This window comes from Apteryx rowi, unplaced genomic scaffold (assembly GCF_003343035.1).
Source record: "Apteryx rowi isolate R43461 unplaced genomic scaffold, aptRow1 scaffold_35, whole genome shotgun sequence".
Lineage (NCBI taxonomy): Eukaryota > Metazoa > Chordata > Aves > Apterygiformes > Apterygidae > Apteryx > Apteryx rowi.
Window position 1 is genome coordinate 4,109,116 of NW_020449974.1, and position 72,089 is coordinate 4,181,204.

A 72,089-nucleotide genomic window follows, 5' to 3' on the forward strand; every position below is an offset into this window, starting at 1 on the left:
CAGAAATGCATGTAGCTCCCACCTAACTTCCCATGAAAGCATCTGCCTCTGTCATTTTGGTCTTCAAAATCCTTTCATTGCTCTGGGCCAACATAGGAGTTTTCAGAAGTTTGAAAGTGCCTGGATTTCATTCAGCATATTTCCATGCAATGGTGATCTCTCTTTCTAGCCCAGACCTGACCAACTCATAGCAATATTGAACAGCTAGATATCCAAAAGCCATTATGATTCACAGTTGAGGAGTTCCTCAAGTTCCCTCACGTGCTGGATGCATTTGCCTTGTACCCTTAGAAAACTCAATCAAGGTAGGAACTAAAAAACTTTTTGAAATCCCTGCTGTGGACTCTCCAGCTCTCTCGAGTGTCTTCAGTGATAATACTTGCTGCCTCCTTGATGGGATTAGGGTGGTTTTATTAATGTTTGGCAAAATAGAATAGATAAACTGCTTACATTACTAGATAAGTGCAACAGGATAGCACCTCAAGATCAAAATGAAGTGTGTGTGGTTTATTTGACTTATCTGAATATGAAAAAGATGAAGAAAAAGGACACTGCTGGTATAAGTTAGCTTTGTCTTTATTTGAGCAGCACTGATTTGCATGAGTGGGTGATCTGGCCCTGTAAGAGAGCACGAAGAATGCCTAACACATCTCACTCAAACAACAAAATGTGCCATTTTTTTCCCCTTTAGCAGCCAGGAGGAATCCTCTGCATGGTCCCATGCACTGCGACGGTGAACACATCTGTTATTTGCACAGCAAAGAGTACCTCAAAAGGGAGCAGGTCGGTCAGTGTACCGGCTTGGCTATTCTGATGGATGTCAGCTGTCTCAATCTTTTACACTACAAAGAGACAAAGACTGGCTTTGCTGTGACCCTTCCCTCTTGTTTTCCTTCTAATCTATGATGGTTGTGCTGCTACATGTGGCTTTGCATCTTTCTTTCATACCACCAGTTCTCTTTCAACAGTTTCTTCTAACACTCTCTGCTCATCTTTACTTGCTGACATGCTGCTTTGCACAAACACCCCTCAGCTCTGCTGCTGCCGGTATCAGAAAGGGGGAGAAAAATACCTCCCAACAAAACAAAGAGAGGAAGTTCACTTCTTCCCCTTCCTGCTGGAAATAGTGTTGTCTTCCACTCTTTTGATGCTCACCCAGGACATCACTAACAGCATTTGCAAGAAGTTTCATTTTCAGAAGGAAACAGTACTTCACGAACAAGGCAGTGTCTTTAGCAGCAATAGGCAGAACAAGTGATAGAGTGACTGGAAGTGTCTTCCGTTAACATTCAAACCAAAAATAAGACATGTTTCTTTGGAGTGAAAGTGATTAATCATGGCAACAACTTACTGAAGTTCTCCAACATTGATCTTTGAAAATTGAAGCTAGCAAAGTATGTAGGTATATGTATAAGCATATGTACATGCAATGCATGTGTAGGTATATATTGCAAAGATAAAAACTTCAGTGAGGATTACATTTCATAAAGTCTTAGACTTTTCTTATGAAAGGAAAACAAACCAAACCTGTGGTATTCAGCCTATGCTCCATGGATCTATGGGCTCCTAATTAGGAATCTGCCAGAGGTAAATAAGAAAAACATGTTACCTGTAGTTTTTAATTTGCTACAGGGAGAACTCTATGGAAAATATGCACAGGCTGTGCAAATCACGATGATTGGAAAACCCTAGGAGTGCTTGCTGGAAATGATTCCTTCTGGTCCCACCCAAGAAACACTGATGAAATGCTGCTGCTGCCAGCCCACCCACTTTCCCTGTGAGTTGCTCTGTTCTTGTTTTCTTTAAAAGTTCCAGCTATTGAAAGCAGCAAACTGAAGAAGAGTCTCAGCTTTCATTCAGAGTACAGAGTAACTTTCTGTCTCTCAGCTGTACTAGAAAGTTTGAAAATGCATAATGCCTATAAGCCAGAAATCGAAGGCCAAATAGAGTGGACTTTGCCTGGGTGCAATTTTCCACTTTAAATAAGTCCTTTGACTCTCCTAATCCCAAGTAGTTATCACAGATTTATTTTCTGGCCCTGGACAAGTGTGCCCTGCATCCAGCCACTAACATTTATTGTACCTCTTCTACTTATTTTGTACGGAAAATGTGCTRATTCTCTTTATTTGTATGCTGTAAGTTCCATTGAAATGACGTTTAGATGAGATTCTTCAGCTTGCTCTTTACTGCGTGTGTGTCCAGGGATTAGAGGAAGCTCAGGATTTTTGTTCTGTGGGAAATGTTGACATTTTGAAGTTTTTCGTTCTGGATGAGAGTCATAAACTGATGTTTACTTTTGCCCTGAATGGAGTTCTTATTCTCTCTTAGCCTACTCACCCAAGTGAAGACTTGTTAAAAAAATAAGTTGTTTCAAAATACTGTTTACTTTTCAGTGTAAATTCTATTCTACCTAAGGTGTATATCACACTGTGTGTGTATAGCAATCAATCTATTTTTAGAAATTAGTGACATAATTGACAACAACAGAGAAAATATATTCCATTTTTAGAGAATATTTAGTTGTGACCACTGGACCTTTGGCTGCCAGGCCTTAGGTTGGAGTCAGGGTCAGAAACAAGAGACAGTAATCATAAAAATWATTTACCAAGGTCAACAAGTTGGGCAGTCAAGATTCTCAACTTGGGTTCAAAAGGTCCATGAGGTGTTTCCAGTACCAAATACTGAATTACATGCATCTCAGTGTGAGTCTAGCTGAAGACTCAGTAATCATAGCTTATATGCAAACATTACAACTCCTGAAGGAGAGCCTTCAGACCTTACATTTGTTTTTGCAACAACTTAAAGACTTTTCTGGATGATCGTGTTGACATTGTCTGTAAACCTTGCATTTTATTATAAATACCAGTTTACTAAATACAGTTGAGTGCTGGAAAAGAATCCATGCTTTTCTATGACAATGCCATATTGCAAGGTTTCCATAGGAATTCAATTGTTTACAAAAGAGTTCTCCTCTCCTTTTCCCCCATCAAGAAAAAAAGATTACAGAAGATTAGTAACACAGCTTGTTGGTAGCTTTAATTGTCTAGATTTTTTTTTCCACCTTACAGCTTTGCACAGAGCATAAGAAAATAACTCAGTGTGCATTTCACACACAAACATGTCCAAATATTTGGTTCTGCTCCCAGAACTGAATCACCAGCACTGCTGTGAAGCAGCTGGGAGCTGGAAGTGCAATCCTGGTATTGGCATACAAGGAAGCAGACAAAGTAGTCCAAATTGGCGTCTAAAATTCCTGGAGCTGGAGCAGCTATGAGTAACTTTCACAACTCGGGGCATCTTTTTGCCCACTGGGTGTTTTTTTATTGCAGTCACCTTTTCTTTTTTACAAAACTTCTCAGATCTGCTTGTGCATGTGTACTTCTTCCTGCTCTTCCTCTGTCTCCTTCCAGTTTTAATCCCTCTCTTTCTCCCTCCCTCCCTCCCTTTTTTAATTTTATTTTTTATTTTTGCCTTCTTTGCCTGTTGTCTCTAAAACCTTCTGCAAAGAGAGGTAACAATTTTTCTTCTGCAAAGAAAGGTGACAAATACAAAATGCAGAGACTGTAGATCAAGGACAGTAGTAGAGTCATTTTATTTTACTCTAGTTACGGCTCTGGCTATGTTTACATTCAGAAATGGTACAACCGGAAAAGGAAGACTTTCCGTCTCCAAACTTCCCATGTAATTAAAGAGGACAGAAATGACAAGCTGCAAGTAGCAAAATACAATGATGTCCTTTTCTACGTTTTAAATGACAGCATGCATATATGTAATTTACTGGTTCATAGTCTTTTAAATGTATCATATATCTTAAATTATATCTTGGAGAAAGAATAACCTTAACTTTGGCCTCCATATTCCCTCAAAGCCACAACCTAGACTCCCTCTATACTATTCACCAGCTTGGACTGAAGGTTCAAGCCCAGCTACTGTCCATCTCTTTTTTTCATTGGTTCAAGACCAGATACTATCCATTTATCTTTTCTCATTGGCTTTTGTAAGTGGTTGCTACTTTACAGACAGGGAGAACTAACTGTATATGGATATATCTGGTAATCTCATTTTAAGATCAACCTTTAGCATCGTAAGTATCTTGGTGTTATCGTTCTACACTGGTAGAACCTCCTACAAGTCCTCAGCCTGAAGCCAGCAGCCTTGATATAGATGTAGATAGTGTCAGGCATGTTTCTGGGCTTGTCCCTGGTGCAGAAAAGTGGGTAAACAAAATGGAATGGGAAAAAGGGAATGGGACACGGAGGAGCCTTGTGATCTCTATGCCTCGGTGCACATTTTTTTAAGATTTTGTTATAGAGGAAGGGAAAAGAATAAAAGGAAAAGGCATCCAGAACATTTGTCTTCATCTTGCGTTTTGACCTGCACTCAGGGTGCAAGTCATTTCAGCTTACATTTGAAATCCCCTGCAACCCCATCAGCAAAGACAGTGCATCTCTGCCCTGCATTAGTGAGAGGAAAAAAGAAAGGTATATAAAAAGTTAAAATTCAAGTGTTTTGGCAGCTAACCCCCCCCCCCCCAGATTTTCACCTAATCTCTAAAACAGCTTTAATAATAATTTGTAGGATAGATAAGTTTTCAGTTATTGGGATCTCAAAGCATTTCCTTTATTCTCCGTTTGTCTTTGCCTGAGCACATCGGTTACTCTTTCAAAGCAAGGGAGAGGCCCCGCACTGGAGATTTTACAATCTAAATAGAAATGATGGAGAAAATGCTCTTTCAGCCTCCCTAGCTATTGCATCTCCATTATCCATTTTCTCTGACCTTGACACCTGGAGTCTTGTTTTGTTCATCTCGCCTTTTCGTTTTGGCCTTTTGCACCCTCCTCTGTACACCCTTCCCCATGCTTCTTTTAGTGCATCATCTGACAAGTCCTTTATCTCAAATTCTTTCATTATCCCCATTCTACTGCCCTCTGTTATTAGGTATTCAGAGACTGATTCCTGCTTTCACCCAGCCTATGACACAAACTTTCATTTCCAACTTATTCAAGTTGCAGATAGATATGTTTATGCTTTTTCTGTGGCGAGATACTTCCCTCATGCTGGGATGGAATTGCCCTTTCATTTCATTATCGCAGGTCAAAACCTTCATTGAGACTTACGTTCGCCTTGAGGCTTTTAAAAAATCCTGATAGAGGTTCAGATGTATAAGAACCACTTCCTTCCTTGCTGAATATACTGTCAATATTTCCCCATACTTCACCATCTGTGCTATAGCCATTTCTTGCTTCTAGTCTCCTACTGAGATAAAAAGCTGCTTGAGATGGGAACTGTTATCTGTTCTATATTTAAAAAGTTCTTAAAGTCAGGCCCTGACTTATGTGGAGGGTCATAGGTATCACTGCAAAGATGATGAGGATGAATGGAAAGGTGTTATTATCTCCCTTTTATGAGGAGAGAGCTAAAGAAGGAAGACAGCAAGTATCACAGCTGTGGCAGAGCCGGCAACTGAGCCTCCATCTCCAGAACGGGGCTTTCCATATAAATGCAGCTTTTCTTGTGTGCTAAATATGCACTGGAACTGTGGGTTGCATCTTTCTTATGCAGTGCAGTGTGTGTGATAAACCTTAAATCATGTTAATGGACATTTACTCCTGTTCTTTGCTGTTAATGAAGAGGTCTTTTCATGTAACCTGTTACCCATGTTATGTTTCAGCAAACGGCATTGTCCTGCCATGTTTCAGAGACCCACATTTATCATTTCAGGGGCCAGTGGCAAAACCAAACAGTTTATTCTTTTAATCAGTATGACGGCTGACTTCCTCTATCCCGCATGCCCCTTTACTTTCAGAACTGGTTTCCCTGCAGTTCTCTTTATGTGCTCAGAAATACTTAAATTTAGGGGGTTTTTGTTTTTTAAATCCATTTATCTGTTCACTTCCTCAGTTATAACAAAGATGGCTGTGTGTTGTTTTTGGGTTTTTTTTAGGCCATTCACTTTCAGTTGTCTCATTTATATACTTATTTATTTATTTTACTTGCAGCTACTGAAGTGAAAGTATAGGAAATTCAGGTATTTCAAATTGGCTGTTTTTTTTGTACATTACAGTACCTTACCAAAAGATGCATATTGGTAAGCCTTAATAGTTTCCAAATTGCCAATAAGCCAGGCTGATTTGAAGAGGTTTGTATATGAATTTAATATTATTAGCACTACTAATATGCATACAGAAGGCCTTAGAATCAAGTCTGTAAACAGCAAGCACTTTGAAGAAAAACTGTTCCACTTTTAATAAGACAAACTATACCTATGCTAGCGTTATATCAAGACCTGCTTGCGATTTATAACATCTATGAATGGATGGATCTTATCGCGTCTTTTAAATAACAGAATGGACTGAGGCAGGAGATGGTCAAGACAGCGTTTCTCAATGTACGTGCTTAGTCATGTGCACGTGCCCTGAGATCTTACCAACTGGTTTTATCTTTCAAACTGTTCCCAGTTCTTATGCCTCGTGGAAACCTATACAYGTACAAAAAGTCATACCACTGATTTAAGGGTCTGAAAATACATTTAGGTAGCTACCTTCAAGCACTGAATTTTATTAAGAACAGCATGTTGCTTGCGAGCGGTGTTTCAATACCCAGGACATCACATCACACTAGCACTCAGCTGGTGTAAACTGGAAGGGTCCATTAGCTTCCCAATGGGGAGCTAGGCATTACTGAAGTGTGATCTCTTAGAAATGGTGCAGTGCAGAAGGACTGTCCATCTGAGTGTGTAAAGTACCCAAGAGCACTTTTTTTTGCAATAGCAGGAGTGCTAGCAATTCAGAACTGTCAATTTTAAACTTGGAGAGTTATATTCCACCTAGTATGTCTGCCTGAATTATGATCAAGCAAAAGAGTTGTACTCAGTTTCCTTTGTACCAAACCAAGGTGTAAAGACCTGCACTGTTTTATACTCATATCCGCCTTCGTCTTTTCCATCTATAGGGTTTCTCTGCCTTTGGTGGTGCAAAGCATTTCTCTCCAGAGCATGAATGACACTGCTAGAGCTGTGTGCTGTGAGAGGTGTGCATACACCAAACCTCCCTAATTAACTTCATTGCATTTGGAGATAGTTGAGCTTCATTAGCAATGGCTAAATTGTCTCCTAAACAATATATCTATGCAGGCCATAAGATGGTAATAAAAGGAGCTGGAGATTGGCACTTCTAGATACAGATGGCTATATCCATCTAATATTAGGTGAGGTGACTCTCGTAGTGAGTTCCCTGGACAGTCAATGAAGTCAATCACACGAGACTCACCCTCCAGATGCTTCCTAGAGTTTGTTTTCAGGTGGCTTAAATGGTGGCAGAGGGAAGGGGGAGCTGCCTATTTCTCTTAGCCCAAGCTTTTTTATTCTCCTGTTACAAAGCTTTCCTTCTTTTACACAACTTCACTTTCAGAAGTATAATGAGTTAGGCATAGGTTGCAATAAATCCAAAATAGCTCCAGTGATCTCAGTTCTGCTATGAATGAAAAAATAATGTGTTTAACTTAAAATGACTTTCTATTTTAATATGAAGTAAATCTCATACTATTCTGAAGCTAGTGACTTCAGCCGCAAAGTTTGTCCAGTACCAGACTCTATGTATTCTTATTTTGTTTTAAGTTTCTAGGATCAATAACAGTAATTTATTCCACACTTCTCTTTAAGGTTCCTGCTCTTATTCTGCAGCTAATAAGCCCAGATATACTTTAGGTAGATTATCTGCATAATTTAAAACTGAGTAGGGCAAAAGAAAAATCTTTCTTATGGAGAGTCACCAGCAGTAATTTCACATAAATTATATATGTATTTAATAATACAAAAAAACCAAAGAATTTCTCTTGAAGGAATTGAGTAAAAATGAGTGGCAGGAATTCTTCTTCTTTTATATAAGACATTGCTTTGCCTGTCTTCATTGTAGGTTGATGAGATCTGCCCTAAACACAGAGGGATATAGATAATTGCAATGAGTTATAAATTGAATGTGAGTCAGCAATAGCGGGAGTAATAAGAGAGTACAAGTGGGAGAGCAGCTGTTGGTGCATATAAATTTGCATGGCTTACATATCAATTTGGCTTTTGCTGAACCAGTTATAAACTGTCCATATTGACATTACTGAACAGAATGCAGTTTTGTCCACACAAATACACTTTGCTTGGTGTCTAATACATCATTCTGCACCTAAATAGCAAATGTTGATCCATTTAATCTTTTTCTATACTTTTTTTTAGGTTTAGGGGATCAGACTGACATCTCTGAATCATTGGAACTGTAACTTGTAAACGATATGAGAGCCCTTTGGTTGACTTCTGACCAGGGTTAATTTCAGCCTATGCACAGCATATAAATGGAGGTTTGGTGCAGAAAAAACTGCAGGGGAAAGCTAACAATAAGCATAATCTAATATAATGCTCAAAGAGGTCAGAATATAATGGCAGCACTCAGAGATTATGATCTAAATGACCATAGTGATGATCATAGTGACGATCATCAGCTTATGATCTAGTTCATGAGACAGTTTAAGTGGCTGCAAGGAAAATGTGGTTAATTTAATGATGGCAGTGATCAAGGAGACACTAGAGACACGTTGAGGCCTGTACTGTTCATTTCCTTATCAACAGATGATGAGACAGATGAATCTTCAGCAGACTTAGGGGTTATGCTAAGTTATGGGAAGTGGTTGACATACCAAAAGGTAGATCTTCAGCCCAGTGAACTTTGATAGTCTCGAGGACTGAGTTAGCAGACCTCTCACAAAATTCATCAAGGAGAAACTGAGGTTCTGCACCTGGGGTGGGTCCTCTTGAGCAAAAGAAACTTGACCAAAGGGTTGAACTAAATGGCCTCTAGAGGTTCCTTCCAACCAGCATATCTATGATTCTGTATTTAACGGAAGCAGTGCAGCTCTCTGCTGAAGATACAAGCTCTCTTTGAGTTAATGTGAATCCATCCTGTACATTTCAGTGTTATGCGCAGATCTTAACTCTTGTTCTGGGAGCAGTATGTGGCTATTCAGATTGACGCAGGCTTATTAGCTCAGGACCAACATTATGCTGACATGGCTATAGCATTTCTACATCAGGAGCTATTTCATTTGGAGTCAGATTGAGTGTCTCTGTAGAACACTGTTGTAAAAGGATTTAGAATAAATAACAGATATTTCAGTCCACACTAGAGCAGGAATTTCAGTAAAAAGGGATCCTAGAAGGACTAGTTCACATGTGTCCTACTCTGGGACTTTAAGATGCAAGTTTTTGAAGATAGAGATAATTTTAAGGTATTTGCATGTTGCTTCACTTAGCACCTCACTTGTAACATCAAATTTCTTTAAAAGCCTAAATATTACTTTCATAACTAAATTAGGCTCATGAGTCCCACTGACTGGGTGTATTCTGTTCTTTGGTCTTTGAGGCTACACCTGTACTGCTTAAGAAAACAGACCCACAGAAAGAGCTTGAGCACTGCATCACTGATCACCCTTTATGCTTAATTGTTAGTCTGTACAGATTAGCACTCTGAGAAAATGGCCAGGCATGTCTCATGGGATCTCAGAGGCCAAAGACCATTCCCAGTTGGGAATATGGACAAGACTGAACCAGACTTTGGTCCACCTACAATCCCACAATGCCCTCAAACCACCCCCCAAGGTATGCAATGCATGCCCGCATTCTCATGGTATAGAAACACAAGTATGTTATTTATGTCATGAGGTCATAGAGATACCACGTGGAGCACAGAGGGAACACAGGTTCAAGTGTTGTGTAGTTGTGGATGACATCAAATCATGCCAGCTGCTTTCACTCCATTCAGGCACTGCTATTTCTGGCCCTGTTATCTGGAGTATCACAGGTACAGGCAAGATTGACAGGAAATGGCTAGGCATACTGTGTCCTTTGTAGCTGAAAGACCATCTCTGTCCACACTTGGAATTATGCTTTCCTTGGATTTTGTCTGGACAGGTAGCAAACCTGAATGTGAACAGACACCACACAAGGAAATGGAGAGTTCCTCAAGTCCTGGCTCATTGCTAACAGATTCTAAGAATTTTTGAGGCCCGCAGTTGCTTCATAACTGGGATCCTAAGTGTTCTGGAGAAGAAGAGTTCTCTTCCCCAGCATAAATCTCCAGGCAGATGAAGAAGCACTTGTTTTCAAATATTTTATCCATTCTAAATGTAAAAGAAAAGACACTGAGATTTCATTTTTTTGGAGATAGTATTTTTTTTTCTATGCAGTGTATAATACTTCATATTCTGACTTACAACTGGTACTTAACAGAAATGTTCATTTGTATCACCTCAGGGGACAACARGGTAAGTCAGACTTTGATTATTGTTACCACTATAATTGTTATTGCTGATGTTGCTTTTGTTGTGGTAGAAGCTAAAAGCTTAAGTCAACAACTGGATCACACTCTGCTGTATCATGAGAAATCGTGCTCAAAAAAGCCTCACCCTATATGCATGAAACAAAACACGTTAAGGGGGGGGAATTCAAGACAATACTGATAAAATGAGGATTAGCACTCTAAGGAGCAATCCCAGAATGCAAATAGCTAAATCTCTGTTAAGTGTTTTTTTAAGTATTGAGATAGAGGTGATCTTTAAGGAGGGATTTGAAAGTGGACAATATGGTTTGTTTATGCATAAGAGATAACACAGGCAAATGTACCAGGGGAAAAGGGGGGGGGCAATGAGAAACAGGTTTCTGAAATGACTGGTGGAGTGGGGTTATGAGGTTCACCAGCTTGCCAGTGTGCACAGGGACAAGGACGGTTTTATGTCGTCTCCCTTAACCTTAGCTATACAAAGAGTAGATACATACTTCTGAGCTCTTCTCACTAGACTCCTGTTACACTGAGTGAGGAAAAACGCACAGTTTTAAGGTATGATGAATTTTGGGCATCTTCCTTAGAGTAAGATGGTCCATGCCCTAGAAATACTTTTCTTCTTCTTCTTGGGTAATATAGAGATCCTAAGGTGAGTAGCTCAGACGCAGACATCTGTACTATTGATCTTGTCAAAGTTATTTGAGTGAACAACTCCACAAAAGAACATTAGTATTTAGTTCCCGTTGATTTGAGGTACCTAAATGTCATTGAGAATCTGTCCAAATAGCCATGGAAGTTAAACCATGAGGTTTAAGCTTTCTGTGGTCAGAATGGGGATGGCAATACGAAAGTAAACCAGTAGGAAACCAGGAAGATCTTTGCAGCATTATTTTGAAGGGTTTAAGAGGAACAAAATTTCATTGACTGGGAGAAATAAGGTGGATGTTAAAGTCAATATCTGAAAGGTTAAAGGCTATAGTTTTATCTGCCTGGAAAGAATATGTCTTGACAGAATCAAGCTGAAAGAAAGAAAGAAATATGAGTCATTGCAGCATCAAATCAGTGTTGACTATGCTTAGAGTCTACAAATACAATGAAAATCCATTCACAGCATGCAAAAGAAAGTACTATCAGCAGTCTCTAGCTGCATGAAAAAATTCAGGTCTAGCAAAGACGCATTATGTTATGCTCGACCCCTGCCAGTTCAGACATATCCAGGCAATATGTGAGAACACATCCCCCTATTTCTCAACAGGCTTATTATCCTGCTAATGTAGGTCTAATAACACAATCAGAATCATGTTTTTATTTCCAGCTACCTTACTGGGCATTCTTCATTTCAAGCAAATAGGTCAAGCTTCACATCTTAATTTCTTAAGACAAATCTGTTCCTCCTAACAATTTTGCTATTGTCATGTTGGCTATTTGATGAGGAAGAGACGTAGGCTTCCAGTTGGCTGCACATTGAGCACTGCAGAGCACACTTTCCAAGTTCTCAAGTTGCCATACACAAGAGATGCAACTTCTGTTGCTTCCCCCAGAGGCTGTTAAAATATCTAGCAAGATGACATGGATAAATAATGTTTCTGTAGCATGGTGTATATTAAATTCTACAACATTATCCTCAGAGGAACCCACTGAATATAGTGCATTTACAGTTTAGTAAGCTCCTTAGAGGTATGTCCTATCTAAATCTTTCCATAAGCCATGAAACCTCAGTGACTGAATGTGTATGGAGACCACTTACAGGAACCTCATCTTGGCTATTTAGCTGTGATCCTAAGGGTGAACTCTGTCTCTTACATAACAAAGAATTTAAGCATGTGAATGCTCCTTTAGCTTCAAAGTAATTACTTCTATTTTTCAACTTATGCACAAGTGTTTAAAAGCTTTTGTGATTTAGTGTTCATTTCAGTCAGAGTAACCATTGTGCTAAGTTCTCCCCTTGAGACAGCTCTCACAGACGTTAGAGTACGATATAATTCCTTGCTCTGTTGCCACTTGAGCAGCTAGTGGAGAAGTTAAATGTACGCTTAAATGTTTTCCTAAACTAGGACCTGCACTAGCATAAGATATGCCTGTCACTGGCATAGATGCAGCTTTTTTGGAGAAATCCATCGTGGATGTATGGTGCAGTTCAGCATAAGCTACCCCCACTGGGATGACTGCTGGGAGTAATTTTTCAGACTGGACATTAAAATCAAAGATAACATTTAGAGCATAAGGCATATTTTGTTTTAAGTACTTCATTCCAATAATTTATTTCTAGTTTAATAGTCCTTTTCTTTAATAGTGGCTACTATAATCATTTCCAGCATAAAGTACTTGATTAATGTGAATAAACATATTAAAATTTGGTCCTAAATGTACACATAATCGTTTTTTATGATTTTCTCCCTTGGTATCAAACTTGCTATCATGCATTCTAAAATAAAAGAATCTACCTAAAAAAATGGCTTGTTTAAGCATGTGATGAACAGAAATGATGTAGAGAAATGTGTGAAAAGATTCATGATGGATGAATGGAAAGGGTAGGGAATAATTTTTATTTTTTTATTTTTAGCAAACTGTAGGCAGATACTTTACAGGAAACCAACAGAGAAATTGAGTCTATGTAAGATGGAAATAAAAAAAATTCTGGTAGAAATTTGTTGCTGGATGCACGGTAAGTCTGACATAGGCAGGAAATCATACTGTAGAGCTACAAAGCCAAAAAGTTATCTAAAGGAGAAAGAGTGAACACAAGAGTCCTCACCAATTATTACACCTGAGTTTGTTGAATCAGGAATAAGGCTTCATCAGGCTTGTCACTGATCACAAGACGTTTTGCCCGGAGAAGCTGTACAGACATGAGATGGACAATATTGTGAAGAGAGAAATGGAAGCATGGGGAAGCCAAAAAACTAAAGCGAAGGGAGTAAATTAACAGCATCCACAGGTTCTTTCTACACTGAGAACTGACTAGCTCTGAAATGGAAGTACAGCTGCCATTTTACTGGGACACAGAAACTTGATGATACTATTTTAGGTGGTATTTTAGTGGCACCACCAGATTTACATCTTTTAAAATACTGCTTTACTGCAAAGTTTTCAATAATTCTGTCAGTAAACAAAATGTCAGTGAGGGCTTAAAGTGTCAATATAGTCATATTCATGCAGCAGACCTTCAGAACATAATAAAACACTCCTCAGTTTCCAAATGTGCTATGTACCACAAGTCAATACGATTTTCCACTTTATCCATTAGAAGAGGATAAAAATATTTTACCATATAAAAAAGCCAGCCTCAGGTTTTCAGGAGACATATATATATATATACACACACAAATGTGCGTATATTTACTTAGGTACGCAAGAGGCCATGCTTTTAAATTTGGCCTAATGTTATCAAGCTCAAAAGATTACTTTTATTTATTTGAATGGATTTATTATCTTCCTTGACTCAGTCTGGCAGAATTTGTAGTTGTTAGCTAGATGGATGGCCTTTAAAACCAACTTCTGCATTGTGGGGTCCATTGGGCAAGTATTCTTTATGGCATATAAAGTGCTAACAAAAAGGAGAATCAATCTAATTGGAGCCCCTGGGAATAATGGTAATAACGATTAATGAATAAGAAGTGCAGATCACATACAAAGATGTGCAAAGGGGATTGAGTACAATTATCTAATTAGAAAGGACCTGGAATGGATGGAATTCACAAGTATTTTTCAGTGTTCAGCATATACGTTCATGAGACAGACTATTTGTAAGAAATGTTGGGAAAAGATGCCCCTAACCGGATGGTGGAAGAAAACGCTTTGCTCATTAAATTGAAAATGGAAAAGAAAATGGCCAATGTTAAAAGTTTAAGACATACTAGGCTTGACTATGACCTGGAGTCCTTGTTGGAACCATTAGTGAAAGACTGAACAAAACATGTTGAAACTAATTATATATTTCCTGGAAAGGAAAAAAGGATGCTGAAGGAATGCATCTGGGATGAAGAACTAATTGATGGAGGTCAAAGTTTTAAAAGGACATGAGATTAAAAAAAACTTGCATAGTGGGTATATTAAGCAAAAATGTTCCACAGCATACCACATGGATGGACTCTGACTGCCTGAAATGATGAAAGTGTATCATCTGTTGTTGGAGGAATGTAGACAAATTAGTATGGGAAAGCATATACTGAACCAGAAATACAGTGATAAAATATGAAACGAGATAAAAGCACAATGTGAGGTTTACCAAAGTGACTCCTTGTCACTTTTACAACTTGTTATATTCCTATTTCAGCCACATGTCATGAAAGAAAAGGCTGTTTGTTTAACACTTCAAGAAGGGGAGAGGGGGCAATTTCACAACTGTTTTTATGGATGACCTGAAATTGTACAGTTGGAATGAGGTGGGGATCAATTCTATGAATTATTCTTTGAATATTTTTGAAGCATAAAGCAGAACCTGACAAGAGAACCAGGAAGAAGTTAACAACGTATAAGATAATGCACGTGATACGGCTTTCTGTGTTGATAGGAACGCTGGAGGGGAAAAGCAGAATGCCGTCAATGAAGTTGTGAAACACAGCTATACAATTATAGCAAAATACAGCGAAATAAAACTGAACTGACTGGATCTTGGATCAAGTTTGAAAACAAAATGAGCAATATATTCCTGCTGAGAGTCATTTGTTGGATAAACGAAACCAAAAGATACACGGGTAGAAGTGGCTGGGTAGACCACTACCTGGAAAGATGTGTGTGTTGAGGGGAGAAGGCAGTCGGTTGTTTTTCAGTTGCTCTGTTTGAGAAGAATACGATTAATAAAAATAAGGTAGCTAATTTAAAGTGAATTATTAAAGAACAGTGGGAAAAGGAAAAGATTAAATTTAATCTTGCTAAACTTGAGACATCCACAATGAGTATAACCTAATTTAAGCTAGTTGTAGTTACTCCATTAGCTGCACTCTGTAAGTGGAGAGAAATGGACATTTCTAGGACACAGTTCCTTTCATCCTAATGAAGGCATCTAGATAAGGCCAGACAAATTGTACTCAAGTAATGCCTATGTATTTCCAATGAGTATGAAGGGAATTTAGATGCCTGCCTCATCTCTAGATATCTATATTGGTAGACATTTCGAGTCAGGTGGTATGAATCTCATTCTCAGACTTTACTTAGAGTGGCACAGGAGAACACTAGTCACAAGATATATTAGAGCAAATGCTTGGGTTAAGAAAGAAATCTCTTAATGTAAGATAGATAACCAGACCCAGAGACTAACACTCAGATTCAAGCATTGGTATGAAGTTGTCAGAAAGCAATACGATGCATGACAAAGTCAGAAGTGTTCCCTCCTAAGATATAGACATCAAGCACAAAATCAGTATTTTGATAAAAGCCGCACAAAGTTGCTCATAAGAAAATGTTCATGTAAAAAAAGGGGGTTGTTTAACCATTCTTTCAGCTTCTTACAAAATATATGTTAGATGGCATATATGGAAAATATATAAAAATGAGGAGAAAATGCACTTCATTATAGACTTTTCATTTTGGCAAAAAATGTTCATTTGATCATTTAAGATGAGACTTGGAAAAAATTGGTCAACATTTTGGGACCTAATGATAGGCAGCATAGCAAAATTGTATAAACTAGGGCCAGACCTATGTCAGATTTTCAAAACATTGTTCCACATCCTCTCCATGGGAAACTGTGGTGGAAAGAGGTGATCAAAGTAATAATAGTTATGGTGGGGATATTATTCAGACCAGTAATAATAAAGACAAACAAACACATGGAGTGCTTTGAGAATATGTACATTGAAACTTTTCTGTTGATTTCAAGGAAACACAAATCAGACATTAAGTAAAGAAGAGATTCTCTGCTGGAAACAGGAGTATTTGGTTAGCTAAAATAACCAGAAGATTGTAAGTATAAAAAAAGGAAGATTTTAAGACATTAAGGCATGTAAGTTTTTAAAGATTCACAGGAGCAGAAGTCTCATTATGATTAAAGGAAATATGTTTGGAGATACATACTTATTTTTTCCTGTGAAAGAATTTACCTGAAGGTCTTTTTAAACTCACATTCATCAGCCATACTCTGAATCCCTAAGCTTGATCTCCTGTAGCAATTCACCGCAACTTGAAACTCTGAAGAACAACTTGATTTAAATTCGTCCTTTCTCTTTTCGGTCTCACCTTTTCCATAGCTGCACAGAACCTTTCATGAGGCTGTACGCCAAGCACAAAAATACCTGCCAATTGCTAACACATGGCTTCCTTTTTCCAGCTTTTGGTCTTCATGTATACGTGTCTTCTCTCTCTCTTTGCATCTGAGAAATGAAGGCAAGACTGTAGGAAAGGCAACAAACCACAAAGGAATCTGGGATACATTATAGTGCATGGACAAAAAAATAACCATGCAAGTTGCGTATGGGTCACACAACATGCCATGGAGGGGAAAAGGAGCCCAAGCCACTAAAAGGGTTTGAAACAGTGCCAGCAGAAACTCATACTAGTGCAGTCACACTTTACCATTTATTCATATAATATAGTTGGGGGGGGGGATGTACTTAAAATTTCTTTAATGGAAAAGATTTCTTGATACTGGATTTCCTTAGGCATTTGTTGCAAATGAGATTGGCAGCAGAAAACAGACACAACAGGGTAGAACACCCTGAAAACTGAACTGTAGAAAACATAGTAAAATATGCTTAGGGAATGGTCTTTCTCTGACAAAGAAAAGCCGGTCAGGTTATTTCTTTATTGTCTTTATCGTAAATGTCTTCTCTTATTTTGTTACTACATAGCTTCCAACTGGTTTTGATATTCTAAGAGTATATTATGTGTATTGTTCATAACAATTTGCCAAAAAAAAAAAAAAGGTCACTTAAGTAATTCCCAAGCTGTGAATCATTTGCGAACTGCTTGCTCAGACGCCTTGCTACAGGATCAAGCCATATTCACTAGCCTGTGTGTTTTATTATGTTTTTCTCAAGCATTCTTCTGTGACTTGATTAGGTGTGAGATATTTAAAAAAAGATGAGTAAAAAAAACTAATAAAGAAATAATGCACTTTGCTTTTTCTAAAAAAAAWAAAAAGCCAACTTTAATGACGCCTCAAGATTCAGGAACACCTTTTTACAGCTATAAGGTTGCAGATTCTGATTCTGACATTCAGATGCTGACAAATAACTAGCAGTACTTCACAGATCTAGATAAACTGGGCTCTGCTTCTCTTTCCTGCAATTGGCTTGGACAACACAGAAATTGGAAGCCCTGCCTGCTCTGGACTAGGCAAGTAGAAGGTAGAAAACCCTAAAAGTTTTGCAACTTCAGAGATGAAACAGACACTAGAAAAGAGATACAAGATGCAAGTAGAGTGAAAGGGATGAGGACCCGTTCTGTTATTTTATTCAGGCTGAATGGCTTTATTTTGAGGATAAGAAAGATTTTGTTATGGAGCAATGAATTACATGGAAAGATAATCCAGGAAACAGAGGCACTGAAATGAGGTGAGCAGAAGAAGGAGAAGGAAAATGGTATGAGAGGCAGAAACTAACGGAGGGAAAACTACAAGGGAGAAGACTGCCCTGCTGTATGGGAGATGTGCTGGAAACAGACCACGTGGCCAGCCTGGAATGAGTGTGGCAGCAAAGGTATCCCGCCTGCCTGTTGATGATACCAGCTATTTCTTGACAGCCAACGCAGAGAGCATGTGTCTACTGGCTCAAGTCTCCCCGGTGCAAGAACTTACTCCCTCTATTTACAAACCTTTCGTTGCCTACAGCTTGTCCATTTCTATCTTCTTTCGATACATGAATACTGTCAAAGGAGTTAAAGAGAAGCAGAGGTAGCGATGCGTTACTCAGGGCAACGTTAGATGTCAGGAAGCATGCAAAGTTAAGTGCAGAAGCGATATACTTACGCTATCTTGGGAATGCTCTTCATTGTTCCTGTAGCCTTAGTCTGTTATTCATTTGTCCAGCCTCTGTGTCTCTGGGTGCTCAGTTTGCCACCTGAAGTAGGCTCACCGGTTCTCTTGGGAAGGAACCTAGATACAAATTTTCTTATTCTTAATTCCTTATTTTGACTGCTGAATAATTTTAGGTTGATTCTAACCTCCTTGTACTATTCTACTGCTGTGCCCAGAAGAACTGTACCTACATTGGTTCATTCATTCCTCAATCTTTCCAAAGGCAGCAAGAATTTCAGGTGGCTCAGTAGGTCAAAGGTTGCTGGAATATGGAATGGTTGAACAATAAAATCCTCTGCTCAAACTGTTATTGTGGTCTTTCTAAAATACAAATCTTGTTCTCAGTATATTTTTCTCCATCTTCTATTATTTGGGCATAATTCTTTGTCTTATATTATGTTTTTATTAATTAGGTTCTAAATAAGCCTTTTCCTTTCTCTTCCTTCAGCTTTTGCTTTTCTCATTCTCCCCCAGTTTATATATAAAGTAATTAGCAGAAATCTCAGTAAAGCAGTTTCAACAAATTCACCTGCCCCAGGACCAACTTTTTTTTTCATCCATGAGGTAGAAAAACTAGCCACGAAGAGGTAGAGTTAAACTGACCCTAAAAATTTAAAGTTTTAAGAGCCTAGGTACTCAAAAAAAAGTAAGCATGCAAATAAACTTTCAATACATCTTTGAAATTTGCTTTGTTCTGATTCACTGGTGAAGAAGGGGAATGCAGCAAGTGTCTTGGGGAATAAAACAATTGTTTGAGCTACTTTTAATTTTCCTGATCAACTTTACCTTGTTTTTTTTGGTATATATTGAAGCCATGTACTTATATGGACAGAAAAAAAAAAGTATGAATGGGTCATCTGACTATTTATCACCTCCACCCTGAAGCAAGAAAAAAAAAGTTAATGGATCATATATAATGAAACAACAAAGTCACACAAATGCAACCAACATTTGTCTCTTTTAAGACATTAATGTTGAATATCATAATGTGTCAGTTCATATGTTAGCTTCCATACATTCATAATCAAATCTTCCCCATGCTTGCTTTGAACCAATAAAGTTGTTTTGTTTTCTAGGAAGCTAATGGAATATCAAAGGATCTATAGAATAAAAAAGGTTAGAAGAAAAAAAATATGGTGAATTATAAATGCAATATTTTGACCTAAGTAATCTGAATGTTTTCAGCAGCAGTYTTAAAAGCTGTAAATTGTCGTAATAAGTATTTAGAAGCATATAATACATTTAGGAGCATATAATAAGCATTTAGTATGACAGCAGTTAAGTAATTCTATATTCTATTGATGCAGATAGAGAAATGTAGCATATGTCCATGCACAGCAACTCCGAATGCTAATTTTAATGCTGCTTCAAAAAGTGGCTGTAGAAAAAAATAACTTTACATTTTTTGTGTATTATACATGCTTGTGCATGTGTATAAGTATAAATAAAGCCCTATTTAATGAAAGAATCTTTGTTAGCATTCTGTCTTGAATAATGATATGCCTACTTTCAAGTCCATTGAATATCAATTGGTATATCTCATTTAGAAGTTGCAGTTCATCTTGTAATCAAATATGTTATTTGGGAAAAAGATATTTTCCAGGAGATGAAGTGTCATTGTTGCAGTTGCAATCCAAGCCTAATCACCACAAGTCCTTTCTTTTAAGATTTTAATTTTTTTCCCACTCACTCTCGCTTTAAGTATAAAAGCATGCTTTGTGGCCGATTTTATTTTAATGTGGAAGCCATTTATGAGACAGCTGAAGTAGGATTCATCTGACAAAATGTAGACAACTACCATGTAAATATCTAACCCTCACCAAGTAACCCGCTGGATGTTTCACAGCCCTTTGAGCAAGATAGGTCTCTTTAGGAAGTCTGACTTATTTTGGACACCAGTTTTGGAATGAAATGAATTGCGCCCTGATAAYTCCCATTTCTCACCCCTGACCACAAAAGGAGTTTAGCGTGACTAGTGCAGGTAGTTACACGGCAGTAGTCTAAAGTCAGGTGAGCTGGGCTGCATCCTTGTCCTCAGACAGTGGATAGGTTTTCCCAAAACACAGTGATTTAGAACGGAATGACTTTGTTCTTCCTATGTAACATGAAGATGCAAGTTTGAATCCTGGRAGAAATATAGACAGCTTGGTGATATACAAGGGAAAACACAGATTTGGATACGCTAGGGGGACAGAGGACCGCTATCAGGTATATTTTTCCCATATGCATAGCTGGTGCAGGCAACTACTCCCTCTCCCCAAGGAGATGATACACAATGAATATTGCAAGAGATTTCTTTTCATCTTAGACATGTTATTTGCTTATTCTGGTTCTCAACTCACAGGCAAAAAGAATTCCCATCTTTTTCATGCCTTTCTATTAGATGCATTTCTGTGTAATTTCATGTATTTCTGTTTTACATGGGTTTCTATTAAAAGGTCTTTAGGACAAAGGCTGGTCTTTGTTATGTTGTTCTTAGTGTCCAAATCAGAAGAATTCTCATTTCATCATGGATCTAAGAAGTATGAACCCAGCAAAACTAATTAAAATTAACACACAATTTTTAATCCTAACTACCCGTGGTAGGTAAACATACATTTTCAACTTGTTCAGTGATATCAGTCTCCCTGATCTGAGACCGTATCAGTGTGCTCTGATGTTGTCCCCCTTTATTATAAAAAATAAAAGTCACATTCAGCTGAATGACTGTGAAGGAAAATATAACATGACACAATACCAAAGGAGAATATTAAACTGTGCATTTTGAGATGTAAGCAAACTGATTGCTTGATAAAATGGTATCAGTTGTACAGAAAACCCCCAGGGCCTCTTCAAACTCCAACAGCCACTGAAGGGGCTTTAAAAAGACTGCAGTAATTGCCTGCAAAGAACTGTGTGATCATTAACTGTTAACCTGAAACTTCAGTAATGTTTTATTTTACCCATGAGTGCTTTTTCACTTTCAGAGTAAGCTCTGGTCTACTGTCAGTCTTCCCACGAAAATCCCCTTGACTTTGGTGGTACTCTAGGAAGAAACCAGGCCAGCTCTCTGACCGAACGTGGCATGTTGTGGGCACAAGCAGAAAGGAATAGCATAAAATAAGCCCTCATACAATGCAACTGGAAGGATTGCCAAGACTAACATGGGTTTTTGTTGCAAAGTCGCATGAAGAAGGAAAAAAAGCTTGGAGACGATTTTTTTTAAAAAGCCCCAAAATAGAAGACTTGCTCATAAAACTAGGTTATAGAGCTATCTGCCACCCTCTCAGATTYAGCATGTATTTATGGCACCGCCTGAGCAAAGTGGAGTTACAAGTTTGTGTCCTGGAAGTGTTACAGACCCGGTAGCTTGGTACAAAGCTAGGATAAATACCGACTGACAACCACCAGCGAGTCAGAGGAGCTGTAGGAGCTCTGCTCTCCCACTAACACTGCTTGGTGTGGCAATTCCCTCCCCATTTACAACAGGTCTAATTAGTCGAAATGAGTTCTGTGTTTACATGGTAATATGGCTATTAGTTCAGGAGCCAGCACATTTACAGAAGACAAGATTATCTGCTGGGGTACATGCACACTGTATCATGGGCACATATGTGCAATCATGTGCTTTTTAACCAAAGGATCAGCAAACATGGGTTTTGCTGGATCTGCTGGAAAGGATATAGCAGAGATGCAGATTCCTAGGAAAAAATGTCTATCTATCTGCCCTGTCCAATAATCTAAATTGAATAAATTAGAGTCATTGCTGGCTGTCTCATTTGCAGAGAGGGTTCCAAATACAACAGCTTTGCAGAAAACAGACCAAGTATTTGAACCTGCGTTTCCTATATCTCAAGATAAAATTTCCAGGATGGATATCTTTCTTGTTTGATTGCGATTTTTTTTTTTGTTTTTTTTCCAGAAACCTTGATAGTCATTTCAATTATTTTTTTGCTACAGAATATCTTTCTCCTCTACTCTTCTCTACAAGTTCTGGTCCAAAACACCAAGATCCAGTTGTCACTGAAATCAGGAGAAAAACTCCTTAACRCCAATGTAGCATTAAGAAGCAGGCATTCTCTTTATTACAGTGCCGGGTACACGGGGGATAGCTCCACCCAATGTGCACACCGTGTGTCGCATCATCTAAAGTTTATATTGCTCTATCCTATGCATATGTATTAAATTTCCAGGAATGATTATACATATTCATTCTATTTCCTAGAACTAATTACTACATTTACATAATCATTACGCATGCGGTCTGAGTCTCTGGGGGTCTCTGGTGGTGTCAGAAGAGGTGTCACTCAGCGTCTTGCCATGAACTTTGCTCTACTCTTCCATACATGGTCTCAGCTTGGCCTGCTTCCTTGTTTGAGAAAAGCTGTCTTGGTCTTAATCTTGGCTCCAACTGGCTTCTGCTGGTTTATCTGTACTTTCTCAGGATGTATCAGCCCCAGCTGCACCGGTGTCCTTGGGTATGTTTGTCTGAGGCTCCTGTTGAGACTTCTTCTTGTCCGAGCTGGTAACAGTTCCCCCATTCCCCCCCTCTTTGAGACTCTTTCTTGTCTGGGCCTTTTGGGAACACAGTGACCAAAGAGCTTTTGGGCAGGAGTCGCTAACAAAAGGCAATTTGAAAGAGCACATCAATCACTGAGAAGTGGCAATGTGTTTACTGCAGCTGACTTCATCCAGTGGGCGTTGTACGTACCTCAGATCTCTAAAATACAGCTTGGTGTATGTGACCACATTGCACCAAATTCGGACTAAAGTTTACAGGCTTGAAATAAAGAGTTGAAGCTGGGGACCAAGAAACAGTCTTAAATCAGAAATTTCATAAATAGTCAATAAAAAAAATATCATTTCTACCCGAGCAGAAAAGAAACTGCCCTGGCCCTAAATTCCAGGAATATCATCTCCATTTTATGATTAAATGTTCCCAACATCTTTTCCCCTTGGATACTTTACTAATCAATTAATGCAATATTATAAATATTGCAGGCAAATTCTCCACTAATAAGACTTAGAAAGGTTCAGGCCATTTTAAGAAATTTGTTTCTTTGCACAAGCAGGGAATTCAGCCCTGACAGAAGTCTTTCCTGCTTTCCTTACACATTTTCACCAGTTCTTGCTATCCTTATATTCTATGATTTTCAAGCCCTGATTATGTCTTGAGAAGTATGTCGCAGTTCTCACTGAAATCACCAAATCATACTTACAAGAAGCTAATTTCATTTTTCTTTGGTCTACATCCACCAGTTTCAGTGGATGGACACTGGTGAATCAAGAACACTCTGAATGACAGATCGGAAATCTACTATTTCTCTGTACTTTATTAATTATTTACTTTCCAGCTTTTATGTTGTGTTCTGAGGACTTTTCATTTTTATCTTTTATCTATTTTATACACAGTAATACTTTCCTTTTCTGCCTTGTTTTGTTTAGCCTCAACATTTCAATGTTTTCTGCCATTCTCTATTAGACTACATTGAATTTTAGCATTGGACTTGTACAGAGATATCTGAGATATCTAATTTCTGAACATTATTAAAAGCACCTCTTTTAGGTTCTTTTAGTGAAAGGCACATTGCAGCATTTCAACTTTCAAGGTATGATACCTAACAATATATTACCAGAAAGACTAATAAAAACTGTCAGGCAATGTGCAATAGCAGCTTTTGCATGGTATCTTTATGATGAATTAAAGCCAGGATAGTATTTTTTGAAGCCTAATAAGTGACAAGGGCATAATTACACAAGCAGATGAGATATAGTCAACTATAGATCTTCCATGTTAAAACTGGAAAAGGCATGAAATAATGTGAAAAGAGAACAGAGTTATGTTTGAAAGGGGCTTTTATTACCTCAGGCTATCAGCTTATAGGGTCACACAGAGCTAGACAAGGGGGGGGGGGGAAAAGAGGGAAAACTGTAGAAGTAATAATAGAATAGACTTAAGCAACGAATGAATAATATTCAAGCTTTATGATCGTTATTAGCAGCAGAATTATAAGATGGTACTTGCTTATTGCATGTGCTTATAATTGCAGAATACTAAATAAGATATCATGATTCTTGCTTTCTGCTCATCTCCTGGGGGTGATCTGGAGAAAGATGCTCTACCACGGGGAGTATAGAACAAGAGATTAATGTAAAGCTTTGACTTGCTCTAATTTTTTCTGTTGAGTATCATATGAATCTTAAAAGCTGGAGATACGTTAGACTCTGAAGTTGGGTATCTACCTGCTATGAGGGGCCTGGGAATCTAAGGCCAGAAAGGTCTTCTAATGAGCTTCTAGTGTCATACAATGACAATTTCAGGCAATGATTATATCTCAGAAAATGGATGGAAAAATAAACACAGGAATTTTATGAGTTTTCATGTTATAATTACCTTAGATACTCAAAAAAAATAGGGTATAGACCCCATGATGTTTACCATTACAGCAGATATAAAGAAGATATCTTTTATATATATATTTTTATATATATATCTTTATAAAAAGATATATAAAAGAATATATAGACAGAATTTTGTTTAAACATTCTAACACCAACAAGGAAATGAACTATGTCTTCTACTTCAGTTTTTTAAGAACTAATTTATAGCTTTCTGTTGTCTATTTACAAAGATAAAACTGAAAAGTCATTTAAACAAACACACATAAGGAATGGAGCTATAGGTCATCTTAGGCGATACAGATTATGGAAAATCAGAAGCAATAGACTGAATATGAATTTTTTTTTTTTTTTTTTTAAATCTCTCCCAGGCAATATAAATCAGTGATGAGGCCTGTAGAATTATCTTCTGAGAGAAATGGAAAAAGATTCAGTGCTTGAGTTATTTAACATTAGACTGAATCAAGCATCTGAAAATACACTATAGAGAACAATTCCATGATAATAGCACATGAACTTAGATGATCTCAGATTATCTTTTCCAAAGGTGATTCTTATGGGGCTACTTTTTCCTCTAATATACCCATTAATAGCTTTTAAAGGAGAAGTAAAGAAAATGAGTACAAAAGGCTACTATTAAAAGTAGTAAAAGACCCCTAATCAGTCAAGGGATCTGTTTAGAAGACACTCATATTCCATAGTACCTCGATCAGAAGATCCTAAATAATATCATATGTTTTCCCTAATATTAATTTATCCTTTTACATGTGTTGATGTGTTAGAACAAAAGCTTGACAAACTACTTAGGAAGTTCAGCCTGTCGTATGCAAGGTTTTTAAATCGCCGGTGCCTTTTTGCTCCGATGTGTTTTATTGTGTGATCACTAAAATGGCTATGAAGTTACAACCAAAGCACACCCCTGAGGATGCAGTATCGGAAGGAAATGGCTAGCACACACATGTTCAGCTGGCATCTCACACAGAACTTCAATAGTCTTCATAATACTGACAGCATTTACAAACAAGGGGATCAGGGTTGTATACCTGCTATTGCAGTGAAACAGGGAACCTCTAAGGTACAAAAAACTCCTAAATGGCCGCAGATGTGCTACAATATGTAGAAGTTTCATAGTATATTGAAAATTTTAAAGTTTACAACAGATCAGTGTGACCTCTGTCCTACCACCTCCAAAAAAAGAACTCTTAAGAAACAAAAGTAGTATTCCCTAGTCCATCCAGTCTCATAAGCCATAGTTCACCATGWCTTCTCATAGATATTGCTTTTCTTCATAAGGAAGGGATTTTGTCATCGTAGCATTGCTGCTGTATGGAGTTGTGTGGCCTTTTAAACAGTAGTGTTGTTATGGCTCCTGCAAACTTTTCTGCATTGTCCTTGGAAGCAGCTTCCATGTGCTCATCAATCAAATCATAATCAGACAGAGTTAATGAAAGCAGACTTTGTTCAGTAAAATACTAATGCCACTTTTTGTTACTCACTCAGTAAAAGTATGGTTGGTTACACATGACAGATGATAGTTCAGATAGGGAAGAGATTACCAAGAGGGTAAGCCATCATCATTTCTGCCTAGGAGGACATTTCCAAATTTCTTCCAAGACTAATAAATACTCTCTGGATTACTTAACTTCCTGTGAAGTGAGAGAGCTGCAAAAATCAGAGTTAAGACAAAGGGGAAGGGTGATTTTAAATATATAATAAGAGTTACAAAAATTGCAGAGCCTGCTTTCTTACTGTCCTTACAGCATGCTTAGTTTAGGTTAAGACTTCATGGACTTCAAGCCTCTTCTGTGCAGTGAAGGATTTGCATGATTCATTCCTACTGATGTTGCTTTCCTTCACACCTGCCTACCTACCACCCCAGAGGTCTGTTTGGCTAACTGGGGATTAGAGACATGCAGCTGAGCTCCCATGATTGAACTAAGGACTAGAAGTCAAAACAATATTTTCCTCACTGTGTTAAAGTTGGATTGTACCAAAAAGCCATGTTCTTCCATCTTTATTCTTGTTAAGTGGTAGATTACATGACGGTACAGCTTCTTACTTCAGGTCTGCGCTGGGTAAGAGATGACTGCCCTGCTGCCTTGTCTCTGTCTGGGGCTGTCTCCATCACTAGGATAAAATCCATCATTCTACAGAGGAAACAAGTCTCACCTGACTGAATCCAAAGGAAATCGCTGCTAAAGCGTACACAAATCACCCAGTCCTGTGCTTGTACATTTGCATGTACGGTTTCTCCTTTTTACAGTTATAAGATAAAAGGCATCTTGTTAACAGACAACCAAATAAAACAAATACTTACCAAGAAAAAGGGTCATATTCATTGTTTGTGACTTCTAAAATTTACACAAAAATATCATTAGAGTAATATTTTTTCTGGGTTTTATTTGCATGATACATCATTATATTATTCTCAAAAGAGAAAATCCACTACTGCAAAGACCTCAAAGACAAAAAATAAGAGTAAACATTCATTTTTGTCTGTTTGTTCTAAAGACAAAGGAATTTCATGAAATGATGAACAATGAATTCTCTATTGCACTTCAGGTACAAGAACCATATTTCTAGAGTCTTTTTATGCATAGAAGTTTGTCAAGTTACACCACCAATAATTCACTGGAAAAGCTAAGAGTGGGCAAAGCAATCCGAGACATCTTATTCAAAGTAGCAAAAGAATAGAGCTGCATTCCTTGACAAATTAAAATTGGACCTAAACTGTGAAATGTGTATTGCCCATTATTTGAAATTGCCAGTGAAGACCCTGGGATTCCAAAGCCAGTCTGACTAAGGCAGATGATGAGAAGCAGATAGTAGCTCATTTTAGCCATTCTGCCAGAGTCAATAGTATTTTAGAGAGCTTCAGTGAGAAGCAACCTGTCATGCCAGCAACTGAAGCAGTGTGCATCAAAAAAATGAAACTCATCTCTTCACATACTTTAGAGTAATTGAAGGGAAMAAGAAGGAGGTTTTCTGTAAGCCTTGCAGCATTAATAAGGATGGAAGCTACCTCTCTCTGCAGCCTTCCGCTCAGCAGAGTTGCCCTCAAGGTCAGCAAAACTTTCACCTAAGTAGAGATTGAAGGGCTGGAATAAGTAATAGGTTTGATCAGAGATGTTTGGATGCTAGTTAGAGCACCTCAACATGGAAGACTGGTCACAGCTACTCTATGTAAGGTCAAGCAGTCCCCTTGTTCTAAAAGTTAAGAGAAGGCCACCCATCACCACAGGCATCCTCATATGTACATAGTCACAGTTTCAAGGACCTCTGAAACCTGAAATCTCTGAGCCCTGGGGACTTACTCATTTTCAGCACGCATTAGAGCGACTATCAGTTAGGATGCATCACAACTTTTATTGCCTGTTCTGCCTTCCTGCCAGCTACCCTGCTCTCCACAAACGGGTGTGCGTAGGGGGAATCCTGGGGCATGACCCACCAAGGGAGTACTGTCACCAGCAAATATCTCCCTTTCAGGAGGAAAATTTCCTCCTGCTCATTTGCTATCTGAAGCACACAAAGAGATCACAACTGTGTAAAAATTTGAGCTCCCTTCAATCTCCCTCTCTCAGGCTATTACATCTTTGAAACAACCTCTCATTGATAATAAATGAACTGCAACTATTGAAGCTTCCAGGGCTGTGTCACACCCAGCTTTGAGTGTATTAACAGTGCATTGGATAGAGGAAGGCTGGAGGTTAAAACTACCTCAGTTGCTAAGACCTATTAGAGCTAACTGTTGCAATTCCCACATTTCTTTTTCATGCCTGAAATAGAGGTATTTTACTAGAACTGGGTAAGAGAATGTGATTTCAAAAGCCCCATCAAAAAATCAACGAAATATAAACCAGTATATGTTCTTGCTTTAGCCCTGAGGAAGAATACTCCATTGTAGGGCAGAATCCTCATATTTAGCAGTTAATTTCATTTTCCAGCTGAGTTTCTAAGCAAACAGAATAGGAGTTCATGCCAAGGTTTGTCTCACTTAGTGATTTCATTTCTTAGCAACCCTCTGCACTGACTCTGCAGTTTCCAGGGCTTACCCAAAGGTTCTGTACAGCCTTGAATGCAGCTGCAGAGTTCAATTCTGCATTTCAGCTCCTGTGTTTCCATACACGCACCTGGTAGTTTCTATCCACATTCAGAACCTCAGCTGCTCCTTGCTTGCCACAGAAACATCACTTTCCAAAATTAATTGTCATACAAAGGTCTTCTACCATGTTCTCTCCTCCTCTTCCAGAGAAGGAGAATGCACCTGTGTGATAGGTCATAGATCAATAGGCACCATAGCAGCCATATAACTCTTCTCCCCCCCCCCCCCCCCAAAAAAAAAAAAAGTCTCTCCTCTATTTTGCTGTGCCCCTAGTTATAAAGGTCCCACTGATTTCACCAGCTGTACTGCAATCAGCTTCATTACCAGTTCCTCAGCTGCAACCTTTGCAACTCACTAAAGACATCGGTTTTAGTAGGATGTTAGCTAACATTGAGACAAAACCAAAAAGATGCCCAAATTCATTTTGCAAGGTCTCCCAAACAGCCACGAGATGGCCCACTATTTGCAATCACTATAGGATGGCCCTAGACACTGGAGACTGTGTGGAGACTCTGTGTTGGACATTATCCCCATTACCTATTCTTCTGAGAAAAACAGAAAGGAGAATTTACACTCAGAACTTCCTAAGACCATGAGATTTGTCAGAGAATGGAGCCACTGCACAATGTCTGCTGCAGTTCTTTAAGATCATTCATTTCTCCTTTTCTTTCCTTCTTTCTTGCTTTCTTTGTATCTATCTATTCATCAGTCTATCCTCCTGTCTCACATTCCCCTTCTTTTCACCATTTTGGTACTATGTAAAAATATAAAACATGGATGTGAGAAATACACAGGTGGCTAACCCTTAACTCCGAGGTGAGAAAAAAGATCATAATGGCTTGTCTCAGCAACATCTCACATTTCACCATAAAGCTTTGAAGGATCTGAAAACTCCTTAGCCTTTTGTTTCCTGTAAATACTATTCTTTAGGTGAAAACATTTCTGGCTGAAGTAGATGTTCCTAGGTTGAAGTAACTATAGTATAATTTGTCATTGTAAGTAGTATTCGTTCTATATGAACTTCATAATTTAACTTGAAAATATTTACCATTGAAGACAGAGAACTAAACTTTTTCAAAATCCACGTAGCCTGTCAGTAGTTTTACTTTCTTGGACATCCATAAATGACAACTAACCTAAGGTGCTTAAAAACATTTGCCCATAATAATAAACAGAATAAGAACAATAATGACTAATGCTGTGAGTCCTCTGAAAATGTAATCTGCACTGAGAAAAGCCTTCCCACCCCTAGCTACTGTCCAGTTACTCGGGGGGGGGGGGGAAGGGAATGTTACTGGCCTGCATGAACAGATTTAAAATGTAATTTACAAAACTAATTTTCATGTTCAATTTCTGTATATGAAATGATACAATATACAAAAAAATCTAATAAAATTATATTTTTTACCATATAAGATTTTATTATACAGCTTTTGAATTTACTTTTACACCTTGCATAAGGTGATAAATCAGTTTGTTCCAATAACAGCAGCTATTCAGTCACATACATTACGGCCTCATGGCTTCAGAATACTAATTTTGACCACTGGTTTCAAAGTGTCAAATCTCAGGTGATTACTTTTCCAATATTTATTTTTTAGAACTTGTTTTTAAGACACCATTGAATGTAAATATAGATGTGTCAATAGCTCAGCACAAACTGTGCTACACAACCATTTATCTTTGTTTGTTGAAATAGTTCTTGTAGATAGTGCTTCTCGTTCAGTTTTTCATACAGATTCCTTATAATGCAGCCACTTCCACTGTAAACAATAAAGTGTGTCCTTAGAGGAATAATTTTGCATATTTTTCTAAACCAATAGTCTATTTTAAATGGATTTTGTCAGACTCAGCTGCCACCTCCTATCTGTTCTTCAACAGAGAAAAGAGAGAAACAACAGGTAAATGGGAGGATACGTAAAATTTGAAAAATTCCATTTGTTTGGTCCACAAGAAAATGTGAAGCTCCTTACTGTCATCATAATTATCCTTACAGAGGACCATCTGAAAAAACTGCTGGATACACCCTGTCTGCTCAAAACAGGTGCTAGGAAAATCTGGACCTGAATGCACTCCCATATGGATTTCCAYGTGATCATACTGTTCTTCGTACCTTGTCCTTCAGTGAATTTTAAAATGGAAGGTTCCTGCTCAAAGCCCTCAGCTAAGTTCCAGTGTATCTAAGGCTGCTACTGAGACCTTCCCCAGATTTTCCATGTGAACAAGGACAAGAAGTTTAGTGTCTCCATCTCATTTCTTTCTGACCTTGCCCCCATTTTATGCATGTCATTCTATTTAATATGTGAGAAGTGAAGTGCAGGACTCATTTCATAGCTGGCATTTCTGATGAATATTTCTGAGGAAGGTGAATAGCCCTTCCCAATGTTATCTAATGTTATATTATGGCAGAAACTTCCTCTTGATTTAACCCATAATCTCTGAACACTGAAACACAAGGCTTAACAGGCATTGTTAGCATTATGCTAATTCACGGGACTGCAGAAGCTGTTTTTGGTCACAAATATTTATGTATTTCTTTAAAAAAGAAGTCAGATTATTTCTTTTAAAGTGTTCTTTTGCAGTGAATTCTAAGAGTTAATGGCATTGAGGGTGTTATCAGTTCTATATAAAGCTTGTTTAATTCTATCTTTTATATTTCAGAATTAGTTATTCGTATAAAAGTCAGACAGCTAAATAGATCATGTGGCTAAGCTTGTGTTAAGCATAGTACTCGATATATCGGTACTCCAGAAGACATGTTCTTGCTTTATGAAGTGTTAGCACTAAATCTTCACCAGAACTCCTGACCTTCCCTAGGGCTGCATTAGCACCAGCCACAAATAGTAGTCTTCATAGTGAAGATCTGCTTTGCTAAACTTCATATAAGGTAATACAAAGAACTAAAATGGGATTAGTAAACCTGGCACAGTGAATTTCACATTTATTGGCAAAAGTACTGAACAAAGTGTGCTCTCCTGCATCCCAAAGACAATAGAAATATTCCCACCTCAAGTCAATGGATGTGAAATCACAGCCAGACCGAAGTATCACTCCAGAACCTAGTCCATGGTGTTTCTAAAATGTTCTAGTATTGGCTTACACTGTGCTACCATACTGCTATAGTTTTTCAAACCATACTTTTTCTCTTGCATGAAAACCCATGTGCTTGTTTAGGCATTGTTATTGATGTACTTAACACTACAGAAGCTTCAAAGACACATATCTTTCTAGGCACCAAATTCTCATTAGCTTTGAGGACAATTAATTTCCTTTCTTCTTTGTATTCTTCTGAAATAAGCAGACATTATATTTAGCTTAAGTTGATAGAGTATGTTCAAAGAAATTAAATTTAGCAAAAGTACTTTGCTTTCTTGAAACTGAAACATTCCAGAAAGTTATGGTGATTTTAGATGTGTATAACATGGTATTGAAAAGCAGTGTTCTTGTGTAGTTCAGAAAGGAAAAGGAATTAAGAAACTCCACAGCTTTCTATGGAAAGATGACTATTTTGACATATCTGTGCTTCACAGAACAGTGAATATTCTTCAAAGTATTGTCTTTACTCCACTGAGGGGCAAAACAAAATTTCAAAACCTTAAAAGATGTTGCAATCTAAGTTCTTTGTCTTCCAAACAACCCTAGCGCTGCTGTTACAGTCTTCAGCAAGCAAGAATCTCTTAAAACATCATCTGTAGTAGCTGAGCAAGAAAGCAGACACAGGTTCACACGAATACCGTTTGCACACACCCATCATTTCTCTGGTCAAACAGAGGCAGTCTTTCTCCTATGCCTTCTGCAGAAGTGTGTGGGGAGTAGCAAAGTAGCTCCTAAACAGTACACTAAAGAGGGAGTTTTGTCATTGGGATGGATTAGGGGGTTGACTAAATGAATTACTTTGCTGAAAAGGGCTTCAAACTGTACATCATCAAAACCATTTATCTGACAGACTAAGTCATTGTATGTGTCAAGGTGCAGCACTACAGGATAGATTTAGCTATTTCCACAAAATCCCTTCCCTTTGCAGAAATATTTTTTGTTTGAAAGCTGAAGCTCCCAGTTGAAGGCCCTGGTGAAGATACATGGTTTTACAGTACACTGCTGGTGTTTACAGGTGAAAGGAGAGAAAGATGCTTTTTGTACATCTGAGGAGAAAGTTACCAGGCAGGCTTCTCTTCAGTGACACCAGCATCTTGCTTCTCAAGACCTTGGAGCTCTCATAACATGTCTAAACTGCAGGAGTTATAAAAATGTCACTATAACACTGGGAACTGAAATACACTATCTAGTCACAGACTGTGAAAAGAGCCAGAGAGCTGGAATTCAGAAGGAAACATGAAACAGTCTAGTCGAACCTCCTGTACATCCCAGACTCTTGAAAGTCAATTGGAGAAAACTATACTGTGAATTTGTTCAGGTGACAACAGTTTTGTGCTTAGAGGGACTTTGGCTCCGTATTGTGAAACAAGGTACTAGCCCCTGATTTCCAATAGTGCATGCAGATTAATTCACTGCCAGCATTCTGCTCTACTCTGCTCTACTGGAATAAACCAAGTAGTTCCTCCAGAAAATGCAGAGTCACATCCTGCCCAAGATGATGGTAAGGTATTTTAACCCCTTTTATTACAGCTCTGTATGCCGAGGTGCTTCTCAGGCCATGTCCAGCTTTTAGCCCCCTGAACTACAAAAGTGTCCAGGTGATGCTAGAAAACAGTACAATTAGTCTGTGGAGACAGGTCAGAGATGGCATCTGTCCCACAGCTGCCATAAGGCTGGACAGCCCTGAAGAAGTTAACTGGATGTTCTCAGGAATTGGTGGTCACTGTCCCGTGCCAGGTTATTGTTATTCTTATAATATCACTATTACAGCAAAATAGTCATTTGATATATTTTTCTTTTCCATTTCTCCCTCCTGTTCTCTGGATGCACTGTTCTAATGACAGATTTGTAAATGTAGTTAGCAGGTGGGATGATCAGTAATTTTAGTCTTCTATCCCTCTGGCACTACAGAATAGGTTAAAGCATGGAGATAAATAGATGTGTAAAATGCTGATGAATGCACTTCCACCTTCTTTCTGGACAGATATAATCTTTCTTCAGCTGCTGTAAAGCAATAAATTCAGCAATGATGTTCAAAATCTCATTCAGTGAAAAATTACTAAATGCATAAAATTCTTGTATTATCCATGTAGAAATCTTAAGTACAGATTTGTGTACTATAAACCTAGTTTAGAAAAAAATATTAAAGAAAAATGGCATATATTGCCATATGTTTTATCTTTCTGTATACTTTTTCTTCAAGAATCAAGCAGAGGAATTATGGGACATAATAATTCTCAGATTTTGTTCCAACTGTGAGTGTCAGGAATGCTCAGAAAATCCTCCATTTTCCACCAGTTAGAGCATATTGTCTCACGTTGCGCAACCATTGAACTTCATGAAAATATACTCCTACATAAAATGATAGATTCCTAAGGATGAGAACACCAGTCATTCTTCTTATTCATCTTAGGATGTCCAATTCAGCCTGTCCTGCAGGAAGCATGTGTGTGGTTTATTAGGCTGTGATAAAGATATCTGAGTAGATTGCTAGAAGAATAGAAGCAAAAGTATCTGAAAATTTCTTAATATCAAACTGTGTATTTGAAAAGGCAAATTTTAGCTTCTGAACATCATTGCTTCTCCCTAAACTCAGTGGAAATACATTCACTGGCACCACTCCAACCCTAAGTCAATCAAAATAAGCTACCAGTTATGGTTGATTGTGCCATCTGAACAACCGCAGCCCCAAGGCATAATGCCACAGATGAGGCCTCAAGAGGTCTGGATAGCTGTTTCTGACACTTTCCCATTCTTTGATAACTTTAAGAAGTTGCTTCGTTTCCAAGGACCTTCCTTCTTGACTTTGGTATATCCTGTCCAATTACATGGCAAACCGTCCAGGATCATCCACCTCTTTGCATGTTTTTACAGTTAATTTTTAGCACAACAGGCCTAATTATACTTTCAAACTCTCCAAGGAACTGCAGACGGCTACTGTTTTAGGGCATTCTTTAAGGTGGTAGCTTTTCCTCAACTACTTCTCTTTGTAATAGATTTTATTCAGACCAGACATCCTTATAGTTTCAAAAAGGAATGCCCCAGAATCGTTTTGTTTGAAAGGGAGACTGAATCCAGGCTTCACTTTACTGTAAATGCCCTAACCACTAGGCTGGGAAGTCACACGTGTTCTTGCTCCCTCTCTCTCACCAAGTGAACAGGAGGCAAAGATGCAGGTCCTCATCCAGGTGACTTTGCTGTGAAGACCCTCTGGAGTAGGTCTGGAGCTCCTCCAGTGCCAAGATGGGTCTTGGCGACTTGCGTCTTCCATCTGCAGAGCAAGTGCTCTCCCTACTGATGGCTTTACAAAAATGGATAACAAAGTACTCTGTGCTTGTCATAAATGAAAGGACCACACTTACATGCTTTGCTTTCTAAGAGAGCCCCCTCAGCCAAGTGGTGTGTGAAATATACTCTGTCATTTTAGAGACAGTTTATTTTTCATCCCCAGCTTTTTTTAGTTGAAGAGTCCAATAAGAGGAAAAATATCAGCAGAAAAGCCTTTGGTATCCAGATCGAAAATAGCACAGGCTAGTTCTCATTCTGACTTCATAGCTTCCTGGTAAAGAAGCACAATCACAGTGACCCATTTTGGTATCTACTCCTGCTTGTGACGTCACCACCATCAACACTGTTCATAATAATCCACCATCAACCCTGTTCATAATAATCCTAATAGTTTTGGCCCTCTCGTGGTCAAAAAGGTAGAAAAAATCCATCAATGTTTCAATCAGAGATATACTCAAGTTCTTTTTCTGCAGTTTCTCCCTTTATTATAATATGTCCACATGTGCGTGCCTGTAAAGGGGGGAGAGCTGAAGAACAGAAGAGAACATATTTCATAATTCATACAGAGACGTAAGGTGATATGTCTTTTCATGAGTAGTAGAACAAAAGTGGATCTGACAGACAAGAAATATATTGAAAAAATCAGTGCCTTTATATGTTTGATCCATTACATCAATTCATCAGTCTCAAGAGAAAAGCAGGAGGAAAGAAGTATCTGAATTAGCAGAAGCTGGTGGGATTGGTATAATATCATTTACCATGACAGGTTGTGTAATAAGGAAGTTGCAACGTTTCCCTTTATTACTATTTAGTTTGATCCAGTGTATGATTAGGTATGCTGAGACCTTGACTATCAGGGAAAAAAAGAAAAAGAGGCAATGTTTTAATGAAGAAAAAGGTGGTGCTAATCCTTGGACTCTATGATTTGGCTTTGCAAATACTTGAAATTTTATTATGACATCCAGTGCTGGAGATTTGCCATGAGCTGTCAGACTTGACTTATAACCTTAATTTTACACGACATTAATGATCTCCATACTGGTAATATATAAGCAAACAAATGTGTCATTTTTTAATTATTGTTAGAATTTGATAATTTACAGGAAGAAACTCAATTAGTAAAACTCAATTATTTCCTTAAAAAAATAAGTTGTGTCTGGATCCATCACTGAGGAGCTCCACTGTTAATTATTTTTATTATTAAATACTATTTTCTTTAGCTTCTAGAAATGTGTTATGTGACTTCACCAGTAGGGTCTGATCAAAAGTCTTGCAATTTAATTTATGAAATGATCCAAAGAAAAGGCAGGAAAGTCAGAGGCAAAAATAGAGGAGGAAGAAAAAGATGTGCTCCACAAAGCCTAGCAAACAGCATCATGCGTTTATGTTAAAGCAAACACAAATGTCCTTATTAACATTATCAGCACACTTTGTAGACTTTTGCAAGGGATTTTTCACCTAATTCCCTTAAGAAATGAGGTTTTGAGCTCATTCTTTCTGTGTTAGTGCAACTGGCACTTCTGCTCCCCATTAATGTTGAACTTATTTTTCAATTTCAGCCAAATTCACCAGAGGAGTGCAGGTCTTAAAAATGTTGAATTATAACAAATGTGAAAATTGAGACAAGCCAGCCTATTTCTGTACCTACTGAAGAAGAGGCTTCTGCATAGATTTGGCAGCAGAAAATCCATGAAGAAGGACAAAACTTTATGAATGCCTCAACGAGTAAAAAGCTTTAATGTATGTTACTGTGGTTGCCGCTACTATGGAAGTGACGTGTCCCCTCATTGACCACAAAGACGAAGGCAGAGGCAAAACTAGGCATTGTTTATGGGATAATTCACTGAAGGAGGATGAAATCCTGGTTAGTGGGCTAGATGGATTTGTTTTCACAGCTCTTTTTGCTTCTTCCCTGACTAGCTGAAGTACCTTGGTTGAAATTTGACAGCAAGACCCAAGACCCACTGATTCCTATACAAAGCTACCTCTTTTCTCTGAGTTTTTGACCCTTGTTGAAGCTGATTCTGTTTAAGTTATATGAATCTTATTTAAAAAAAAAAAATGAATAAACTACACTGAAGATAGCATATTACTAAGTTTGTATATGACAATTTTACTCAGCTAATTAAAGCTGTACTAATGAGGTGATCAAATGAAGGTCATAATTAAGATTAAATCAATAAATCAACATTTTTTAAACTGTTCACTTCTCAAATTAATACAGAAGTTGATATATTAAATTTTGATCTTGGCACTAGAAGAATAACTCAATTTTAGCTTTTTCCTGGGATTATTTAGAGTCCTCAGTTTCTTTTTATCTCAGACCCCAAGCTAATTCTTTCCTAGCTGCTCTGCAGAATTATGGGGCAGGTGCAAAAAAATGCTAAGATACAGAAACTAGGATTTGAACGCAGTTTAAAACTCTAAGGGCAAAAGCACATTTCAAAAACCTTTGTTTTGCAGCCACATAAAGTCACTAGATGCCTTGAGATATAATTTTCCTTGGCATATTCCCTTGGCCTGAGCAAAAAGATAAGCAGTTGTGGCATGGTTGTACTTAAAGGTTTGGCTTTCTGTGTAGGCTCAGTGCTGTGTTGGTGATTCATATAACATATAATATACATACATTATTAGTCAGTGAATATATTATATTTATGTATTGATTAGGCATCTATACAAGGTTGGGATTGACAGCCTAAAATAATTTTCTGGCCTTTAGCACTTAAGTCATCTAATGGGAATTAGGTGGCTGTCTTTTCATTTTTAAAGGAAACTAGAGGTGTTCTCTTTTACACAAAGCCTCTTGTTCAGAACTTTGCTCCAACAAATGATGCATAAGGTCATAACATTCTTGGCCTGAAAAGACTAAAACCTACACCTTCCAGATAAATTCAATCCCAGTCAGGCTAACAGCAGGGTTAAAAAAGATTTAAGTGGAGAGGATATTCTCTCTATTGAAGGTAGGACGTGGTAGCAAAAGTAATGAGAAATTCAGAGAATGAAAGAATAAGCAAAGGAAGAAATATTTTGTTGTAATTTTGTTTGTGATTCAGGAAGCTTTCAAAATCTAACAATTATATTTGCTTTCAGATGTGAAAACTGGGGAAAAGACAAGGGGGTGTGAATCCATGTGTTTTTGTTGTACGTATGTGTGAATGTTTTTCCATTTGTGTGTTTGTTGGCTTCGGTTTGTTTTTCTTTCACATTTTGTTCAAATCAAGCTTACAGACTTAACATTTTTCTTTTTAAAAATGTCAAGACTTTGATTTCTGAAAAGGGGACCATAAAAAGGATTTTCTCCCTTATTTTCAACTAGTTCATTCTTATGTGAAAAACACAAGCATGTTGAATCATCTAATTAAGTCCATTATCCTAATTAAAACAGAATTAGCTTGCACCTTTGCTTTTTTTAGCAAGTTTGTTTTATTTGCTAAAGGTTCTATTCATTTGCTATTACAATTCTACAGGCCAAAAAAATCTCATCTCATTTAAAATCTCATTTAAAATATTAAAACACATTTAGCTCATTCATTCTATTTTTAATACGTAAAAGAAATATTTGCAACATTTAAGGAAACATCGGATCTTCTGCACTGAGCTGTCTGATGTTTGAATATTGCTGGTGAAATTGCACGAGGCATTTACTTAGTGTTTTAATTCTTCTTAAACCCTGGAAATGTGATTCATGGACTGAAAACTCATCTGAGTACAGGAAAGAATCCCTGCATAGAAATGGGACATTCAATCACTTCCGCAGCATACAACTCACAAATATGTGTGGGTCATGCGGATAATAGAAAGATCCTGCTTAAATGCATAGTGCCAGCAGAAACAAAAAAAGTACCCAGGCTAAGCCATTATTAAGATATAAATAGGCCTGTAAACAATTTAATTGCGTAGAAGAGTTGGTTTCCTTGGGACTACAGCAATCTGCACAATGAATTGCAGCAGCAGCCCTGCCATATTCCATGTTCACGGCCATCAAGTGAGATTGTCAACTTTTGCAAAGCTAAACAACATTTTCTTGCATTTTTTTTTTTTTTTCCCCAGGGAAGGAGATCTGAGAAGGAAAAATGTGTTCATGTTGCGGGGGGAAATTTCCTACTCATTTGCTTTTAGGATTTCACACAGCCCACTCTTTTTTATAAGCACTGGTAAACACATGCTTCTTTGAAACAATGTCTAAATGAGAATGACTGGTATCTTATCAGAACTCTGGTTCTGTAAAGAAGCCCTTAAACTGCTGTATCTATTTTCTGCCAGCTGTACCTGAAATAATGGCGTAGATCTGCAGAGCATTTTTAGGAACATTGTCTCCTTAAAATAATATTTCATTTAAAATTATATCTTTGTTTTTGTCCAGTTTAGGGGAGCTGATGTTTTAGATGTTATGTAGTTGTCTAAATATAGGTGACCAGTGCCATTTTAGTTACCCTATGATAACCAGAACATCTGAACATGGTTTGAAGATAAAGAATCACAGGACTATCCAGATCGGACGGGATCTCAGGAGGTCTCTAGTCTGACCTCCTGCTCAAAATCAGGTCAACTATGAACTCGCACCAAGTTGTTTAAGGTTTTCTCCAATTTGAAGCATAAAAGGATATAGATACCACAGCCTCTCTGGGCAACAAGTTACACTCATTATGCTTAATTATGGTGCAGATCTGCACATCATTCTGAAGGAGCAGAAAAATTATACCTTAGAGATATTGTAAAACCATGAGATACCCCAAATATCTCAGATGGTGCATAGTGAAGTAACCAGAGTGACACTGCTTGAGATGCCACCTATTGACAGAGAAGGAATTAAGTTCAAGCATTAGTGCAACACACAGTGACTAATCCAAATACTAATGGGTCTTTATGGGCTGACTTAAGTTTTCACTGTATTTATAAAATGGACGAGCTTGGCCATGTTTTGAAGGAAATCTCTTCCTTTTCACGGATAAGTTTGGAAAGCTCCTGTATTTCTCATCTTGCTTGATCTTTCATTATTATGCACAGCCCATAGTCAAATCAGTGTTCCCCAAGTAGCAAATGCTCACAGAGAACATCTATATGTTAATGGAAATATTAATAAGTCCACTTTGAGCTATTTAGATGATTTGTATTGGGGATTTTCTATTATTACATCAAGCATTTTGACTCTACTAATAATCTCTGTGATGATTATGGTAGCATTCCTCCTACCTAACTTTGAATGACTGCAATGTAGACCCCAGCGTGTGATCTAGTCACAAAAGTTTCTCTTCCTATTCAGTGGAGAATAATATGCACTTTTAATGCACAATTCATTTGATGTACTTTGTTCATCTAATTTAGGATGAGATGAACTGAGTGCTTAAAGTGCCTATCTCTTTCAATGATGAAAATGGAAATCCATGCAGCTACTTCAGCTGTAACCTCAGTACTGCAAAGAACTACACACTGAATATCTAATATTCAGAGTTCCTCCAATACTATCCAATTTCCTGCCACTGTCTTTAGATTTAATAGACCACATTTTGAAGGTGTGGACATTTTTTCAGATTGTTTGAAGATAATCACTGAAATTGGTGTGATTTAAGTGTGATTGAAATTCCAGACTTTCCAACACAACTCTAAGTCTAAATCTTCTGCTCTAATATTTAATGCAACAGCTTCTTCAATTCCTGGAACTTTTTGTTTGTTTGTTTTTAACATGTGCATATTCCTGATGGCTCCCTATTCAAACAATGATAATGCTAATTCAGTAAACATATAAGAGCAGGTTGTTAGGAAGCAGGATAGCTTATTTTATCATTTTCTTGCAACTTTTTGCATGTAGTCCTGGTCCTGTAATGTTCCATTCCCCCATTTTCTCCTCTCTCCCTTCTTCTGGCTTTTCACTTCAGTTTTGTCATCTCCGGTGTGAGATATCAGTCTCTCATTGAGTTTATTTAATCTGTTAATCTACTCCCTCCCCTCCACCCCAAAAAGAAAATAGTTTTCTGCAAGCACTAATATCAGCAAAAATTAGAACCTGTGCAAAGGAAGGACCAGGTATCACAAGGGAACGAGGAGGACAGGAGTATTCGGGAAAAGGAGTGAACAGGACTACCACTATTTCTTGCTGTAGGCGTTTTGACTGTCTCAGCTTTCTGAGTGCACTTTGGGAAAGCGCAAATTGTCTTGAAAATGATGCTTGATTTTTATCCATTTAAATATTTTGTGTATTTATGTGTTGTTTATGATTTAATTATACAGTAATTATAACACTCCTTCAGGGAAGACATATAACTAATGGAAAGGTGATACAAACCTATTCTACTGAATTAGTAACACTTGCAAGATTCCTGCTAGATTTGAGTTCCAAAGGAAATGCACATGCATACTTTTCATAAAATTCATGAAAATGCTGGCTGGAAAGGACCTCTGGAGTTTATCTAGTCCAAAATTTTGCTCAAAGTGCAGCTATCACAAACACCAGCCATGGCTATGTCTAGCCAAGTCTTGAAAGCCTCCAAGGGTGGAGATTTCACCGTCTTTCTGCATAATCTGTTTCAGTGCTGCACCAACCACCTAGTGAAAAAGTTTCTTTTCTTAAAGCACAACTTGAACCTCCCAAGATGCAATCTGTGGCCACTGCCCCTTGCTTTACCATCTATCAATACCTAGGAGAATTTGGGTTTGACATCTTTGTAACTCCCCTTCAAGTAGTTGTGGGCTGCTGTTAGACTCCTCCACAGTCACCCTTCTACCAGGCTAAACAAGCCCTGATCCCTCAGCCTGTCCTCACAGGCTGTCTTAGGTATCTAACCATCTTGGTAGCCCTTTGCTTCTCCATATCCTTCTTGAAATGTGAATAACTATACAATAATATTGAACCAGTGTTATCCACAGCTGCAGGTGGACATTCTTAAGCTGATGCAAGGCTATGGATAGATGTCCCTTTCCACGTCTAGGTATGGCTGCTCAAATTATTACTGCCTCTTGACTCTGCTGCTGTCTGTCGGACCCCATCCGTGCACCCTCGTACCAGCACTTCTGTGTGCACTCCCTAATCTGCTTCATGCAAACTTAGTCAGCCTTCACAAACCACCCTCTTCATCTGTTTAAACGAACACGTCTGACTGTGCCTATAACGATTAGGGAATGGTCTATGCCACTAGCAGGGCAATCACATAGTCATTTTCAACAACTTGGTGATAACTAACCCCTGTTGGTAGYAACATCTCTAACCAGCACAGTTATCTGCAAAATTTACATCCCCCAGATACTGGAATTTTGGATTATTTTAGGTTAACTTTATCAAGCACTAACCAATAATCTGAAAGAATATCCTCTTGCAAAATTAAAAATATCTATCTATGTTGATATTAGATTAGTAAAATCATACTTGCACAACTGATGTATGTATAATATGATATATATTGATATAATATACATTGTAAATTTAAATTTTCAAATTAAATGAAAAAATAACCATGAACTACTCCTAAGTTTTGGAAAGAGAGAGGTCCTTTTTTTAACCTCCAAAATTAGAATGAAGTTAAAAAATGTTCTATCAAAATAGGACATTTTACAAAAAAAAAATCTTCACAAGACTCTGAAACTTCCTTAGCTATAGCTAGGAACACATCACTGTCCAAAGGACTGCACTTTAATTAATTGGAATTCTCTGCCGGAGATTCAGCATGCAGCAACACAATTACAACAAAACAAAGTATCTATTAAATATTATTTTAACCTCTCATTGGACATCACTATGAATCCTAGATTCCTGTATTCCCAACCCAGTATGTCAGCTAACAGTCTGAAGTAAGCTTTTTAAGGAGGAGTAAGGACAAGAAGTCTAGCCCTTTCCAAATGCATTTTACAATGTAGCCTTGGGAAACTCATCCCTGAAAAAAGATATTCACAGTTTATAAGAGATACCACGGTGTATCCCTCTCTGCCAGTACTTTCGGCTTTCCCTTTTCCATCAGTTTTCCCTGAAATGTTAACTCTGCTTTAATTGTTTCTTTCTGAAGAGAAAGAGAGAGAAATGGCTAATTTAGGTTTTTTTCAGTCTTTTCATGGCCTTTAATTATTAATATGAAGGATGCTTAGGGAATGTGGTAATACCAAATGGAAGTTACCAAGTTGTCAAAGGCCAAAATCTTTCATATGATTTGGAAAATATTTGAAGCACATGCCTAGGCCACCAATTTGCTGACAGAGCACAAGCAATAGTTTTAGCAGGTTTGAGGATGTAAGCAGCTGGTAAGGATTTAAGGGCGATGACTGTATTAGCACTGCAGATTTGGATTTCACTGTTGTCATGATTCATCTTATTCAATTTTGCAGAGTCAATGATATCATTAACACTGAATTTCTTCCAAAGGAAAGAACACAAACATATTAACTAAATTCATTTTGAATCTCCTTCCCTTCCCTCTGTCAGACTGTGCTCTTGGTCAGACACTCTGGATGATTATTTCCTGGACAGAAAAAGAAGGAGAAATGCCATTCTGACTAAAATTATGTTGCATATAATATTTCTGGAGGATTATAAAAGTCTTGTTCCCAATAGTGGTCGATTGCTCCCTGTATTTTCATTACTCTTCCCTATTTTGATGTATTCAGGGTGGCATTGGAAGGAGAATCAAGAATTTCATTTCTGTGTCTCTGGGTAGTTAGATAACTGTTACTGTTTCAGCTCACAGARAATTGTTACCTAGTTCCACAGTCTTTATAAATGGGACATATCCATTTTCACACAGCTTCGCTCATGGAAAAAATATAAGCAAGGGGCCCAGCTAAAGGTTCAGGCTGCAGTCATGTGCCACTTTCTGGCTCCAGCTGCTGTTCACTGCCTCAAGAATGGAGGTTTTTGCCCCTCCAAGTCATCCAGCATGATATCTTTTGAACTTTCTCCCTAGACAGGTTCAAGTCTCATAATCACAATGATATGTAGGCATTTAATACAGGTTTTCTAACCTGTCTTTTATCACATCAGGTTCATCAGGTTCAAGAGTTRCTATGTACAGTTACTACGTGTGCAGGGATGCTGGAAAATCTGAAGGTCCAGCAACCTTTGGAAGTGGGAGAAGAAGGGGAAGAGGCTGAGGAGCCATTTCAAGCAAGTCAGGCAATACCCAGGGTGGAAGATGTGTGCTCAGGGCTTCCACCTACAACAGAGCTAGTTTTTAGGCATTTCAGCTTCCTCCATAGGAAGGAATTTAAGCTCTGGAGCTGCAAGAACTGCATGTTGAAAGAGGAGCTAGGGGAAAAAAAAAAAAAAGAAGGAAATGCTGAGAATCCTGTATATGAGCTTCAGGGATGGGAGATATTGAATACCTACTTCCTTCAGGATCAAAATCTCCTCATGTGGGTGGCAGATTCTTTTTCCTTCTGTTGTCCCATCAGAGAACTTAAGAGGGTTCATTATTTCCCTTCTCAGACATAATCCAKGATAACGATGATGATGATCAAAGTCTTCTAGGAAATAGATTAATGGCTGGCACACTGGTACAGTAAAAAGCAGAATTCTTTTTTTAGGCAGCCCAAGGACATTCAAACCTGTTTCACTTACCTCCAAAGAAAGTGCTGTGATTACTGAGCCATAGGCTACTGCAGGGACTTTCCTCTGCTATGCTCCTGTGCAGGAAAGAAGATGAGTCACAGAGAGGCTCCAGGAAGGGGCTGGATCTGGAGGAAAAAGRAGAGGTGGAGAGGAAGGCACTTGACACTGCATTTGACTGGAGAGGGTACACATTGCAAAGCAGAGAGGAGGAAAGTGAGGAGCAAATTCTGTTCCTGCTATTATTTGTACATTTTCTTTAAATAGACGTTGGGTCAAAAACAAAGACCAGAAGTCAGGACTCCCTCTACATCACTGAGAGAATATTTTATTTTGTAAACTACAGATTAATGGCCTTTGCTACACACAGATTAGCGCTGTATTCCTTTTTGCACAGCAGAGAGTAATAACAAGGGGATTAAGACTTTCCCTGTCTTCTTTTTCCTTGGCAAGCGTGTCAGCCATGGGTCTATCTAAAGGTGGGTAGTGCCACCATCTCCACACAAAGTTGCCCTTCTCTTCTGTGAAGTCCCATCCTGCAAAAGCGCTCAGTGTGCACAAAACACACCTAATGGACTGGGCCTTTGAGAGACTTTCTAAGTCCTATATCTCATACACTTACCCATAAGTTAAATATACATCTGCTCTGCTTGACTGCTGCTTTGCATGAGGAGAACTGCATCTAGCTTCAAGGAGTTCGAAACCATATTTATGTTTGCAGTCGGAATTTCAGGCAATTGTTTAAGATTAGGTGAAAACTTTGGGCTGCATTATTTTCAGTTTAGGTACAAAGTGTTAGGCTGATCTCACTCGGCTGCGGACATCTGAGAGTCAGGTATCCAGTCCATGTTGGTGGCCCATGCTCCATCTACAGGCACCTGCAGAAGGCGATTCAGCCACTCTGGATCAAGTGTTTCAGAGAGTGTCCTCTGGCAGTATTTATCTCTTGTTTTGACTCTTAAGACAGGCCAGAGAGCTTGTTTAGTCTTAAGTCCAGGTTTAACTTTTGGATAGTTAGGTGATGTGAATGCCTTTGGAGGGTCATTCTCCCTCATATAAGGGTAACACTGTAGTTTCTAATGTTGAGGTGCAAAGGTGAGAAGAAACAGGTCTCAGAGGCTGCATGGGCCTCAGGTGGACCCTTTGCAAAGGGATGATTTCATTCCAAGAACAATTCTATCCATCTTCTCAATTTTCAATCTTGACTGGGGAAATCCACCTTCGGTATAACTCCATTGCTTTGTATAAGGAGTAAGTGAAGCCAAATTTTTAACAATACTTTTTATTGATAATGAAACACCGTATGATATAATAAAATATAACATTGTCCTCACCAAAATATGCCATGCAAGAAGAGATCATTTTGAATGAAAAAGCATTTGCAACCTTGCTGAAAAATAGCAAAGATGATTTTTGTTAAATTATGAATTATTGCTCTTCTGCTTGCCACTGTTCAAGAAGTATTTCTGTAATTACTGCTTAGTAACAATCATTAAATGAAGGGGAAAGAAAACTGTTTAATTACCTCTCTCATTTTTCATAATGTTAAAGCTGTTTAGAGAAGCAAATTTAAATATCTTCATCCTGGGGGGTGTGGGGAAGATTGAAATATGCCTCATATATATTGTAGAGAGAACAATAGGACACCATTATATACAAAATTATATGAAAGCTGCATGCAGAAGAAAATAAAATGAGATGAATATGGTGCCCCTTAATTACTTAGTGGGAGATTAAGCACTTATGTGTAGGTTTTAATGGATGCCATTTTCAATTATGCACGGCATTGCCAAATGTCTTGTTAAGATATTGCCCTCTGCAGGGTTGAATGCAGCCCCAATCCAAACAGGAGTGGGCAATGGAGAGGTCGAGAGAGTCTAATAATCCCCAGGACTAGCTGCTAAATCCTTGCCTAAATTTGAGCTGACCTTGCAGAGTCAGAGCTAGGTGCCCCTGGAGGATTTTCTGGAATCTTGCATCACTCACTGTATGATCTCGATTTTGCAACGTTTTGAGCTCTGTTATAAAAATAGTGAATAGTGCCTTTGCCACCTTAGAAAACTTGGGCTCTCAAGGCCTGGTCCTGATAAGCACATCCTTGTCTTTGTGCGTATAAGCAGCTTCGTCAAAGTCAGCATTTTTCACAKGTAATTTGTTTCACTTGCAGCACAAAATTGGAAGTCGTATTGGGAGTAATGAAATGGAGAGGCAGGCAGGAATACGTTTTGCCTTTGATATTTACAAGTTAAGTCCAAATTTTGGCTTTGCTAGATATCCTGGGAAAGTCACTTAAAAAAAGCCCAAACTTTTCCTAACAGCCATTCACCTCGTTCCTCATTTTTTAGGTGGATAATCTGGGACATTTGGAGACTGATTTGGAGACATTTGGTGGCAACTGAATACTCACAACATCTGCTGGAAAAAAATTCGAACTACAGAAGCTCACAAACCTCTGACAAAAGAGGCTGAAGAAGCCTCAAAAGTTGAATTACAGTTACACCGACAACTTTACTTCCAACATGATTTTTGGCACTCACACCTGCCACCCTTACCAATATCACGAAAACATCAGTTTTGGTGGGTAGCTACTTCTCTCCTCTGTGAAATACCATGTGCAGAACTTTTAACCTTATGTCACAATGTTTTCATATATAATTATACTGCATCCAGCCCAATAGACTGAGATATTTTTAAGACTAATGATACTGTTGAAAGACAAACCTGTAATAATAATACAATAGTAGTAATAACAAAGCATTTTTTTCTGTGAAGGTGGAATGATTTAAATGATTTGAATTTGTAATCAAATTTATGAAGAAAAGCTAGGAGAAATATATTTTTCTCACACAACAGCAGATGTTTGCAAAAACTTTCCAGAATAGAGAAGCATAGAGAAACTGGCACATTGATAAGGGTTATAAAACCTAGGAGACATAATTAAAATATTAAAGAAACAAGGAAAAAATATAGAACACACAGGGCAAGTTACCAAGGAAACCGGTGCAAACTGAAGTCCACAATTTTCTCCTTTACCATATGGAGACACAAACACAGACACACACACACACACTTGCATCCCAATCACAGTTTTAGTGTTTGCAGCTGTTTGCAGAGTCTGCCAAAAGCCAGAGACTTCAAGAAGTAATTTCATATACAATACATTCAATTTATTTTGCGTGAAAGGTACTTTGATATTATATTAAATAACACCAGTGCAGAGCTATTAGATTGGATAAATGGATCAGTTAGCTATTTAGCTAAAGTTGATAATCTTTTTTCTTTCTCTATAATCAATCTGAAACCCAAAATAAATACATTTCTCAGTACTTGCATCTTCAATATACATGTACAAATAAGTGGAGCAAGGTCCTGTTCTCTGGCTCTACCGCAAACTGACACGGCACAGTTTGCATCCCTGTATCTGAACTCTCCCTAAAAGGTATCTACATCCAGAATATCCACTGAATTGTATGAAGGAATTGTTAGATGGGGTGCTGCTGGCATGGTATAAAACCAGGTCAAGAACAGTGCTAACAGCTTAACACCATGGGCAGCAGCGAGGCAGTGCTTGGGTACAGTGTCCTAGCGATATTTAATTTACTAGTGTAAACGTAGCTGTTGTTATAAGCCCAGGCAACATTTAAGTCTCACTCAAGCACAACACTATTTAGCAAATTCTTTAATGTCTGGAGATCCTGGATGGAAAAATAGCTGGGGAAGGCCATGCAAGCACATGGGCAAAACAGCAAGCCCAAGTTAATGAAGCCTACTCTGAAACAACATACTCCACTTTTCAGTCTCAACAAACTCATAAACTCATAAACTCATGCAACTTTTGGATAGAGGTCAGCTCCAGTCCCACCAGCTTGGAGTACCAACATGTCACCTCCTTCTACCATTCGCCATGTGGAGAAAGCCACTGAGAGCGTGGATGCATCCTTCTAACACTAGGCAGATGCCTAAAAGTAAGTGTAAGAGCGTGCTTTATYCTTGCTTTACAGCACCCCTTCACTCATAGAATCGTTTACTAAATTTTAACACTGATGATTTCAGATTCTTCTACACAATATATCATCAAAGCATGTCTATCACCTTTTCTCAACTTCTCTTCCAGTACAACACTGTATACTTGGCAAAAAGATGCACTTTTCAGATATTTGTTTTATTGCCTTAGAAAACCGGCTAAGACAATTTCACTGTAAGCTGTTTATTTGTTGTATTTTCCTTTTTGTATTACAGTCAGTACATAACAAGTGAAGAGATATAAATGTAAAAACCTGGGCAACTCAGAGACAAGAAACATCTTTAGAAGCATTGTTTGATATGTTCACTGCTCAGAAGAATCTGTAAAGTCTCTAGTAGGATAAATGGCTAGTTTTTTATAAGTATTGTGCACTGCCCTGAAATTGTTTCCACACTTGCTTTAGATAAATACATAATATTGCCTCATTATTAAATTCTCAAATACAGCGCATTAAAAATTAATTCATTTGCCTATAGTGAAGGAATCCAGTTATGGTATTGCACAGAATAATAAAGACTCTTGTAATAACTAACTAATTAATAGTGAAACAACTTTCTCTAGTTATTGCTAAAAATTGATAAGTATTTAAGGATGCCCACATAGAAAAGTCATAAATGCAACATTTCATCATTCAGCGAATAATCAGTACAAATTTAGGCAGACTGAAATAGTAAGTGCTAAATCCAAACTGTTCCGCTCTCAATAAAAAATGACCTCCTTATCTTTCATTAGGTCAGAACATCGAGTGAGGTGATGCACAGATATAGAAACAGCATTTAAGGAAGGTATTCTTTATTTTCTATTTATAGCTATGAATACCCTTTTAAGTTGTAGTAGAATATCCTGTGGATCTATTTATGTTTTGAGAGCAGAATCCAGAGAAATAGTTTGAATATACAGCTATATGGGATAACTAGAAATTGAAGGTCATTTTCGGCACATGTTCTAGAGCAATCCGATATGATCTATTCATTGATCATTTTACTTTAGCCAATATTAGGTATTAGCAAATCACTAGAGGTTAAAATAGTTTTCCTTTACTAAGTCAAGTTAATCGCCTTCTTTGTGTTAAAAACTCAAAAGTTATAGATTCCCTGATAACTTGAAAAATATTCAGAAATTACTTTTAGTGACCAATATATATCTATTTGTTTGGAATCCAGTTTGTGCCTGCAATTCTGTGGCAAGAAATCTTGGTAAGCTGTATGCTAAAGGTTGGCAATTAAGTAGTTAACAGCTTATGCGGGGTGGAGGGAAAGTGGAGCATATAGTCACTTTCCAAAATAAAAAAAAAAACAAAACAGAGATTTCAACATGACAGATTTTCAATTACAAAATTTTTATTTTCATCTGATGATTTTTTTCTTATTTTAGCTTGCAAATTTACAAGAATGGGTAATCGAGTCTTCTTAATGTCTTTCTAGGAAGTCATGAAGTTAATGGGAGACAGTGGTTCTTCAAACAACGGAAATTCAAAACCTTCCAAACTGGAATTAAAACCTGGAGTCCAAGTTTGCAGTCCAAAATTAATAATAATAAACAAATTAGATTGAATACAGTATAATAGCATGCTGTGTAATAACTTTTTTTTTAACCAAAGCATGTCCCAAAGTATATTGCTGTGTATTTGTTATTGCTGCAAAATGCAAATTTTCAGTAAAGACAGAAGTGTATTAATGGAAAATAACTTTAAAATTGGCCTGGACAAGTCTCATCACAGATGATCCTCCTGCTTTGGAGGAGAGTTGGGTTTCTGTCAGCCCAGAGACAAGCACGCTGGCAGAGAAACACAGCATGCTCTGTACCAGTTGTCAGGCTGATAAAGGTCTCAAATATTATGATAGTGATAGAAAGTCAACATCATTAGATCTCAGGGGGCTGACAATTTCAAATCTCTCAGATTAGTCAGTCATTCCTATTTCATGAAGTCTTGGATAATCATTGCTTCTTCCAATTTTTCCAAAACACAAAGGGGAAAAAAAAAATGTGGAAGATTGGCTTCTGTATTTGAACTGTAAAATCATGTCGCTTTTCCAGACCTCAGTGTGGTTTATTGAAAGTAGACTGGATTTATTCAGTACTTGATTGACTTAATAACAATTTTAGAAAATTATGTATTCATACTTCTTCCCAATATGAAATAACATTTCCGAGGTTACATAAGGGTTGTGTTTCAGCCTATCCGAATTGCATTTTTATACCTTGAAACTGAGGATATGCACTGTGTGCCCTGCCGTTGGAAAGAGGGCATATGGGATGTTTAAGTGAGTAAATCCTGGAATAGCGTTGGACTGCCTATACCAGAAGCAGCCAGACTTGATGCAACCTTGACCCTACTGGTTAATGGGAGGGCTCTTTGGGGTGAATAATCTCCAGAACTGCCCCCAGGATTTGTTCTGGAGAGCTTGTTAGTTCAGCTTGAAAGACATCCCAGGAGACAATTAATGTTTATGTAGTGTGGACAATGAGAAGACCATGACCCAGGTCCGAGAAACTCTTGAACCGGGGATGTACCCTGTTTGTTTATATAGACTAGGCCATCACAGATAGATGCATACTTTTGTTGGCAGGAGATATTCTCATCCTAAAGAAAATATTTCAAAAGGCCTGTTTTGTAAGGTTAGATGGGCAAAATTTCTCCACTGAAGACAAAAGGAATTGACAAAGCCAGCAGCGACAGACCCATGGGTTATACCCTACTTCTGTATTTAATATCAAGTGTCTTTCTCATCTCTTGTTACTTGGCTGGGGAAACGCTGACTCTAAGACAGGCCCATTTCACAATTATTTTCAAATCTTCTTTTTTATAGCATTTTTTCGGCTTAGAAAGCAACAACCATCTTCAGTCTCTCTGTTTTGGTAGTTATTGCCAGTCAATCCAGTACAACCACAAAGCAAATGTTAATCATATTAATGACAGCGTACATCACTTAAATGTTAACCTTCAAACCAATAACTCAGATTCAAAGGATCACTTGGGTATGAAGGCTTCTGATTTTGAAATGACCTTTCCTTGTCTGAGAAAATTTGACAGTGTCCCATTTAAGTCACAGTTTGTCAACCTAGACGGTCACTCACAATCAGCCAATGCAATTTAGACTGGCATTTATGAAAGAAAGAAAAAAAAAAAGTCCCATAATAGTTCAAACAGAGCACACAACACGATCAGGGTGGTTTGGGCAAAGACATAACATCTTAAAGAGGAACATACACCTGAAATGAAGATGACCTATGCAAAAACCCAGAAGTTTGTTGGTGAGACTTTCAAGGTTTTTAAAAGACACAGAGATAAAAAATGACTGGGACCTAGTTCACTAATTTGAACACAGTTGCATGAACGTGGACATACACTAAGCCAGGTCTGAATACAATTCTTCTATCTCTAGGAAGGAGAAAAAACAGAACAGAGTTTATGCCATTTCATTCTGTATGGTTTTCTTTTTCTTTCAACATTTTTTGCTGTTGCTTTTCTTAACATCTTTGGATCGGGGATAGCGAGTTTAATTACATGCCCAGCATTACCGAGATCCTCACAGTGTCAGTAAAAAACCTGTTTCTTAGAAGCCACAAGTGAAATATATCTCTGAATAAAGGGTTTGGGGAGGCATTGTAACAACCCAATTTTCACTTAGATACCCTTGTGGTCTTCCTAATGTACGTTTCAAGGATATTAGCTTTATCACCAGGCAGTTTGAAGCTGTCGTTTTGCATCTGGGTAGAACCTTTCATTGTTTGTGACAAAGGACAATGAGGAAAACCAGGAAGAATATGACAGAGCACATGAAGAATTGGATTATTTTTTTACAGCTCCCCATAGCCTTGGCTTTTCAGATATCCTAAGCCTCAGCGATGAAGGGCAGCAGTCACTTTTACACATTCTTAACAAGAACTGTCTGAGCAAAGTACCTTGAAAAATCAAAGAAGGGGAAGTTAGTTAATCAAATTTAGATTTGCTGCATATTTCATATTTACTTGCTGTTTCCTTTCAATTTGAACTTGAGCATGATTTGTATTAGATTTTCACATGCAGGACTTTTAGTCAAGGGTAAGACTTTAGACAAAGGGTATTTTATGTTTGCAAATTTGAAACATTAGGGTAGTGTATTCTTTTGGATAGAAACTGTCTTGGTTTTGTTCCTCTCCCATACAATGAGGCTCTGATCTTACCCCATGATTATAACAGTTGATGATGAAAGATATATAAATAAATATTATATTTCAAGCATTCAGCATCTAAAATTTTTCAGGAAGGTAAAAAGGATATGAAGTTGATTTGAAAGAACAGGGATAAAAGAGAAAAAAGAAAACAAGCAATCTTTCTCCCATGTACATTTATCATTTTAGCCATTTACATCACTGTAGAGTATAGTAAAATTTAGAAAGAAAAGAGGGCAGCCCAGATGAATTTTCATTACTCATTGCAAGATTAAAAAAAAAAAAAACTAATTTCTTTATTATCATAAGTACTATTCACTAATTTTGTTCTCAGATATAGTTGAACCWTTTTGATCAGAATTTTACAAAATCTTAATTCTCTGAGGTGGAACCTGGAATATTTCATCCAAAATTTTGAGACAAGTTTATGCATCTTCAAGTACAAACTTCAGAGACGGATGCATGTGTGATGGTCACYTGGGAGAAGAAAGCACAGTGATATAGGCTGTTTCTCTTTTGCCATATAAATAAACTATGTATTACACTAAGAGGTGATAGACTGAGGCTACAAACCTTTCAGCTCCTTGTCTTCCCTCGGAAACTATGAAGGTGGTGGCCAAGATTAATACAGTTCCCTTTGTCAATTGCTTTTCACTCTAATCTGTCTTAAACTGTCAAGTTCATCTGAAATTCTACTTTTTGGTTTTATAGCTTATGCAAATTTTAACAAGTAATATAATACTGGCAGGTTTTTTAGTTTATTGGTTAACTTTCATTCATCCAGATCTCTGTCCCTGCTCAACTGTCATTTCAAGATCTGTGTTTAGGCTATGGTTAGATTATGCTTTCTTTTCGTTATCTTGTACTGCTTCTAGACTTTCTAAGGAAAAGTACGGTGTTGAGCTCATGACGTGGGTATCCAGATCAAAAACATTTGATTACTGTTGATCCAAATTTATTTCTAGACAAAAAAGGAAACCATTTCACCTAACCTATGAAYAAAAAGAAAAAAAGAGAGCATGCAACCTATTGTCCTGACTTTCAGAAGAAAAAAAGAGAAGATATGCCCATCTGAAATGCCAGTATAGCATGTCGCTTTGACACTTGACTTTTCAAGCACCGCAGCTCTCTATCACTGCTATTTCAGTGCTATTACAATGTCAGCAATGCTCCTGATTTCTCCCTTTTGACCTGATTGTTTATCCATACTTGCTGGTGACCCTAGGAAATCAGGTTCAGCAACTCTGCCAGGCTCTTCCAGTCCCTTATTTCTACAAAAGGAAAAATATCTATCCTAGAACCATTTATTTCATCCGGATGCTCACCTCAGAGTTTGCTAGAGCAGACATACAATCCAAAGAATTTCACAGCATCTTATGGCTGAACTAGCACTGTTTGTTCTTTTGTACCTGTTCTTAAAGGCTGAGTGATAAGAAGGAGGACCTGCCTTTTGTCCTGAATTTTTTTTTCTGTGAAAAAATAGAATAAGTTTGCTAAGAAATGTCTTGGGCTAGCAAATGCTCTCATTAGATTAGTAAAACAAAAAAACAAAAAATAAACAAACAAAAAAAGTCAAGTAAACCCTCCCAAAGTTTAAATCCCTCCTTTGCTAGCATAACATTGGAAACATGAATTGTGGTACACCACTTCTCAGACCTTTGGTTATTACTGGGTCATTGTTCTACTTCTGGGTTAAAAAGAAATAACCTGAAACCATTTTTGTGGTATAAACACTTCCCTGTCCTGCTCATTTTGCCCAAAAAAATATACAATTGAAAGGAAAAAAGGCTCAACCTGGTTATACATTGCTGCAGATTGTGCTTTTCTTAGGGTTTCCAAATATGCTCTGTCTCATGTGAATTCCATCTACATCTCACACCTGGACTTTTGCAAAATATGTCTATAGTACCCTAGCTGGCAATAACGAGCCATCAGGGTTGTAACAAGGTGAAGGTGAGGGAGAAACAACATATCTTAGTACAGCTGTCACAGTCAACAGTTTCTTCTCAAAGCTTAGCAAAGATGCCCTTCCAMCTCACACTACAGTACTCATAGCTCTACATCTGCCTCTGCTAAGTTCACATGAAGAAAGAGACCTTGCCGTTAACAGRGCTCTATACTAAACCATATTTAAGCTAAATGATGTACTGATTTCAGGGAGGAAAACTGATGATAGATAATACAATATTCTATTAAATGTTACAGAACACCAATCACCCTTGGATAATAAACTCCCAAGGAAAAGGGAGAATTAGATTACTGCTTACATTAAATTATATCAAAGAGGTTATTCTTGGTTTACGCTCTTATAAGAAGGAGAAGTCTCACTCAGGTGCTCTCTGTTTTTTATAAAACCTTCATTAAATCAAGAAAACTGCAATTCATCATCTTACACAGAAAGATAATTCATTGCTAAAGTTTTGAAATTTGAACTYAATATGTTTTATTCCCATGTTTTGTTCTCATGGGAATTCAGTTTCTCTGAAGGAATCACATCGCTGTACAGTAAACACAGAATTAATCAGGATATTTCTTGTAGGTTAATTCTGATTTTCTGTGGGATGTAATCAACATGCAAACTTTTAGATTAATATCCAGATGCTGAACATTCAAATAATTAGATGCTTTGTTTTAGAATTTGTGTTCATCTATTAGTACATGTTCTAGCTGCAGAATTTGGATGCAAAATATGAAGATGTCAGACTCCAAATTCAAATCCAGCATTTGAGCTCAGTCTGTTCTCATTTCAAAAAATCACTTACAAAAAAAAAGATCTAAGATTTCTGATCTTCTATGCAYCAAAATTTGGGGATGATCGATTTTTGCATTTCTTTAGAACTCCAACTGTTCTTTCACCTTCTTGTGGGACATGGCCTGAGGGTCCCTTGATTTTAGTACTGTAAACTGAAAGAGAATAAGAGAAAAACAAACAAGTCTATGAATGGTATATTTTCTCTACTTTTTAATGGAAAAAAAGATCTCATTTTGAAAAAAAACACAGTGTTTTGTTTTGTTTCTACATTTGGGTTCTCATACTCTGCTAGAGCACTGGACACATAATTTTYGTAAAGTAAACTCTGTTTCCCCAGAGACTTACAAACAGAGGACTATATATTCAACAGCCTGACCTCTAAAAAGAAGGGTGATGTTTGCAAGAAAGCATGCCTTTCCTGGAAGTATCTTTCTAGGTAGTAAAATAAGCCAGGAAATTCACTTGCCTTGACAGGATTTTGGGAAGTGTCTATTTAATTGGTTCTGTGGTTCTTTTTATATGTCTCAACTTCGTGTTGGCAATTAAACTATTTAGACCTAGCACACAAGGATTAGTTACTGTGGACTTCCATAAAGGGGCAGGGAAATGTGTATAATAATTCCTTATCATATTTAGGGTAAAATTTATTTTAATTAACTTAAATTACCTGTGAGTCTTGGCTACAGCCGATGTAGAGAAGAAGGTACCTAAAAAGAGCAGTTCATCTCTTTTTAAATTGGAGTTCAATACATTTTAAGCAACTAAGTCCATGTAGGTTCCCTTTGAACTCAATGGCCAGACCCCTGCTGACTTCAGCAAAGGCAGAGCTGGTCCCATGTCTTGTTTGCCTCTTGTATAAWCCACATTCCTTTTTATGAGCTACTAGGAAAATAAAATTTGCCTTATGCTAGTCAAAGGAAAAAGACAGATGCCAATAAAAAAGAGCCTTGGGCAGATGTAATCYATTGGTTGTGCGCTGCAGTGGGACATTCATCGCAAGCAGCGCACAAAAATGATGGCACAGTCTTTGCCTAGGAAACAAGTGACAGATGTGACATCCTGTCAGGAGCGTTCAGCAACTGCACACAATGCCCAGGAAGACTTTGCAAAGGATTTTCCTGAAAGCATGGTTAAATGAAAACTTGTGGGAATTGGCCTCCTAAACACCTATGCTGTGATGGTGCCTTCATGTGTTCTGGAAAATATTCTAAGAGATGTCCTGTCAGCATGGCTTGTGAGGCACCATCTGCAGACCATAACAAACGGCAATGGACAAAACTAGTGCGGCTTTTAAGATATCACAGATCTGGCCGTGAGGTCCTACTTTCTGAAAAGTTTCCCGCGCTAATCTGCTCAGTGAAAGCTATCTTTTTGTCTGACCTCATTAGGACTTAGCTATGATTATAAACCTCAAGGCAASAGGACAATCTTTTAGCAGAAGACCTTAGGTATTATAATCCACAGCACAACCATGCCCAAAACCTAGATAAACAACCCTGTTTAATGGAGTTCACAAGACTACACATTCTTGGAAGCCAGTCATTTGTACGGTATGAAGTCCCAGAGCCTGAAATTGCCTCCTATTTTTATTTAATATTTAAATATTGCAGCTGAGRAAATTTTAACTTATCATTCTCACCACCGAGGAAGCCCCTCTAATGACCATATTATGAACTATTCCAGATTTTTCTTCCTCTTTTGCTGAAGCTGGGACACTATGTAGCAAGAAAGGGAAAAYTGAAATCCTTGGGAAAAAGAAACCCTGATCTTGATTGAAAGTGCAAGTGTAAAAAGGGAACTTCTCTTGAAATAGGCATCCTAGATCCTTTTCCCTCAACCTTTTTATATTATTCATTAGCTAAAAAATAGAAATAATCTAATAACCAGAATTCCAGTAGCCTTATCTGCAGCTAAATGTTGACATTGACACACTAGAAACAGGCTCCCTCTTGTCTACTGTTCTAGTTCCTTGAACCTTAACACCAGGCTATACAGTGACTATTCCTGCCTACTCCCAGCTTTAGCAGAAGGTTCATGGAGATTTCCCATGAAGATTAGCCACCCAGTACAGGGTGAGGGTGCTTTGGTTTCATGCCATACAATGACGGCAGGATCCACGCATCCTGGCCTTAGGCCCAGTGGTCTTGTCTTTAGTCTCTTATAAAAGGGACTTCCAACAGCAGTTTTTAAACTCAAAACCATTTAGGTCAAGTGAATTAGGCATGGTCTCAATATTCCTGGCACATTAGGTTTCCTTGGGGTACTCAGGCAAACAGAAGTATGTTTTTCTCATCACTAACAGAAACTGGAAGGAGAAAGATAACTAGGTATTGACTTTAGCAAAAGTGGCATTTTAGGATGCCCAGGAAACTTCACCTGAAATTATAAGTGTTAATGGTGTCTCAGATGTTAAGTAGGATTTTTCTGAATCATTCTTTTAGTTTAGACTTCTGTGCCTTACCAAAAGGGCATTTCAGGTACGTAAGTGTTCTGCTTGGTGTCTGCCAAACTGCTATTTCTTCAGCTAAGGAGCCAGTATCTTCTACCAGATGCTTCTCGTGACTCATAGGCTTTTCAGGCAGACACAGTGATAAAGAGGGAGAAAAAAGAACACACATTCACTACCTATTACACAAGCTCTTCACAAATGAAGATGTACACAAAGATGTTACCATGATTTTTCAGAGGTAGGAAGMAGAAAGGCACATCCATCAGCCAGAGATGTTTCACAAGAGGCATGAGCCTTCTTGCCTTTCAAGCTGACTGACACTGAAATTGTGCAGGATGCYGTCTACACATCCATGAAGGCATTTCTAATGGAAGTTTAGGTATAATAAGACAGATTCTTTACCCAAATAGATACAGCAGAAATGACCAATGACCTCCAGACTGTGAACTAAACTGTGAAAAAAGGAAACATGGTAGAAGTCATTTCAGAGATACCTTCAAGTGGATTGTCTTGAATGCCATTTTCTGGCCAGTGCTTTTAAAGAGTGAGTTTAAAATAGTCATTATAGAGTGCCAAGATGAGACAGCAGAATGCTTAACAGAAACAGCATTCAGGAATGTGTTAAAAGTCCTCTGTACCACCCAGTCTCACTGAGCATTACACATAGAGTCTCTCTGTCACGCAGAGTTCACCTGTGCATGGCCATGATGAAGATAGGTAATTCAAACCTATGCTTGGTTAATGTGCAATAAATTCAATGCATTACAGTCCTTACAGTACACTGGCTTATGAATCTTTGGAGCCTTTTCAGACTGGAGATCTAGATTTAGTGTCCCCATTGGGTCCAGCTACTGATAGCACCACTAAGGACAGAAACAGTGTTCAAGGTGAAGGAAGCACCAGTAGCTTCCAACAACAGCAGCAGCAATTAGCAGGCTAACTCGCTAAGAGACATTCTGAACTGGACCACAAAGGAACTTACAGTGAATAACTGTCTTTGATTCAGCCATCCTCACCGCAGTGGTCATGTCTCAGGGAAGTCATGATAGAGAAGTCATGGCAGCAAGATTTATTATATATTTCATTATGAAACATCAATTTCATTATGAAACATCCTGTTGATTCCTGAGAGCTTTTTGGAAATGAGATTTAGATGTTCACTTCATCTGAGCCCGGACCTTTCAAAATACTGAGCTGCATTAGTTCCTTTGAAATCACAACTGATGAGGAACTAGGTATTTTTGAGGATCTGGTCCCGAGGTCTTGATTTCATGTAAGAAAAAAGTTTTTCATTATAAGAGTGGTTAGCTCAGGAACAGGTCCAGAGACATGGCTTAATCTCCACCTCTGGAGCTTTCTAAAACTTGCCTAGACAAATATTGAGCAATCTGACATCCATATATGTATACCATACATGTATACATACATACATACACAAAATACCTGTAAATATATATCAAATTTCAAGTGCATTTTGAAACTTTCTTACATTATAGATACCTGCTACAAAGGATATAAGAAACCAGCCTTAGAAGGGAATGAAACTATAAATTTTTATTAGATGGATCAGAAATATTTTCATGCTGTGGGCAGTGTCGGTTTATAAGAAGTACAGATTACTATCTGCTATAACAAGGAGCATTAACTATGATTAATGAGATGACTTTGAAAGTCAGACCAACTCCACAATATAATCTTTTCTCCTCTAAGGCAATTTTTAAAGACGCTTTTAAATATTTTAATAGTTAAGCAGCCTACTGAAGCTGGTGCTCTCTGAATGTGTTCAGCAAAGGCTTTTCAGACTCAAATTGAAAAAAAAAAAAAAAAAGATCTAGTTGACCAGTTACATTATGTGAACAGAAGTATAATATGTATGTTAACATAATTGCATCTTGGCAAAACCTGGGTCTCATAGAAGCAGTCACCATTGTGTTAACTTTATTTGAGCTGAATTATCTAAATTTGAGGAAATTTGGCCCATTTTGCACTTTTTTTTACTGGTAAAAAAGGAGAGTGTCATTAAGTATGTTCTTTCAAAACAAGATTACTTCTAGGRTGACTTTGTGATTAAAGCATAGTCCAAAGATTAAACCAGWCTTGAAGGAACYGCACTGCCCATAAACACRGTACAAGTTGATATCGTATCCAAGMAGGTTAAAATATCAAGTTCCTTACTTATCAGACAGGTCCAAAAGGCTGTCTGAGCTCACGTAGCTTAATTAGGAAATGAATCAATGAGAAGGGGTCAAAAGCATGTGATTGATTTTAGGGCTCATAATGCCATTTTCAAAAGTGATTTTTGACATTTTGTTGTAGAGCCTCAAAACTATTCAAGCATCTAACTCTCCCAGAGAAATTTGAATTGAATAGCCATTGTGTTAACCAGTCACTGGTTTATAGTACTTTACATTAAACTGTCACTGGATAAAATACATGAACAGTTCCCATAATGGGGATTAGAACACCATTGTCCTCAAATAAAGTATAGAAATCCAAGCAAATAAAGTTCAGAGTCCTCTCCCATGCATTGTTCTTAGGGGAAGATRGGAAATTAACCTAAATATCTTGTATTCTTAGTGAATGTTCTAATACCTTTCATTATTTTACATTTATATATAGTGTATATATATATTTATGCAAGCTATTTTTTTCAGCTGTGTTATAGAAGGAGGAGATAGTCACCTATGTAAGCTGTAATAATTTGGATGGAGCCTACCAGGGGATCTGCACAATGAAAACTTATYTGTCCTCTGTCCTGACAAGACACCAGTTGTTTTGTGGCTGATCTACCATTTATTTCTTCACCTGCTGGATGTCTGGAAAATCCTAGATGGGTGGGATAGATTTGCCAACATGCAGTGAGCATCATGCTTTTCAGGGTCCTGGGGAATGCTACGCTTAGATCCAGCGGGCTCCAATGGGGCTGACAGGGGCTTTCAAGATCTGAGTTCTCAATTTAGGGTTTGGGCAGATAATCATAAATGGGGTGACTTAAACAAATATAGCTTATCTTGTATGTGCAGTAAGCTAAAAATGCATACATGAGCCCTAACAACAGTATCAGCTCAGGTAGCTTCTGAGCTGTATCTTGTTCAGCTGTGGTCCTCCCGTTGYTTGAAACTGTGTGCTGGCTCACACAGAAAAATCATCCTCCTCAATCTCATTTTAGGAAGTTAATCAATTAATTAAATAATTAGGGCATGGCCCACAGGGTCGTTAGTATTTCTAAAATACTTGCTAGTGCTTTCTGTCCTAAAGTGTATCAGAGATTTACTGGGTGCTGCTGAACAGCTACTGCTGTTCACTGTCAAGGAGGAAGATGTTTCAGGTAGAGCCAAGCAATACAGCAATATTACAATCAAGGAGTCAGGCAGCATAATAATTTTAATACGAGAAGTGCTTCCTTTTATTGTTGCCCGACATATGCATTTTATATATTTTCTGAAGTGCACTGGGATCTTTGCAAATAAAAGGTGCCAAAGAAATAGGAGACTGTAGCTACCATTTAACAGTAGCTTATGTCCATTCTGTCAGCTTTGTCAGCCTCTACCGAAATATCAAGCCTGGCGAACTGTTGCTCAGCCATATTATTCTGCAGAGGGGAGTTAAACATAAGAAAAGAGCATCAACTCTTTTTGACAATACAYATTCATCAAAAGAGCCGAAAAACAAGGGTGGCCACAATTGGAAATGCGCAAAACCCTGTGTTTTATTTCCTCAATCTTTTATTTAGTTTTTAAATGAAAACCAACAAATGATAGCAAAATGCAATACACTGTATGACTTATGTTGTCAATAAAAGCCTATGGGATTTACATTGCCACACGAGGGAGGCCATTTACATGTTAAGAAGCCATTTATGATGCTAATAAAAGTCTACGGGATTTACTTTACAGTGTGCGGGAAGCCATTTATGATGTTAAGAGTCAATTTACAACGTCAACAATTGTGTTAGCAGTAAAAATGCAAAGTGGGTATATAATGTTGATTTTTTTTTTCCTTGTATTGTTGATATTTCCCTGGAGGTGATCCATGCCTCAGCTGCATGGATTTTCTGGTTTATGTTTTAAATGAGACAGATATGGTATAAATTGTTGGTTTCCCTAAGTGAGTTTTCTTTATTTACACAGACATATTCTGGATACCTCAAACAGTGTAACAAGGCAGGAATTTCTGGCTGCACTAGGCAGCCTTTTCTGTCTGTATAATTTGGTTACAGCACCAAAGATGTTCCCAGTCTTACCACTTTTCCTTGGACATTCACTAGTCTCGACCCAACAGCTACCTTTTAGTATTTGTCCTAATTCTAACTCTTTTTTTTTTTCTTTGTGATGGGGAAGACTAAATACCAAAGACTTCTAGGATAAATTTTTACTGCTACCTTTACTTGTGTACTTGCTYCAAATAAAGAAAAACATAATTTCTTATATTGACCAAAAAGTGGCTRTTGTCCTTTTTTTTGCACAATAAACCACTGATTAATCAAAAAGTTTACCTAGGTAACACCAGCTAACCATATTAATTGGCAGAAAACTACTGCATTGTTAGAATAATAATTCCACTTCATTGAGATGCCTCCTATCTCAATGAAGTTGCCTATTAACTGAATTAAGTCCAAGACCTTCTTTGACTGCGATAGGAACTTAGGCCCCCTACCTTAAAGGTAGATGTCTTGATGGAAACAACAGTATTAAGATGTCTTCAAACAGAAACTGAATCCCATCCTGCATGCTTTATTTTTTTTTGCGGTAAAGCTAAACTATATGTTTTCAATCCTGATTCATTTGATATGCTGATTCCCATTTTCAAGGACTAAAGAGCTTTTCAGGTTTCAGGTAACTTTCAAGAAACTGAAGTCCCCGTCCTGCACTACTGACCTCAGCGGCAGTTTTGTCTTTGACTTCAGCAAATGCAAAATCAAACATTAAATTTATAAGATTTTTGGAGGATTTTTTTAGTTGCCTTTTTTACTGGTTTTAACGGAATCGCAGTTGCTAAATTGAATAAGCACTCTTGAAAATCTTTATAGTTAGCGAGCTCAGGGTTAGATTCCTGTAATCCTAATATTTTGGATGAAGTTAGAAAAAGTGAAAAATCTTACTTTAAGACTCACAGCAGTTTTAAAATGTATAGTGACTGAGGTAGGATCAGAATGTACRTCWGTATTATYRTTGTTGTTGCYGTTGCTGTTACTGTTAAATACTTACACTCAAGAAAAGTAGTATTATTGATGAAATGTGASTATTTCAAAAGATTTTTTAAAATTAATTCTTATTTTATTAGAGTCTTACCAGCTTGTCTGAGCTTTTYATAAATTTTCAGAGAATGCTAAAACTATATTTATTATTCACACTTGGAAACAGAGTAGCACTTGTTTGTAATTTTGTTTCCCTATTTTGTTAAATGAGATATTTCAGCTAAAGGCACATCAATAATCTTCTAATTTCTGTCATACGGGACAAGTCTTAAATCATAAATACAGCAAGCTGTGAACTCAGATATATGTTTATACTTACTTGGAAATGTAGCTTTTCAGACTTTTATCTTGCTTAAATGTTYTTTACTCTTCTCTTCATAACCTGCTTTCTAAAGCTTGTAAAAAAGAAAGAAAAATAGTTTCTTTAAAGACTGCAACTCTTCTAAGAATTAATTAATTAATTATGTCCAATATGAGTCCTGGAAGACTATGTAAACAGTAAGGTTGTTTGGACTTACTCGAAACAGAATTGCAACTCTAGTGTAGCTAAATGGATGACATAATATATTGAATGTAAGACTKCAAACTTTCAACTTTGAAAACGTTAAGATTTTCCTGCCACAAGAACAACAGCAATTAAAGGTATGCTGGCTATACTTGAAACCAACTGCACATTCATTAAGTGAAGATGTTCCCAGGACCAACTTATGAATACAGTGAGCCAGGGAAACAGGAACTAAAGATTACAAAATACACAGATGGATGGTAGAACCATATTTTGGTAGYCCCCACTAAGTTATGAAAAGCAGAGGCTATGGAATAGTTAAAAACAAACTGATAAAAATAAATACAAAAGTACCTGAACTTATCTGCTGGGTTTTCCAGGCCAGGCAGGGAGAAGTTGTCATTGTCCTGTCCATTCTGAGTTGAATAATCGATATTCCCTCCCTCTGCTCCCATTTTCAGTTTTAAAGCACATGACATATCTCATCCTGTTCACTTCTGCAGGAAAGCAGCATGCTAAGAGTTAAGCACAAAAATATAGTTACAGCAAAACATCCAGAGGAAGTAGCCCTCCTGTTCAGATGACAACGTGACTTGCATTCTAAACTCTGTTGGCAAAATAAGGCCATAAATCATGGCAAGTGATTAGATTTGTACTTTTTAGTATTTATTTTAGTGGAATAATGAAATGTTAATGACATTTCAACTACTACTGGCTTCTTCAGTTAAACAGCAAATCCCCTGGCATCTTGAATTTACAATCTAAAAGAACTTTTTGTTTGTTTGGTTGGTTGGTTATACTAAGAAAAATCACCTGTAAGAGAGCTGCATGACAACTTTGTGCTAGAATTAGTTACAAGCTGAGTAAACACACGAGCACAGCACTGAGCCCTAAATAATATGCGTTGTCTTAAACAGGAGTTAGCAGTAAGTGCAATAGAGCCATGCTGATGTAGCTAATTTCTAGCTTGGAAGACAGCTTACATCTATCCATCTTGGAGAAAGGATGGAGAAGGTGCTTAAAGTCTGCACCTGACAAAGTGCCCAACTATGGCTATAAAACCACACCAGGGACAGCGCTAAGAACTGAACGGAAATGGGTGAATGCAGGAGAGCTGCTGGGCCCTGCTGTGGCCTTGTCTCATTGATTAGCAGAGACAAAGTCCATGGACCAAGAGATGCATCGCAAGCATTGTAAAACAAAGAGAATCTTCAAATATTAATTAYATACTGTGGAAATTGTCATGAGGACCTACGAAATTTAATCCAGAATCCTCTTCATAGCTTTGAAAACTGAATAAATCTGCAGATTTCTTGCCTGCATGGATTCCCCTCTATCTTTATAACCTTTGCACGCACAAGGCCAATTCTAGCTGTAGATAAAGCAGGTGGTTACCTCTAGCCGTAGACCATCAGGGACAACACCATGGCCACAGCCTTACTCCTGCCTCATCTATGCCAGGCCTTCAAGGACATGTGCTGGCTACTTCTGCCACTCCAGATAGGACAGCATGGTGATGGCCACTACYGGGGAAGAAAGGAAAAGCAACCCTTTTCGGCATTATTGGTTTTTGTCTGTTCTCCTCCCGTCCTGCCACAGCAAGAGGAACCATGAGGCTAATCCCTTCCCTCTACCCCAACCATTCACGTTGCACCTGCACCCCTCCTCCTCAGAGCCTCCAAATGCAATTCTGCCTACCCTGCTGAGAAACCCTGGAGGTGTCTATGTGTTAACGCTGTCTCACATGTACTGAATTCTGTTCTAAGATTGCTTTTCTCTGCAAAAAATGTAACATTTTTCATATAACAATTGTCTCTGCCATCCTTTTAAGACTGTGGCAACTTTTCCATTTTTTTGATCCTTTGGGTTTGATTCTGATTTTGATTACACTAGTAACACTTGAAATGTCATATAGGATTAAAAGTTCCAGAAAGAAMTATCCACTTTCTTTAAAAGAAAGAAATGTAGCATAATGAGTCATGTCTTTCAAAGCCATTTTCTGAATTTTTAGTGGACATCAAATTTAATCCCAAAGATGTCAGCACGGCCATATCCTCAGCACTATAAATTAATGAAGCTTCACTGAAGAACTATATCAAATTACATAACTGTAGGTTTGCCCAGACTCTTGGACTTTACTGTGATGGGGGTTGTATATGAAAAGTAGGGGAAGACAGAGAGAGGGAGAGAAAGATTGATTCAGACTTATGTGCTGATTTAATTTTTTAAATTTTATTTAATTTAATTTTTGATTTAATTTTTCCTCTGCTATATTTTGGCAAGTCAAGTGGAACCGCATTTGGAGTCTTAGAGTCCCAGATACTCCCTGAAAAACTTGAAAAACATTCTATTGGAGAAATTTCCAGCCACATAGTCCTTTGTACCTTTTTCTCTTAGCGATGCAGCTTCTACCACCATGATGATTCTGTTCCCTTACATACTCCTGGATTCATTCTTGAAGTACAAAAATGCAGTGCCAAGTTAGAATGGAAAGCTATAGCTTTGAGATCTGTCAAAGAACAAAAATTCTAGAAAGCACACTTGATTTAAAAAAATATTTTTATTTAGTTCTTTTCAGGGTTTTTTTTTTTCATTACATTAATATCATCTTGCTTCACTTGAACTTTTTTCCCACAGTAAGTCCCAACTCGGTGCCTGAATCCCAGTCCGGAGGGATATTTGTTCTTTTGGTCTTCAACTAAAGTGTTGTAGAGCATTGTGAAAAAATGCATGAGCAGCAGCTCTCAGTGTTCAGTGCAGCAGGAATGTGTGACATATAAGGGACTGCAGAAGTTATTCTTTTTAGTGTCTCAGAATTGTCRCTATGACAAAGACAAATGAAGCATTGCAGTTACAATTTCCAAGTAACGAAGCTGCAGTGAAGTGAGCTTCTAGTGGACCATGTCATGTTCAAGACAGTCTATTGCCTATGAGCAYGAGGAGTAAAACAATTAGGGAAGGAGTCAGACATTAATGAGAAGGAGACAAAAGTGGTTTTAAGACATCATCCTGCCAGCCCCCGCTCTGGCCCTTAGCACGTACAAAAGAGKGGTGACCAGATACAGCAGTGGATTGAATTTGAGGAACGTTTATTCACTTCTTGGCTTCATCCCAGGCTGCTTGACCCTGGGAATGTCTCTAACTCTATTATGTACTCCATTCTCAGACTATAAAAGCTGTGAGAGCATTTTTCTGTCTCACTGGGATAAAATCCATTAACGACTGTGAAGTGTTCAACTATTTAATTAAGGGGATTGTATGCAATGGGCACAAAGACCAGGGATTTTGAAGCAAATATTCAAAGATATTTAGGTGTTTAATAATGCAGAGCAGTTTAATTGGAAGCTAGGCACCTAAGAGCTTTTGAAAATCCCAATATATAAAAATTCCTAAWTCTGACTTTACACAGACAAGGTAGAGATCATACAGATGACACTAAAATATGGATAATGTATGTTCTAAGAGTCTATACCCTAGCAGGTGATGGTTAATTAGGAATCTATATTTCTTCAAACTAAAGTTTTCTTCAGTTGATTTTAAAAATCTCTCTCACACACATATCTGTAGCAATGAAATATTTTGATTCAAAACTTTTCTGGAAAACAAGATTCAAGGTTTGGGATTCAGTTTCAGTGGCAGACTGCTGTTTGGCAAGACTAACCATCCCAACCAAAGTGTTGCTGAAAGGCTCTGTTCAGTTCCACAGAGATTTAATCTGTTTCCCAGGTGAAAGGCACTAAGCATATTTGGTTTATTTTACTCACAGAASAAAGTCTACATTGACTTATTTAAAGAACCAAAATACAAAACTCTGCAAAAACATACAGTTTGATTTATATGTAGTAGAGGCACTGAGAGTGTCATAGTCTTTGGATAATGGCCATAGAGAATGACGGATAATACTGACCAGAATAAACATGGCCATGGATTTATTGTAGTTGCTTTATTATAATGTCGCATATAATGTACTTCTGTAGTATATATTTTTGGATGAAATAAATATATTTTATTGTGTATATAGCGGTCTTATTATAACGGAATATTTTGGACTCTCATTGATTCATTCATTCATCCATCCATTTCTGACAGCAAAGCAATTTAAAGGTTAAAAAAAAATTCTATTTTCTATTTCTGCTCTAAGTAATGGGTATAAATGTTATGAATTTGTCTGCTAGCAGTATTCTGAGCTCAAAATTCCTTATTTTAAAAAGCCATGAAAAAAATACAATATATTATTTTKTATATTTAGTCCTAAAAATATTTTGTATATTTTTGACAAAAGGGTTGTTTCAGCATGGTGAACCTCTATCCGCACATATACTAAAATACATTAGCTTATTATTATGTTTCAAACTTTGGGACTAATACATGCTGAGCAGTGAGAAAGCAATCAGCCTCTTCATCTTACAAGTATTTATTCATTCCCCAGTCCTTGACTGGTGTTGTGTATTTCTGCATTAACTTGTGTGAYAGCAAATTCAGTGTATAGAGAAGCCCAAACCTTTTTATTTAATTCACCTATACATGGGTGAAATAAAGAACCTAATTTAGTCTTAAATTGAATAAGAAGAAAACTGATGAATTAGATGCAATTATGCTGCTTACAATAGAGTGGAAAATCAGGTCTAATCTTTTTATATAATTTCTCCTTTTCCCAGGAATCATTTTTCAAACTGCTGAAGGGCTAGTTTAATTTTTCTGCATAGCAAATTTCATTTAGCATTTGGCTAACCAAAAATAACTCAATAAAACATTTCATTTCTCCTTGTACATTTTGCTTTTATCAGGAAACCTTATTATTAATTTTGTTTAGTAATAAAAACAAATAAAAAAATAATGTTTATCTAAGAAAATTTGGAAGAAAATAATTTGGTATCCAAATGTTTTCAGGTCTTAATTAAAATGTCTGGTTTTCCATGACAGACAACTTCAATTAAAAAAAAAAAAAAGAGGCATTTTCAATTATTTAATAATACCTCTTTTTTTGTTTCACTGGGAAAACATATTGTGATCAGTCTTAGTTCATTTATTCGTTTCACTTGCATTCCTGTGCACCATTTTGCTGTGAACTGTTAAGCCTGCTTAGATATCTTTAGACTCAAGTCCACTTACCAACACTTTCTGGCACTGTGTAAATCTTTTGTCATGTTGGGTTTTATTGTCTCCTCACAAACAGCTAAACTGAGCCTAGTGACGTTACTAGGAAGATTTCCACGGACTAAAGATGAAATTGGGAGTTACTCCTTAAAAGCTTTTTGAGATGTTCTAGTGCAAAAGTTTTGTGAGGTAGAAGAGAATCAGGCATCTCATAAATTTGTCACTGGATGGTTCTACTAGTAAGAYGAGAACTTGTGAGTAGAACTAAATGCTCTGCTCACACAGGAAAAGGCACTTTGCCATGGCAACTGAAGGTATTGTCTTAATCTATACCATATCCATATTTAGAATTTACTCTCTGCCTGATTGAGAATAGAGATTTGTAGCAAGGCCTTTTTTGCAAGACAGTGTTGTATTCAAATTCTATCCYGATTTGATGCAGTTTTGCTTCAGCCCTTTCTGCTGGAGTTATATGAAACACTTAAATATTCATTACGTGGGAATGCAAGGCTAAAAACCCTATAATTTCATGCTTAGGACATTCAGTGAATAGGTGAACTATACAGGCTCTGGATTCAGTGAATATTTAGTTATACAAAGTAAAACAATAAAATTAGAAAAAAACTGAGAAGACTTCAAAACCATTATAATCTACAATCTCACATAGGATGTAGGAGGCTGGGTTCAAATCTGCCAGAAATAATTAGGAACTGAACACAGAGCTCTGACAACCTAAATGACTAATTGTTGAATTCTTCAGGTAAGTGTCCTAAAGGAATAATGATAACTGCTCTTTTGACACTTTTTTTATTAAGGACTTTAAAATTGAAGGAGTAACTTTTAAATACCTTCTTTTTTTATTATTTTTCAATTTAAAAAAATCATCTTCAATTGAATGGAACATTTCATGAGACATATACATATACATTCAGGCTTTTTGGCTTCATCCAATCTATCTCTTTTTTATTCTTTGGCTATACAGTTCAATTATTCATGTAGTCCAACTGTGTACACTTTCCATACTGTATAAGTAATTAACAGCTGGACAGACCTGCTTCTGTTCTCTGTTGCAGTGATCCATGGTCCTTTATGAAACCTGGATTTAAAATCATTTACGGGAGAAAACTGGTATAGCTCCATGAGATATTAAAGTATCCTGAMAAATTTACACCAGTGGAAAATAATACTGACTATGTTTAATTACCAAGTTTAGTGTCCAAAATTAGGTTATTTAAATGGAAAATTGAAAAGCTAAGCCTGTTCTTTCGGGTTTTTCAACTGCTTTAAATCAACTTCTATTCACTATTCTAGAAAAAAATCAAAGATCTTAAAAAAATCTAAGTGCCCCAAAGTCATTGAGAATCTAGGGCATTTTAAAAGCTTCCTTATTTATACCACTTTTCTACAAATATTCTCAGTGGGACTACCCACAGACAGTACAGCAAGAACTTCATACATCCTGCCTACAGCTCATTATTAATGTAGCATTTACCCTTTGAGATTTGCTGAACTAATCAGAAGTAATGTTAATAATTGGCAAACTGGGATTTCCTCTGGATAAAGAACATTGCTCAGAACTTAGTGTTTACTTAACTTCTGAGGGCATCAATAAGAGTAGAATTTCCTGCCTTCTTCATGTCTYTCCTGGTTCTGGTTTTTGGTTTGTTTGTTTTCAGATCTTCACATTAGTTCACAGAGGTACCCAGCATGACCATGCAGAAAGCTAGAATAGAAGATAACTTCAGAAACTCAAATACTGCTGAGTGGCAACTGCCGACCCTTTCAGGATGAATATTGTGTTGTTAGGGGGTGAAATCTCTTGAAACTGAGAGGTTTAATCACTGCTTTCCATTTGGGAGAGCTGTAAGAGATAGATAAGCTCCAGTTTCTCTCCAAAACAAAGGGAAGCCTGTTCAGGAAGAGTAAATCCTCTCCGGGGTGAAGAGGATTCAGACTACCATGGATTAGCAAAGGGGAGTATGTGAAGGGGAATGAGAGGCAGCTTTGATGGAGCAGTGAGACAGGCAAAAAGACAGGAAAAACTATTTAGCTCATCCTGCAGAAGATCCTCCTGACCTTTTGGTATCTGGGCTTACTGCCATCATGATCTCATCTTACTTCCCTACTCCATTATTTTGTTGCCAAAGCACAAATAAGAATGACTATCCACAATCTGGAACAAATGCGCATGCTCAAACCAGCCTGGCTCTTGCAAGTCCATTCAGATGGGTCTGGACCCTACCAGAAGGTAGGTAATGAGGGTGGCTAGCGAAAGGCATGCTAAACCCATGTGAGACCTCCTCACCCACATCAGCAGGCTGCCACCACTTCTTTGCAATTCCTGTCCTCCCTAACTCTTRCAAATCCAGTGCAAATCCCTGGTAAATGAGCATGACAAGATTTGTTAGAGAGGATTCAGCTTTATCACATTCCTCCCTTCTAATGACTTCAACCTGTGCTTTAATGTGTGGTCCCGAGCCCATCCCAAAATCAAACTCTTTTTCAGAGCTGAGCAAACTGAAAGGTCTATGGTCAAAGAAATTGTCTGCTGATAGTTTGTTTCTTCCGTGGTTCAAGGAAGCAGCAGTTATTCTTGTAGTAGAGAGAACTGTATAGAYGATAACTGACTCCCCAGTGGAAGAGTGGCATGGGAGTATCACGGCCTTGATCAAATCATATCATATATGAGAACCTGAGATTTTGCCACAGGTAGAGTTATATTTTGTGACTGAGGCAGGCAAGCCTGCCAATGTTTAGGTCTGCTGACTAGCCTATCTATAAATAGTCTATACCTTCATTTCACCTGAGCCCTAACATCACTAGTAAATTACTTTATTCCTCATTAAACATCTTACCCGCAAGGGTATGCCAAGATCTTTTAGTCAGGAAAAAAAAAAAAGAAGTTTTGAAAATCTATTAATAGTAATACTTACTGGACATCATTTCTTTCTCCTTTGTATCTTTTAAAGAAATGTGAATCTCTGGAATTTRTAAAAAGGAACAGATTATAAGCAAAGCAAAAATCTTGAAATGAATTTTGTTTTCTCAGGCTCTTTTACATGTGGTGCTTTTCATTTAATGCTGTGCTRTTTTGTTCTCTTAAGTGTCTGCTATCCTTCCTAAGAAGCATTGTTGCCATACAATAAAAAGCTGGATTGGGAATCGGGTAACCTGACTTCAGTTCACAGCTTTTCCATTGCTCTGCAGAGTGACCTTGAACACATTATTTTCCTTTTTATTCCTT